At 43.5% G+C, this 72089-nt stretch overlaps 2 protein-coding genes across 2 annotated transcripts; both read left to right on the top strand.

Moving 5' to 3' along the window:
* The first annotated feature begins 919 nt into the window (after positions 1–919).
* Positions 920–12253, top strand: LOC116504252 (zinc finger protein 239-like). Its single transcript, XM_032211169.1, has 3 exons — positions 920–1096; positions 7540–7669; positions 11079–12253. The coding sequence occupies exons 2-3, from the start codon at positions 7627–7629 to the stop codon at positions 12005–12007; spliced, it is 972 nt and encodes a 323-aa protein (XP_032067060.1). The 5' UTR covers positions 920–1096; positions 7540–7626; the 3' UTR covers positions 12008–12253.
* Positions 12254–34577: 22324 nt separating this feature from the next.
* On the top strand, positions 34578–46132 carry LOC116504246 (E3 ubiquitin-protein ligase TRIM7-like). The gene is made up of 7 exons (XM_032211160.1): positions 34578–35154; positions 36467–36568; positions 38761–38988; positions 40726–40748; positions 42678–42787; positions 43103–43135; positions 45451–46132. Exons 1-7 carry the CDS (start codon positions 34675–34677, stop codon positions 45960–45962), a joined length of 1488 nt encoding a protein of 495 aa, XP_032067051.1. The 5' UTR covers positions 34578–34674; the 3' UTR covers positions 45963–46132.
* Positions 46133–72089: the final 25957 nt, after the last annotated feature.

Genomic DNA, 72089 nt, shown 5'->3' with positions numbered 1-72089 from the left:
GTCTGATGCAAAAACAGCACACTTTATTTTCCACATTCCTATTCCTGTGCTACAAAACCTATGCACTGAATGTCTCAATTTCCATCAGTTGCCGCCCATCAGTTACCATCCATCAGTCCTGGCACAGTGGTTAGAATGCAGTACCGCAGGATACTTCTGCTGACTGCCGGCTCAAAGTTGACTCAGCCTTCCATCTTTCCGAGGTGGATAAAATGAGGATCCAGATTGTTTGAGGGGGGGGAATATGCTGACTCTGTAAACAGCTTAGAGAGGGCTGTAAAGCACTGTTGAAGTGGTATATAAGTAAGTCTAAGTGCTATTGCGAATCAGTTACCATCATTGCAAAAGTCCACATTGCTTGCACACTCTACCCTGATATCCTATGTTTTTTGGGGAAAACACGAGATGCATAGGAAAGCCATCACCAGCAGCATAAATAACTGGGAGCAAACAACTGTGCACATAATAATATACACCTGCATAAGATACCGCTGCGTCATAGAAGGTGCAGAGGACATTCCCTAAATTTTAAGGCAAAGATTGGGATGTTGATTCAGCAGCCACAGATTTGCGAGCCCACCCCTCTCTGGTTATCATGCACACTTTCCTAACGATGCTTTAAGAAAGTTTACAATCTCCGTTTCCAAGCCCCTCTCAAGCTTTCCCACTCGCTGGGCTTTCATCCCCCATCCCTGCAAAATCAATCGCTCAGATCATCACGCCTGTCATCGCCCCCCACCCCCAAATCCTGATTTCCCCCGTGGGCGCTCTATCCTCCGCTTCCTCCCCATTCTTGTCTCTCCCCCTGCTGAAATGGTTAAAGCAGCGGATCCACCATTCCTAGAGAGGAGGGAACAGGAAATGCCGGCCAGGGCCCCTTTAGAAGGGGAGGGGGCGCGGACTCTTCCTGTCCCGCCCCCTTTCCATTCTCCCAGCGGACAGCTCAGTCCGCGACTGGCGGCGACTGCAGGTGGACCAACCTTTGTTACTCGTCCGCCCGCCCGCCCGGCGAGGGAAGGTCAGCCCGGGAGAACCGAGAGGAAGACCCACCGGGCGGGCGGACAAGAGATCGAAGCCCGCGGCGGGAGCGGGGAAGGTCAGCGTCTTTGGGCCGGCTTTGCAAAGCGGAGGGAGGCGAGGCAGGGCTCCGGGGGAGAGTGGGGGGGACGACGGACTCCGGGGACGCGCGTCCATATTGTTTTCGGGTTGCCTCTTACCAGTTTTTCTCCCCGGGGAGCTCCAGGTCTTTTTCTGCCTCGGGAGGAAAAAGCGGGGTCCACCCAAAAAGGGGTGCTGCAAGGGAGGCGGGATCGGGCAGGCGAGAGTCAACCCTCCCCTCCGTCCTTTGCCTTCCCGGGGGAGGGGGCTTCAAGGAGTCGTCCTTATTGTTCCCTAAGCGCTGGACAGAGGTTTTCCACGAGCCTGGATTTACTGGTGGTCTCCCATCCAGGCCTGGGCTAATCAAGTTTTGCTTGGCCGATGATCAGCCAGGATTGAGTTGTCTTTCTTGCTCTCTGAGCTTGCTTGTTTTCTTGCAGGCGTTTGGTGACCCAAACTAGGTAACATCATCGGTGCTAGTAAGGAATTGAGTTTGCTGTCAGTTTATATTCTGGTGGGTTGCCATGTCAGTGTTGGTGGGTTTGGTGGTCTTAGAGATTCTTTGGTTGGGTTGTTTGGCATCCTGACAAATCAGTCATCAATAAACAGGTAGAATAGAAATAGAGTTCTTTAGTGGCCAAGTGTGATTGGACACATAAGGAATTTGTCTTTGGTGCATATGCTCTCAGTGTACATAAAAGAAAAGATACATTCGTCAAGAATCATACCGTATAGCACTTAATGATAGTCATAGGGTACAAATAAGCAATCAAATCATACTAGGAAACAATCAATATAAATAGTAAAGATACAAGCAACAAAGTTACAGTCATGAGTGGGAGGAGATGGGTGATAGGAACAATGAGAAGACTAATAGCAATAATAATGCAGCCTTAGTGAATAGTTTGACAGTGTTGAGGGAATTATTTGTTTAGCAGAGTGATGGCGTTCAGGAAAAAACTCTGCAGGGGGATGTGGCACCTCTCCCTGCATGGCCCATTTTTGGTCCAAGGATGCTTGGACAGGCCCAAAACAGGGTGCACATGCTTGGGGGGGGGAGAGTGGGGGGAGCGCATGGACATGCTTAGGGGTGCGGGGTGCATTGCATTATGAGTGGGCATGCGAGCGTGTGGTGTTGCACATTTTGGCACGTGATGACAAAAAAGGTTAGCCATCACTGATCTATATACTATGCAAAAGAGACAAGCAACCAGCCCAAAATAGAACAAAAAAGATCCAAAGACCTCTCCAGCAGCAAGCAGCACCCAGATCAGCATTAGATTAACTCCAAGTTTAACATCAGACCAACAATCAAGTAATCAAGAAGCTGCAAAAGAACCATCAGTAAACGGCCCAACCAAAGAATCTCTAAGGCCACCCTCCCACCAACAGGAAAAGCCACCAGAACTTAAACCGACAGCAAACCGCCCGCCCTACTGATGATGTTACCTAGCTTGGGTTATGAAACGTCTGCAAGAAAACAAGCAAGCTCAGAGAGCAACAAAGATCCTTGAGCTACATATATTCTCCTTGATTGGCAGCCAGGGTTGGCTCAGTGTCACGTCAAGATGCCTGGCTACCTGTTAAAAGGGATTGGAAAGGGGAGGGGGGAGGAATGTCGATCAATAATGACTGCATGTGGGTCATAAATTGAGGACTGTGGCTTATTCAGTCTTTCACGGGAGCGACATTTGCAACCCTGATCCTGGGAAATGATTGCAGGGGGAATGTATCAATCCAGATACTGCATTGTATGCTAGCAGAGGATTTGCTTGGTCTGGGAAATGGGAACTGCTGCTCTGCCATAACACTATCAGGATAATAGAATAACAGTTTGAAGGGTCTCCTTGGAGATCTTCTAGTCTAACCCCCTGCTCAAGCAGGAAATCCTATACCATTTCAGACAAATTGTTGTCCAATCTCTTCTTAAAAACCTCCAGTGTTGGGAGTATTCACAAAGCCGTTCCATTGCTTTGTTTTCATTGTTACAAAATTTTTCCTTAGTTCTAGGTTAGTTCTCTCCTTGATTAGTTTCCATCCATTGTTTCTTGTCCTGTCCTCAGGTGCTTTGGAGAATAACTTGACTCCCTCTTCTTTGTGGCAGCCTCTGAGATATTGCAACGCTGCTATCATGTTGCTCCTAGTCCATCTTTTCATTAAACTAGAGTGTAGGGTAATTTAGACTAGACTTAGTGGCTAGTAACCCTGATATTTGCTACGTTAATTTCTAAAGAAAACAAGAATGAAAATGTTGTTCTGCTTAGCCAATTCCCTTTGAAGTATCTGGTTGGCCAATAGGAATGCTGGTCTGGATTGGCCTTTGATCTGAACTCTTCTTGAACTCCCCCCCACCCCCACCCTGTTCTTCCATACTGTGTTTAGAATAGAATAGAATTCTTTATTGGCCAAGTGTGATTGGACACACAAGGAATTTGTCCCCAGTGCATAAGCTCTGATGTACATACAAGAAACAAGTGATAAGTCATGATTATAATCATCATAAAATGCATTAATCAAAAATCATAATATGCAAAACTGTGATAGTCATAGGATACTAAATAAGCAATCAACATAAAGCATACTAGGAAAATAAATGAAAAAATATAAATTGTAAGATACAAGCAACAAAGCTATAGTCATAAGAGGATAAGGAAATAGGTAATAGGAAAGATGGACAAGTTTAATAGTAATACAGCCCTCCTAGAGGGTTTGACGGTGTTGTAGGAGTTGTTTAGCAGAGTCATGGCATGGGGGAAAACTGTTCTTGTGTCGAGTTGTTTTGGCGTGCAATCCCCTAGAGCATCATCTTGAGGGAAAAAGTTGAAAACAGTTTATGTCCAGGATGTGAGGAGTCTGTAGGTATTTTCACAGATTTAGTCCAAATTCCCAGTCATGTCAAGTTGCTTGTCAATCAATCCTTGCAGTATGTGTAATGTCCAAGAATGCATGTCTGCTTAGAAACAGCTTCTAAATATTGTGTGATTTCTTATTGCATTTTGATTTTTTTATCTGGGAAAATGGAATTGTAATTTCTCTTCCACATGAATTCAAGATATCTTAAGGTCACAGTGACAAGACTTAGTCTAACATAAGAGCGGAATTTCTGAATATAGAAACCACAAACAATATCCCTAAGTTTCTTGGGGATAAAAACTATATAACAGACAGGAAGTAACAGGTGAAGCTAGGCAAAATCACATCAGATACTTGTACAATTAGCACAGGAGCCCCCTAGGGCTGTGTGCTCTCTCTCCACTTCTCTCTCTATACCTATGACTGCATCTCAAACGATCCATCTGTTAAACTACTGAAGTTTGCAGATGGTACTACAGTGATTGGTCTCATTTGAGACAACGATGAAACTGCATACAGACGGGAGGTTGAACAACTAGCCTCGTGGTACGACCGGAACAATCTGCAACTGAACACACTCAAAACCATAGAAATGGTGTTAGACTTTAGGAGAAACCCTCCCATACTACCACCTCTTACAATACTAGACAACACAGTATCAACAGTAGAGATCTTCAAATCTCTAAGTTCTATCATATCAAGACCTAAAATGGACACCTAACATCAAAAACATCATCAAAAAAGCGCAACAAAGAATGTTCTTCCTGTGCCAACTCAGGAAGCTCAAACTGCCCAGGGAGCTGCTGATACAGTTCTACAGAGGAATTACTGAGTCTGCCATCTGCACCTCTATAACTGCCTTGTTTGGTTCTGCATCCCAACAAAACAGACACAGACTTATGAGAATAATTAGAACCGCAGAAAAAACAGTTACTACCTGCACACTGCACAAGTCAAAAAGAGGGCTATGAAAATATTTACACACCCCTCACATCCTGGACATAAATTGTTTCAACTCCTACCTTCAAAACGACACTATAGAGCAACTGCACACCAAGACAGTTAGACACAAGAACAGCCATCACTGTTCTTCACATCCACCAAATGCCATCACTCTGCTAAATAAATAATTCCCTCAACACTGTTACACTATTCACTAAGGCTGCATTACTCTTACTGTTAGTCCTCTCATCGCTCCTATCACCCATCTCCTCCCACTTATGACTGTAGGACTAACTGTTGCTTGTATCCTTATGATTTATATTGATATTGTTTCCTGATTGCTTATTCGTAGCCTATGACTATCATTAAGTGTTGTACCTTATGATTCTTGACAAATGTATCTTTTCTTTTGATGTACACTGAGAGTATCTGCACCAAAGACAAATTCCTTGTGTGTCCAATCACACTTGGCTAATAAATAATTCTATTTTATTCTATCTGCCTGTCTGTATGCATTACTATATAAAGATACTAGCAGCAGACTATTATGAAAATGAATATGTTGCCTTTTATACATTAGAAATATATGGTACTATTTAAATGGAAATAATTGGATAATTATTAAATGGCAATAAATGGATAGCAAAATCCCAATTAATGGATTAATGGGTAACAATTAATGGATAGCAATTAATGGATTAATGGATAGCAATTAATGTAATGATAGTAAATGGTGAACATGTGTCCCCACGGCACTGAAATTAAATAAAGATGCTAACAGCAGCCTATTATGATAATGAATATGTTGTCTTTTCTATATTAAAAATATGCAGTTCTATTTAAATAGAAATAACTGCATTTAATAGATAACAATAAATGGATAGCAAACTCCAATTAATGGATGGCTAAATAGATGTCATTTGATTAATGTCTGATGCTTGGTGACTGACTCATATTGATGACAGTTGCTGTGTCCCGGGGTCACGTGAGCCCCTTTTGCGACCTTCTGACAACCAAAGTCAACGGGGAAGTCAGATTCGCTTAACAACTCCGTTATTAACTTAGCAGCTGCAGGGATTCACTTAACAACGGTGGCAAGAAAGATCGTAAAACCCGGCAAAGTTCACTTAACAAATGTCTCGCTTAGCAGAATAAAATTTGGGCTCAATTGTGGACATAAGCCGAGGACTCCCTGTATAGGAAGGGGAAAGCGCGCATCAAATATGCAAGATAGCGAGCATAGCATCTGAGCCCTGCCCCTTTTTTATTCTGCATCCAATGGCAATGCTCGTCGAAAAGGAGGCAGGGCTTGTGTCTCAATGCTACTCCTGCCATTTTGACCCCCCCCTCCTCTCTCATTGCCACAGCAATAGAGAATTCCTGCAGGGGCCAATTCCTAACTGGGAAATGTAGGAAAAGGCAACACTGTACGGTTGGAAGGGCAGCTCATTAACTTAAGTTAATGTTTACATATAAGGGTTGCCTGTCAGCCAAAGGTCTTCTATGTTGCAATCATGGCAATACTTTAAACCAGTGTTTCTCAACCTTGGTGAGTTTAAGATGTGTGGACTTCAACTCCCAGAATTCCCCCGCCAGGAGTTAAAGTCCACACATCTTAAAAGTCGCCAAGGTTGAGAAACACTGGTTTAAAGTATTGCCATGATTGCAACACATATATTGTTTAAACCCTGGTTTAAACGGGTCAGGTTTTTTGGGGAAAAGGGGGCATGCAGAGGCTTTGGGAAGCTTCTAGAGTGCTCCTGGGGGCTGGGCAAAACTGGCCCGTTCCCCCCTCTTTTTTGCCCCCCCCAGCCCCCAGGAGCACTTTGCAAGCCTCCCAAACCCTCTGCATGTCCATTTTTGCAAAGGGGCAGGGTTTCGGGAGGCCAAAAATGCTGTATTCAGTGTATAAGACGCACCCAGATTTTCACCCTCTTTTTTGAGGGAAAAAGGTGCGTCTTATATTCCGAAAAATACGGTAATAGCACTAGTGCATCTTAGGCATTACTTCTTTCTTAAGGAAGGATTAAATGCCTTCAAATTTGATTTTGGAATGGAAAAGCAGAAGCACTAGAAATACAGCTAGTCCTCAACTTACAGCAGTTCATTTAATGACTGTTCAAAATCACAACAGCACCAAAAATAGTGATTTCTGACCACATTTCACACTTGTGACCCTTGCAACATCCCCAGTGGTCACGTGATTTACATTTGAATGCTTGACAACTGGTTCATATTTATGACGGTTGTAGTGTCCCGGGGTCATGTGGTCGCCTTTTGCGACTTCCTGACAAACAAATTCAATGGGGAAGCCAGATTTCGCTTAACAGCCGTGTTACTAATTTAACAACGGTAGAGATTCATTTCACAAATGTGGCAAGAAAAGTCGCAAAACATGGACAAAACTCAAAACAAATTTCTAACTTAGCAAACTTAAATTCTGGGCTCAGTTGTGGTCGTATGTCGAGGACCACCTGTAAATGTAGAAATTGGGAGGGGGGGGGAATGATCTGAAAAATATTAAGGAGAAAAATTTGCTTCCAGTTCGTGCCATGTGATCATGGTGAGGCTCTTGATTCCTCCTGCCAGGTCTGGGAAGAAATTGATACATGCCTCTTCATGGTATTCTCTTTTTTTCCCCGCTAGGCATCAGGTGTGAGTGGAGAAAGAGAGAGTCGCTTCTGCTAAGACGGACGAAGTTCTCTCTCTGATTCGGTAAAGATCCAACTCCCCATGGAGGCCATCGCGGAAGAGGATGAAAATGCGAGCTTGCTGGGTAAGAGAATTTGGGGGCAGCTGGACCAAGACAATTCGCTCAGTGGTGGGTTCCAGACAGTATGCCCTGGTACGGGCGTACCAGTGGGCACTGTTGCGGAACGCTGTTTTGATGGAACTGCCTGCGTTCCTTACCTGTTTTTAAGCCAATCGGGCCATTTGCACACCCGTGTACAGTGCCTGCATGACCTCTGCTAAGCAGCTGGAGCGTCACAGGGTGGTGGGTGCGCTTGTGTGCGCAGCATACGTGCCCGAGGTGGATGCCCAGCCCTGTCACAGTGTACTGGTTGCGACGGGATCCGGAACCCACCACTCACTTTGCTTCCAGAAACAAATAATAAGAGGGAATTTCTTGCTCTTTCCATGTCCAGGCCACTTCTGGCCTGGGAACTATATCTTACTTCAATATAGCTACTCTTTCACTGACAAAAGTTCATTTAGTGGCCGTCCGAAGTTACAATGGCAGTGAAAAAAGTGACTTACGACCGCGTTTCACAATTACAAACCGTTGCAGCAGCCCCGTGGTCATGTGATCACAATTCAGACACCCGGCAATTGATTCATATTTATGACGGTTGCGGCGTCCTGGGGTCACGTGATACCCTTTTGCGACCTTCTGACAAGCAAAGTCAATGGGGAAGCCTGATTCAATTAACAACTGTGTGACTAACTTAACAACTGCAGTGATGCACTTAACAACTGCAGCAAGAAAAGTCGTAGAATGCGGCAAATCTCACTTAACAAATGTCTCACTGAGGAACAGAAACTTTGGGCTCAATTATGGTCGTAAGTCGAGGACCAACTGTGCTGGTGATGGGAAAGTACCCTGGGCCGCATTCAAGCAAGCAGGCTAATTCAGAGGCCAAGCTGGTTAGCTGATTTTGTCCTTTAGGAGAGCTGTCAGAAAATGTCTGAAGATTCTTTTTCTTCTTCTTCTGCCATGTTCGTCATTGGATGTTGCTGATCATGTTGGTGATCCTATTTTTGTCAACAGCCGCATGAAAAAGTGCTGCTGAGATTTGTCCAAACCAGACCCTTAGATTTTGAAGCCCTGATGTTCTTCTTCTGCCTGGACCTCTTTTGCCTTCAGTCTTTCCCTGGAGGATGAAGTGAAGTATGCCGTATTTTTCTGGGTGTCACATACTGTATTTTTCGGAGTATAAGACGCACCTTTCCCCCCAAAGAGGGTGAAAATCTGGGTGTGTCTTATACACTGAATACAGCATTTTTGGCCTCCCAAAACCCCGGCCCCTTCACAAAAATGGACATGCAGAGGGTTTGGGAGGCCTGCAAAATGCCCCTGGGGGCTGGGGAGGGCAAAAACGAGTGAAAAACGGGTTCATTTTTTGCTCATTTTTGTCCCCCCCTCCAGCCCCCAGGAGCACTCTAGAAGCCGCCTAAAGGCTATGCATGCCCTTTTTTGGCAAAAAAATTGCAAAAAGCGGGCCGTTTTTTGCTTGTTTTTGCACCCTCCCTCCAGGAGCACTTTGCAGGCTTCTCAAACTTTCTGCATGCCCCGTTTTTCACAAAAAAATGAGGTGTGCAGAGAGTTTGGGAGGTCTGCAGAGTGCAGAAACTTTTTAATAAAATATTTACCTCTTCAAAATCTTGGTGCATCTTATACTCTGGTGCGTCTTATACTCTTATAAATACAGTAACATGTCCAAAATATTCTAGCTTTTGCTTTTTTTATGGTTTTGATGATTGGCTTCCTGCCATGGCTGCCTTCCTTTGCCTACTGGCAGGGCCGATCCTGCAATTCAGAGAAAGCCAGTCTTTGCCTTGGTTCCTGGTGTAAGTTCAGAGCAAAGCAAGGCATGAAAAGGAATATTCGCAACAAGATTATTGAGGCTGTGTTTGTGTGCGTGGGTGTATTAAAAAAAGGTTAAAAGTAGTTGTGACTGCGCAACTGAATCCCTGTCCCTTATACACGGGTTTAAAAAAAAGGTAGTCAGGGCTATGACCATGGCAGATTTTAGTATTACTTTTTAACTTCCCTGTGGATGCTTGTGGTGATCAGGAAAATAAGTCCACTGTAGAAAGGATGTACGTTGTGGGAAGCTCCCAGGATGGATTCAAGCAACAAATGTACAGCTATTAGCCTCAATGTATGACCACAATTGAGCCCAAAATTTCCGTTGTTAAATGAGACAGTTTTTAAATGAGTTTCGCCCCATTTTACGACTTTTCTTGCCACAGTAGTTATGTGAATCACTATAGAGTTGTTAAGTGAACCTGACTTCCCATTCCCTTTGCATGTCAGAAGGTCACAAAAGATGATCACATGACCTGGGACACTTCAACCGTCATAAACATGAGCCAGTTGCCAAGCATCCGAATTTTGATGACGTGACCACAGGGAATGCTGCAATGGTCACAAGTGTGAAAATGGTCATAGGTCACTGTTTTCAGTGCCGTAACTTTGAATGCTCCCTAAACGAATGGTTGCAAGTCAAGGACTTACCTGCACCCCAGTGAGTCAAGGGTGTTGGGCTTGCTTGCGGGAGAATTCTGGGAGTTGAAATCCTCCTATCTGAAAGTTGCTAAGATTGAGAATTGCTTATCTAATGCTTGCTGGGTCAGCTGCTTTGCACAACACCCTGGATCCTTCACTGACTTGGTGAAATTTGGGAAATAGCTACTGAGCTGTAGTGGTCCGCCAGTGGCCTGCAGAGCTGGCAGCAGATTCGGACAGTGAGGAGGTTGGGGAGGAACATTGGCCAGTCCTAGAGTCTGGAGAAGACTCTGATGAGGGCTTTGTATTGGAGGCAGAGAGGGGGCCAGGGCCATCTGACAGTTATCAACTGCCTTCAGAGTCAGACATCAGTGAGGCAGATGAACACTGGAGCCTGTTCCCAGCATGTGCATGCACAGAGTTGCCAGATGAAGTGAATAGCTAAGGAACAAGGGTTGACTGGGAAGTAAGGCCACAAGTGGACCAAGAATGGCCTCTCCCAGAGAAAATAAAAGAGGAGTGAAAGGAGAGTGGAGTTTGCACTCTCCGAGACTCCTTGCCAAGTTTTACAGATATCGGCCTTTCAGCTCTCCAAGCCAGATAAGGTCTGCGACAATGGTGGGTTGCCAATTTTTTTTACTACTGGTTCGGGTACGCATGTGCAGAAGCATCCGGGCCATTGGGCGGAGCCTCCTGCTGCCGCTACTACTGGTTCGTCCGATCCGGGCCAAAGCGGGAGCAACCCACCTCTGGTCTGTGACAGTAAATCCTCCCTTGAAAGATTTTGCTGGATGTGATGGAGCAGAATCCACAGTAAATTAATCAAAGGGGTTTTTGTCGGGACAAGGAGTTTGCTTCATGCTCTCGGGAACATGAGCAGACAAACCAACGGCATATGGTACTTTTCATATTCCTGTAATCCATTGGCTGCTTTTTTTTTTTTTAATTCTTACAGGCAACGGGGAAGTGACAGAGCCCAAGGTGGCAACCTGTTGGATGGTGAGACCTGACTATATGGAATTCAACCGGGATTTGCTGGAGGAAAACATGTACGAGTTTCCTGGGATATCTATGGTCGAGGAGGGGAGCCATTCAGAAGCTGCGGTTGAAGCGGCTTCCTTTTGTGCAAAAGGCCCCAGTTGTACCAGCACCCTCCCAGACTCCTTTAACAACCAGAAATCCACGGTTAGAGAGAAACCCTACAAGTGCTCATTCTGCGGGGAAAGTTTCAAGCAGCGTTCCTACCTGGTCAAGCATGAGAGGACGCACACGGGGGAAAAACCCTACAAGTGCTCGGTGTGTGGGAAAAGCTTCAGCCAGAGTTCCCACATCATTACGCACGAGAGGACTCATACCGGAGAGAAACCCTACCAGTGCTCGGACTGCGGGAAGAGCTTCAACCGCAAAGCCAACCTCCTGGCTCACGAGAGGACCCACACGGGGGAGAAACCCTACGCCTGTTCCGATTGCGGCAAGTGCTTCAGTCAGAGTTCGTGGCTGATGGCTCATAAAATCATCCATACCGGGGAGAAGCCGTTCAAGTGTTTGGTCTGCGGGAAGCGCTTCAATAACCGCTCGAGTCTCATTAAACACAAGCGGTCCCACTCGGAAGAGAAACCCTACATTTGCTCGGACTGCGGGAAGTCCTTCAAGGAGAGCTCTAAGCTTATTAAACACCAAAGGATTCACACGGGCGAGAAGCCATACCGGTGCCCGTTGTGCGGCAAAGGTTTCTGCTTCAAGTCCAGCCTGAGCCAACACGAGCGGACGCACACGGGGGAGAAGCCCTACACCTGCTGCGTGTGCGGGAAAACCTTCCGGCAGAAGTCGCATCTCATCAGGCATGAGAAGATGCACATGGGAGACAAGTCCTACTCCTGTTGAGAACTGCCGAAAAACCATCGGCTGGGGCTCCAGATAGCCACAGGATAGACGTTCTCCCTGCAGGGAGAGAAACAGATGAAGTTCAGCCAGCACCTGTGGTCTCAGAAGTAAAAAAGAAAAAAACAAATGAGGAATTGGAAGGACAGTGATCTGGGACTTGAAAAACAAATTCATTTAAGCCTGCTTTGTAAATCTTTTTGCAATTTTCTTTTTTCTAATAAAAGAAAACCAAAGTAGATCTCCCAACTTAGTCTGTCAGTCCTTCTTTCAAGCTTCTCAAACTGAGTTGCACTTTGAGGTAAGATGGGCAGCCTATAAAATTTGCATATAAATAAATTATAGAGTCTACCTCCTTAGAATTTATTCTGCTCTGTTCTATTCTATTCTATTATTCTATTCTATTCTATATTAGAGTAGAAGGTAGTCTAAGGTAAGATGGGCATATATATAAATTTTATATATAAATTTTAGAGTTGATCTCCATAGAATAGAATAGAATATAGAATATAGAATATAGAATATAGAATATAGAATATAGAATATAGAATATAGAATATAGAATATAGAATATAGAATATAGAATATAGAATATAGAATATAGAATGGAATATAGAATATAGAATAGAATAGAATTCTTTATTGGCCAAGTATGATTGGACACACAAAGAATTTGTCTTTGGTGCATATGCTCTCAGTGTACATAAGGAGAAAAAAATACATTCATCAAGAATAAAAAGATACAACAGTGATAGTCAAGATTACTAATAAGCTATCAAATCATACTAGGAAACAATATAAACCATAAGGATACAAGCAACAAAGTTGCAGTCCTGCAGTCATAAGTGGGGGGAGATGGGTGATAGGAACAATGAGAAGACTAATAGTAATAGTAATGCAGACTTAGTGAATAGTTTTACAGTGTTGAGGGAATTATTTGTTTAGCAGAGTGATGGCGTTTGGGGAAAAATCTTTCCTTGTGTCTAGTTGTTCTGGAGTGCAGTGCTCTATGATGTCATTTTGAGGGTAGGAGTTGAAACAATTTATGTCCAGGATGTGAGGGGTCTGTATATATTTTCATGGGCCTCTTTTTGACTCGTGCAGTGTACAGGTCCCCAATGGAAGGCAGGTTGGTAGTAATTGTTTTTTTTCCCTGCAGTTCTGATTCTCCTCTGAAGTCTGTGTCTGTCTTGTTGGGTTGCAGAACCAAACCAGACAGTTATAGAGGTGCAGATAACAGACAGTCCTGATTAGCAGGGGGCTGCTTCCTCCTTCGAAGGAGGGCCTCTTGCAGAAATTGGGGTGGGTGGGTGGGAGAGGCCGACCCAATGAAGAGAAAAGGAAAACAGGTAAAGGGGAACTGGTGTCCTAAATAACCACCACACTGCAGTGTGTTTTGTGACAGTGGGACTGCATTGGAGGCCGTTCTTACATCAACTCTTAACACATTGAAAGTGATTCACATTAGTTCAGGGAATTTATTACTGTAATACAATAGCAGAGTTGGAAGGGACCTTGGAGGTCCACTAGTCCAGCCCCCTGCCTAGGCAGGAAACCCTATACTGTTTCAGACAAACGGCTATCCAACATCTTCTTAAAGACTTCCAGTGTTAGGGCATTCACAATTTCTGGAGGCAAGCTGTTCCACTGATTAATTGTTCTAACTGTCAGGAAATTTCTCCTCAGTTCTAAGTTGCTTCTCTCCTTGATTAGTTTCCACTCATTGCTTCTTGTTCTACCCTCAGGTGCCTTGGAGAATAGTTTGACTCCCTCTTCTTTGTGGCAACCCCTGAGATATTGGAACACTGCTATCACGTCTCCCCTAGCCCTTCTTTCTATTAAACTAGACATACCCAGTTCCAGTTAGTCATTAAAACACGAGTAATTGTACTATAAAGCCCCCTGCTTTAACTCAAGAAAGGCCGCAGAGAGGATCAAAAATATTTTCCAATAGAATCGTATATAATTCTTGTTTTTAAGTTTGAATTTACAGGTAGTCCTCAACTTACAACCACAATTGAGCCCAAAATTTCTTTTTCTAAGTGTGACATTTGTGAAGTGAATTTGCCCCATTTTTAGACCATTCTTGCCACAGTTGTTAACTGAATCACTGCAATTGATAAATTAGTAACATGGTTGTTAAGGGAAACTGGTTTCCCTATTGACTTTGCTTGGCAGAAGGTTGCAAAAGGTCACATGGCCCCTGCATCCTTGAACTGTCATAAATGTGAGTCAATTGCCAAGCACCTGAATTTTGATCACGTGACCATGGGGATGCTGTAACAGTCATAAGTGTGAAAAATGGTCATGTCACATAACACAACTGCCAAGTAACCTTATTCTTCCATCCTCCATTTCAAGAAGCCTGATCATCAGTTCCTCCTTCAGCTTCGCAGGCTTGCAAGATGGGAATGGGAAACTGACTCCAAATACAGGTAGTCCTCGACTTACAACAGTTCATTAAGTGACAGTTCAAAGTTACAACGGCACCGAAAAAAGTGACTTATGATCATTTCCCAAACAACAGTTGGCAGCATCGCTATGGTCACATGATCAAAATTCAGATTGATCATAGCAACTGATTCATATTTAAGACAGTTTCAGTGTTCCAGGATCATGTGATCACCTTGTCAACTTGTAAAGCGTTTCCATGACTACTATCAAGTTGACATAGAAAAAGAAAGGAGAATTCCATGCATACCTTTGGCCAGAGTCAGGTCTCATATTCCTACAGCTGGCGTGTGAAATGCGCATGTTCATAGCCGGCCGCAGCACCTTGTTGGTGGATGTGATTTATGACACAGACAGAAAGGAGGGGATACAGGGGTAAAGTTCTAACGCAATTAAGCGGATATCAGTTTCGGCTCCACAGAAGAACATGCCAAAATGTTGATCCTAATAAATGAATGGATTTCTTTTGAACTTTGTCTCGAGGCTCGTAAATTAACTAGGTCATCTTTTGGAAACTTCATACACCTTTTGTGACCTGACAAGCAAAGTCAATGGGGGAGTAAGATTCATGTACCAACTGGCTTGCTAACTTAACAACTACAGTGATTCACTTAACTGTAGCAAGAAAGTTTTAAAGTGAGGGGGGGGGGGCAATCTAATAAATCAATTTTAATGTTTTAAAGCAGGAGTGTCAAACTCCGGCCCGTGGGGTGCTTAGATCTGGGTCACGGGGCTGCCCTGGAAACAGCGAAGGCCCAGTCTGCAGTGCCTCTGCCAGTGAAAATGAAGTTCTATTTTCATTGGCAGAGGGCTGTAGGATGCTGTCATGGCTGAAAAGAGGGCCCTGGGGGCACGCATGGCCCACTCAAGCTCCGTTTTAGCTGGCAGAGGTCTGCAGGCCCTTACGATTGAAAACAGATCGGGAACCCGTTTTCACTGGCAAAGCTCTGAGGCCACCATAATTGCCCCCAACACGAGTGATGTCAAGCTGACCACGCCCACGCCAGCCCCCCAAGGTTCAAACACAACCCTGATGCAGCCCTCAATGAAATTGAGTTTGACACCCCTGTTTTAAGGGATTCATGAACCAGTCAGTCAAGGGGCAATAGTTTTGAAAAATAAGTTCCAAGCTGGGGGCAGCAACTTTGAAAAGGGGCCTCCATCAAGTGTTAATACCACTTTATAATGCCTTAGTAAGGCCACACTTGGAATACTGCGTTCAGTTTTGGCCGCCATGATGTAGAAAAGATGTGGAGACTCTAGAACAGAGTGCAGAGAAGAGCAACAAAGATGATTAGGGAACTGGAGACTAAAACATATGAAGAACAGTTGCAGGAACGGGGTATGTCTCGTTTAATGAAAAGAAGGACTAGGGGAGACATGATAGCAGTGTTCCAATATCTCAGGGGTTGCCACAAAGAAGAGGGAGTCAAGCTATTCTCCAAAGCACCTGAGGGCAGAACAAGAAGCAATGGGTGGAAACTAATCAAGGAGAGAAGCAACTTAGAACTGAGGAGAAATTTTCTGACAGAACAATTAATCAGTGGAACAGCTTGCCCCCAGAGGTTGACTGTCCCAACACTGGAAGTCTTTAAGAAGATGTTGGATAGCCATTTGTCTGAAATGGTATAGGGTTTCCTGCCTAGGCAGGAGGTTGGACTAGAAGACCTCCAAGATCCTTTCCAACTCTGCTATTGTATTATTGTATTATCTCCATGTGCTTCAGAGCAGCCCAGAGGAATTTGTGAGGGCTGTTTGCATGTTCATTGCTGGACCTTAAAGAAGCAGTCACTGACCTTCAATAAGCTGAGGAAAAATTTCTAGCATATGCTGTGCTTATCAGGGGATAATAAATACATGATTCAACCACATAAGTCTTTATTGTTCAAATAAAGGTAGTCCTCAACTTACAACAGTTCATTTAGTGACCATTCAAAGTTATAATGGCACTGGAAAAAAATGTCTTAATGACCATTTTTCACACTTACGATCGTTGCAGCATCCCCCATGGTCACATGATCAAAATTCAAAGGCTTGGCAATGGACTCATATTTATGACGGTTGCAGTTTCCTGAAGTCATGTGACCACCTTTTGCGACCTTCTGACAAGCAAAGTCAATGGGGAATTAACCATGTTACTAACTTAACTGCAGCAATTTGTTTAACAGATGTGGCAGGAAAGGTTGTAAAATGAGGCAAAACTCACAAGTGTCACACTTAGCAACAGAAATTTTGGACTCCATTGTGGTCGTAAGCCAAGGACTACCTGTACAGTAGCAGTGCCTTTCTCAGACAACGGTTTAGGGTCCAAGTCTGTAAGTAGGAAAGGTGGTCCGGACACTGCTGCAATTTAGTCTTTGCTGCTGAGCTTGGTGAAACCTTCCTGCAGGCCTGCTTCCGTTCAAAACCCAAGAAAGAAAACCCTCAACTCCATTGAGATAGAGAAGAGGTGCTTTTGTCGAGTTTGAAATGAAAGCAGCGAAAGCAAGGCAAGATCTGATTCAAACCGCGAAGAAGTTTCCCAGAGTGTCTCTCTTTGCAGCAACCCCTTCTCCTTTGCTTCTTCTATTCCATTCTGCCCTTCCTTGTTGTCCTTTGCTATTGCTATTCCTCTAGTCAGTTTCACTTGGTCAAAAAAAAAACCCAAAACAAGACAAAGTTCATCTTTTTCCTGTTGCATCAATGAACCTTTAACATCCTTTCGCTGTGAGCTTTTTGCATTGGCAATGCTTAACGCCACATGGAGAGCATGACCTTCTAATCTCTTTCTCCTCTTCTTTCCATCTTGACTTATTGTTCTGGCCTTTGATGTCAGCTTTGAAATTGCCTACTGTGATGTGCTGCTGCTGCTGCTGCTGCTGTGTGTGTGTGTGTGTGTGTGTGTGTTCTCTTTCTAGTTGTTCTGAGCTAGGCTTCCCCAAAAGGCAAGAAGCAATGTCCTGGTCCGGATAAACCCCCTTTTATTAAACGAATGTGAATTCCTCTCATTCACATTCAGCAAGGCCTGGCAAACAGTCTTTCAAAGGAATATTTATGACTACAGACCTTATCTAGCTTGGAAAGCTGCCCATGTAAATATTTTCCAAATGGGGTGCTGTGCAAGGAAAGCCTGGGCACAGAGTCTCTGAGATTCACGGACAGATCTTCACATTCCTGAAATGAACGACCGACTGAATTGTTTCCTGCAAAAGTCCACTCCCCTTTCGCTCTGCTTTTATTTCCTATGGGAGGGGCCAATCACCTTCCACCTGTGACTTTACTCCCAAGTCTATCCTGATTTCTGAGTTGTTCTTTTCTTCTGGCAGCTCTGCACATGCGCACACTGGGAACAGGCTCCAGCTGTTCCTCTGCTTTACTGCTGTCTAGCTCCGTAAGGACCTGATTACTGCCAGACGGCCTCTCCCCCGTCTCTGCCTCCGATGCAGAACCCTCATCCGAGTCTTCCCCAGTCTCCAGGACTGGCCCCTGTTCCTCCCCAACCTCCTCACTGTCTGACTCTGCTGCCAGCTCTGCTGGCAGGCCACAATACTAGTATAGAAAGTTAGCACCCACCTCTCTCCTTGAATGAAATATTCTAGAAAATATTAAAAAGGCAGAATATTATATCTCCCTGGATGAGAAAAGGAGAAACATGCTCTTGGGAAGCACCCCCCCCCAACCTTTGTTAATAGCCCCAGAAAGACTGGCCCATCCTATCTACAAAACAAAACCCCTTCAGGGTTCAGAGCTTCAGGGTATTAGGATTAGCCCTCATTCAAGATCCAAACCAGGACATTAAGCCATAACAGGAATTAGCAATAGCAGTTAGACTTATATACCACTTCATAGGGCTTTCAGCCCTCTCTAAGCGGTTTACAGAGTCAGCTTATTGCCCCCACAGTCTGGGTCCTCATTTCACCCACCTCGGAAGGATGGAAGGCTGAGTCAACCTTGAGCCGGTGAGATTAGAACCGCTGAACTGCAGATAACAGCTGAAGTGGCCTGCAGTACTGCACTCTAACCACTGCGCCACCTCGGCTCTTGCCCAATACCCTTTCAGAACACAAGCCTCTTCATTACATCATCACCCAGTACATCTCAACCAAGCCTGGGACCCAGACAGTCTACGAAACCTCTTCATTATATCATCACCCAGCAAGATTCAACCAAGCCTGGGACAATGACAGTCTACAAAGTTAGCTAAGACCCCTGTATAGCCGCCGTGGGAGTCTGACAGCCATTTCTTGCAAGGTCCAAGAGGGGGGATAAATATATCTCACTCTCCACTCCATGTGTTCAGCTGAACCAGGACCATGTGCTTAATGGTTCTGCTCCATTAAAACCATCCTTCCAAGCAGCCTTCATGTTTCCAGTGTCTTTCTCCCCACTTGGAATGGGACACAGATGGACATTTCTTCCGACACCATAATATTGCTTCAACCTTCCATGCAACACTTTGTGGGATAATTGTCCCTGAGAAGAGGGTGAATCACGGAGAGTTGATAAGCATTACATACAGATGACAGAAATCAAGACCTATCGGATGACTGCTGTGAATACAATAAAAGCGAGACTAAACATGTTGGCAGCTTAAATGATTGCAGATTGAAAGTTTCCCCAAACCCCTTCTCCTCCCCCAGAGTCCAGCCCTGAGGGTTCACTCAACCCCCACTATGATGTTGTGTGAAGCTCATCTTTAGGTATTTTGCCCGCCTGGAGTCCTAGGACAGTTCGCCTTGACAGGATGTAAACAACTTCACTCGGCAGGGCAAGAATTATTGAGAGCAAACCTCCCTTTCGGTTCACGTGGGATTTCACCTCACTAGCTCACTTCCCCAACCCAAATGCCATGCCCCCCCCCCCCACCGCTTACTATGGCAGCTGATAGCAAGCATGTGTCAAAATCGAACCCCATGCTGGAGATTTGGCTGATAGTTTCATTCTACATAACATAGCTATAGTATTATTTTTTTATCTTTTCTACTCCCCCATTACTAATATTATTATGATTATCATTGTTTGGTTGCTTTACATACACTGAGAGCTTCTGCACAAATTCCTCAAGTGTTTAACCACCAAAGTATTCAATTCAATTCTCCAAACCAGGTAACATCTTAGTTATTGCTGCCACCTAGTGACCAAGCGTAGAATTGCAGTGTTCCAATATCTCAGGGGTTGCCACAAAGAAGTAATGGATGGAAACTAGAAAAGAAACTAGAGAATTTTCTTGACAGTGAGAAGAGTTAACCAGTGGAAGGGCTTGCCTCCAGAAGTTGTGGGTGACCCATCACTGGATGTTCTTAAGAGATTGGGTAACCATTTGTCTGGAATGGTATAGGGGCCGTGATGGCAAACCTGTGGCATGAGGAGCCATATTTGATGGCACACCAGCTTTCAGCTCCTGATTTACCACCCTTCTGGAGGAGGCTGTTTTTGCCCTCCCCAGGCACCAGGAAAGCCTCCGGAGGCTGGGGAGGGTGAAAAACGGCCCCAACAGGCCAACCTGAAGTTTGGGAACGAACTTCTGGTGGCCCATTTTTTGACCTCTCCAGCCTCCGGAGACTTTTCTGAAACCTGGGGAGGGTGAAAAACAGCCCCAACAGGCCAACTGAAAGTTTGGAAGCCTCCAGAGCATGGGGAGGGGGTCACACACGCATGTGCAGTTGGGGGGGGGGATTGAGTGGGCATGCATGCGCAATAGCACACAATTTTGGCACGCCACGAGAAAAAGGTTTGCCATCATTGGTATAGGATCTTCCTGCCTGAGCAGAGTTGGACTAGAAGACCCCCACAAGGTACTTACCAATTTTGTTCTTCTGCATTGCCCATTTGGAGAGAAAGTGGAAATTTATCTTGGTATAATTCAAGGGAAAGACGGGGTCAACTGAAATCTTGCCACGCCTAATTTTCTGGGGTGTTGTAGACTGCCAAGCAGGGAGGCAGAAGGGGTTAGGGCTTGTTTTAATGTTTGGCGCTCTTTCTGTTTTCAGTGCATATATAAAGGTCTGTAGTCCAGTTTTTAACTAAGTTTGGTTTCTGATTTTTAGGAAACCATGCCTTCCAAATTCAGTAATTATGGCCAAACTTATAGGAAGACTGCCCTGGAATCCAATTGTTACAGGTAGCCTTCCTCCATGCGTCCCTGAGGGCTTTCTTATATAGTAAAACAGTGAATTAGAAATCTTTTTTTGTTTTCTATCAATGACAGCCGAGCCACTATCTTTCTCCACCACTAATTCTAGAAGCATCTTTTCTTCTTGCTCGTTTCTCAAACTCAGCAACTGCTGAACTTCAACTGCCAAAAACACAGTGGCTGGGGAATTCTGGGAGTTGAAGTCCATACAGCTGAAAGTTGCCAAGTTGAAAAACACTGGCTCTGAATGTTGTGTGAACTAGTGAAGCGTGGCTTCTCAAGTTACGCTGATATACAGGTAGTCCTGAATATACAACAGTTCATTTAGTGATTGTCTGAAGTTACAACAGCACTGAATAATGTGACTTATATCCATTTTTCACACTTATGACTGTTGCAATGTCCTGGGATCATCTTTTGTAACTTCTGAACAAGCAAAGATGATGGGGAAGTCCGATTCACTTAACCATATTACTAACTTAAGTTAAAAATTCACTTAACTGTGGCAGGAAAGGTGGTAAAATGGGGCAAAACTCATTTTAACAATTGTCTTGTTTTAGCAAAAGAAATTTGGGGCTTAAAATCACAATATGTTGAAGAACATAAAAGACTACCTGTACATTAAAAAAACTGCAAAAAATATAGTTACCCCAAAAATAAGACAGGGTCTAATTTTGACCCCCAAAATAAGTGCTTGGCCTTATTTTCAGTGAGGTCTTATTATTTTTCAGCTGTAGGAGGCAGCGAGTGTGGTCACCTCATGGCTGCTGATGTGTTGTGCGATGCTGGGCATGCTGTTCTTTTTGTGGCAGCCATTAGCGTGACAGAAGGGGCACAGCAGCTAGGGTTGCGAGAACAGCTATTAGGTAAGGGCATATGGGGTGCATGAGGCATATCCCACCTCCATATCCAGTCTTGCCTCCTCACCTCCTATTGTTTGTGCGGCAAGCAACCAGAGGAAACGGTGGCAACCGGCTGCGCATGTTTAAATATTTTTTTGGGGGGAGGGCTTATTTTAGCACATGTGCTCAGAAGCCCAATTAGGCTTATTATCCAAGGTGGTCTTATTTTCGGAGAAGTTGGTGACCAGTTTAATTTAAGGGTAGCCTAACTTTGCCCCTTGCGTTAACCCAGTCACCATACTTTGTTAAAGTGACTTTTTAGAAATAGAGGCTAATGGAGAAATCATAATTAAATGGTGGTTTTAGGGTTTTTAAAATATCTGTGTCCAAGCTGCAGTTTCAAAGGGAGGCCATATGGTGCAGTTTGCAGTTTTAAAAAGGTACACATTCCTGAAAACTTCAGGGCTTCAAAAAGTCACCGAAGCTGCAAGAACGGAGTATTTTGACATTTGCACATTGCTTTTCCCAAATCTTTTATAGCAATAGCAGTTAGACTTACATACCGCTTCATAGGGCTTTCAGCCCTCTCTAAGCGGTTTACAGAGTCAGCATATTGCCCCCAACAATCCGGGTCCTCATTTTACCCACCTCGGAAGGATGGAAGGCTGAGTCAACCCTGAGCCGGTGAGATTTGAACAGCCGAACTGCAGTCAGCTGAAGTAACCTGCAGTGCTGCATTTAACCACTGCGCCACACCTTGGTTCTTTTATTTAGAATAGATGACAGGATGACAACTGGTTGGAAATACCATTTATTGTACCATGGGGAAAATATCCATACAAGAGAGACATTCTATACATGCTTAATTTGTGTGTGTGGAAGGAAATCTTTCGAAAATTACATCTCATTAAACATAAAACCCAGCCATACAGGTGACAAACCATATATGTTTTCAACCTGTGAAAAATGTTCCAGTCAAAGATCCCATCTTATTAACCATGAAAGGAGTGGGGGAGAAAATCCATTCCCTTGTTCAGTCTGGGGTAAGAAAACTCAGTCGTAAAACTTTTGCGTTCTGAGGTATATGACTGAGGAGACCGGTTAACAGCAACTAGAACGGTTTATTCGAACAGAACTTAAGACAAGCAACAGGCAACAAAACCCCCGTCTGACAGCTATTTATACAGGGAGCTGTCAGACGGGGAACCAATGGGAGTGCAACTTATACAGGGAGCTGTCAGACGGGGAACCAATGGGAGTGCAGGGTTTCTCCCGCCGAGAGGCAGGCGCGTCCTGACCAATCAGAGGCGACTTGCATAGCTCCGTCTGCTGGCCAGGACACAACACCCCTTTCCCCTGGACTGCGTAAGCATATTCGTGGAAGTAGTCTGGGCGTCTGCGCACGCGCTGAGAGCATCTCAGTAAGGGTGTGGCTGCCGCCACCGGAGGAGTGCGAGTGTCTCTGCTCCGTTGGATTGGCTGCGCAAACAATGCTGGAGGGCCCACCCTGGACATGGCGCTAGTTTGCAAAAAGTGTCCCGGCGAGAACGAGGCGGGCTGTGCGGCGTCGGAGCTAGTTGTGGTTTGTTGGTCGGGCCGGCAGGCGGCGTTGTTAGGGCCGGATGTCTCTGGAACGGCTGGATGGTCCATGGGCCTCTCTGCAACTCGCTGGCAGAGCTCCTTATGGGCCGCAAACTTCGCACTACTTTAGACCGTCTGCACCACCACTACACCCCTTTGGACTGCCCTTCTTTCTGGACACAGCGGTGGAAGAACTGGCGTCACGCATAATGGGAGGGCGTGGGCTCGTAATGGAGCTTAAGCCGAGACAGGAGCAGGTCCCAAGGCACAGAGTAGACCGGGGAGGGTGTGGAGAGAGCTTGAGCTGTAGCGAACATTTCAGCCCCACAATAGTGCAGGAAAATGCTGCGTTTCCTGTCAATTGACAGGTCCGTGAGGTCATGGTCGAGAAGAAAACATTCAAAACGTTCCAGGAACGCACCCCATGCCTCAGACTCTGGCCTGAACGGTGCAAAAACAGTAGCGGCAGCCATGGGAGGCACGCAGTAAGGATCCGGTTCTCCAGTCCTCGTCGCCAGTTTTGCGTTCTGAGGTAAATGACTGAGGAGACCGGTTAACAGCAACTACAACGGTTTATTTGAACAGAACTTAAGACAAGCAACAGGCAACAAAACCCCCGTCTGACAGCTATTTATATAGGAAGCTATCAGATGGGGAACCAATGGGAGTGCAACTTATACAGGGAGCTGTCAGATGGGGAACCAATGGGAGTGCAGGGTTTCTCCCGCCGAGAGGCAGGCGCGTCCTGGCCAATCAGAGGCGCCTTGCACAGTGCCATCTGCTAGCTAGGACACAACAAAAACACCCCTCATCAGACACGAAATAATGCATACAGGAGGAAAACCATATCAATGCTCCGTTTGCTTTTCTCGGAGGGCTGTCCTTTATTTCACAGGAAGATCCCTCACAGATGACTAAAACCATATTTGTGGTCCATGTGCACAAAATGCGTCACTAACCAAGCATGCATGCTTAGACACGAGCAAATTCACCTGGGAAAGGTACCTTTGTCCCACCTGTGGCAAGAAGTTTACCTGGTCCTCCGGTCTAGCACAGAAGAATTGATACCACGGAAACGCCCTATTTACAGAAAAGACTTCCGTCATAAAAACTTCTGAGGCATAAGGGAAACCATACAGGAGAAAAACCATATGCGTGCTCGGTCTGTGGGAAGGGATTTAGCTGGAAAAGTCATCTGGCTGTCCACAGGAGAGGCCACAAGGGAGAAAAATTACACACATGCTCAGTGTGGGGGAAATGCTTGAACCAAAGATGCAATCTTCTTAGTCACAAAACATCTCGCATCCAAGAAGAAACCTACAGGAGAGACACCCTATATATGCTCAGTGTGTGTGGAAAAGGGAGGAGTGAGAGAACTAACTTGATTTCACAGGAAAGCATATCCACACACAAGAAAAATGTATTAACCATGCATGTTCTGTGGGAAAACTTCAAGCAAAGGTTCAACCTCACTAACCATGAATGAGACCAGGCTGGAAAAACTCCGCATATATGCTCAGTCTGTGGGAGAAGCTGCAGCGATAAAGCCAACCTTCTCTGATATATGAGAAACCCACATGGGGACGATGCCATATTTGGGCTCTGTCTGCAGGAAAATGTTTGCCAATGAATCCCCCCATGAAAGAATTCATGCTGGAGAAAAACACTGCGCCTGTTCAGTCTGTGGAAGAACTTCAAGCACAGAACAAGTTACACCGAAAAATCCACACCCAGGAAAAGCTGTACATGTGATCTGTCTGCGTAGGAAGTTCAGCCTTAAAAAACTTTTGGAAGAATCCACTTAGGAAGAGAAACCTATTCATACAGGGATTGCGGGAAAAGGTTCAAGCCAAAATCGAGCTTTATATCCCGCGAAAGAAGCCGCGTGGGAGAGAAATCACACATGCTCCCTCTGGGAGAAACGTTTTGGGCAAAGATAAAACCTCATGAATCACGAGTGAATCCACATGGAAGAAAACCCACAGAGGGGTCCGGTTTGTGGAAAAAGTTTCTGGACCAAAGCATACCTGAGGAGACATGAAAAAAAAAATCCATGTGAGATGAAAGGATCTCTCTGTGTGTATGTGTATATATATGTGTGTGTGTGTATATATATGTATATGTATGTATGTATATATATATGTGTGTGTGTGTGTGTGTGTGTGTGTGTGTATGTATGTATGTATGTATGTATGTATGTGTGTATATATATATATATATATATATATATATATATATATATATATATATGTCTAACCCTCCACGAAAAACTGAAAGGGATGACACAAGGAGGCAAATGTCAAAAGCACAATCAGGTTGCAAACTGCACACTATTCCAATGTGCATTGTGACTTTGTATGCCTTACAACAGTGTTTTTCAATCATGACTGCTTTAAGAGAGGGATCTTGGAGTCCTAGTGGACAACCATTTAAATATGAGCCAGCAGTGTGCAGCAGCTGCCCAAAAAGGCAACACAGTTCTAGGCTGCATAAACAGAGGGATAGAATCAAGATCACGTGAAGCGTTAATGCCACTTTATAATGCCTTGGTAAGGCCACACTTGGAATACTGCATTCAGTTCTGGTCGCCACGATGTAGAAAAGATGCGGAGACTCTAGATAGAAAGAGTGCAGAGAAGAGCAACCAAGATGATTAGGGGACTGGAGGCTAAAACATATGAAGAACGGTTGCAGGAACTGGGTATGTCTAGTTTAATGAAAAGAAGGACTAGGGGAGACATGATAGCAGTCTTCCAGTATCTCAGGGGTTGCCACAAAGAAGAGGGAGTCAAACTATTCTCCAAAGGTAGAACAAGAAGCAATGGGTGGAAACTAATCAAGGAGAGAAGCAACTTAGAACTGAGGAGAAATTTCCTGACAGTTAGAACAATTAATCAGTGGAACAGCTTGCCTCCAGAAGTTGTGAATGCCCCAACATTGGAAGTCTTTAAGAAGATGTTGGATAGCCGTTTGTCTGAAATGGTATAGGGTTTCCTGCCTAGGCAGGGGCTGGACTAGTAGACCTCCAAGGTCCCTTCCAATTCTGCTATTGTATTGTATTGTATTGTATAAAATGTGCAGACTTCAATTGCCAGAATTCCCTAGCTAGCATGGGGAAAATATTTTTATTTTTCATCTTATCTTAAGCCTATGGAGATTCTCAGTCATCCAGGTTATGGTTGTGTGTTGTCCCCCCCCCCCCCCGCGGCAATTGGACTTTCACTGTTTAACTGTTCTAAATGTTAGGAAATTTCTCTTCAGTTCCAAGTTGCTTCTCTCCTTGATTAGTTTCCACCCATTGCTTCTTGTTCTACCCTTAGGTGCCTTGGAGAGTAGTTTGACTCCCTCTTCTTTGTGGCAGCTCCTGAGATATTGGAAGACTGCTATCATGTCTCCCCTAGTCCTTCTTTTCATTAAACTAGATATACCCAGTTCCTGCGACCGTTCTTCATATGATTTAGTCTCCAATCCCCTAATTTGGGATGGTTGAGAACTGACTCACATTTGTGACGGTTGCAGTGTCCTGTAGTCATGTGAACTACTTTTGCGACCTTCGGGCAAGTAAAGTCAGTGGGGAAACCAGCTCCGCTTAACAACCGTGTTACTAATTTAAGAACTGCAGTGGTTCACTTAAGAAAGGTGGTGAGAAAAGTTGTAAGATGGGGTAAAACATACTTAACAAATTTCTCACTTGACAATAAACACCTTGGGCTCAATTGTGGTCATAAGTTGAGGACTACCTGTATTAGGCGAAGAAGCGCTTCCTTTTCTCTTGCAATGTTCAAGTCTTGCAATCACCTTCCCTGGGGTTTCAGTCACGTTCAGCTCTCACTCGCCTTCTTTCCGAACTTTTTACAGAGTCTCAAGTCTTCTCACTTCTCTATTCCTACACCCTTAAAGACAAAACAAGAATGAAAAAAACACAATTTGGCTTTCAAAGTTATTTAGATCCAGAGTACATACCACAAAGCAGGGCAAGGTAAGTATAGGTAGTCCTCAACTTACAAGAGTTCATTTAGTAATCATTCAGAGTTACAATGGCACTGAAAAAAACTTACTTATGACTGTTTTTTCACACTTATGACCACCGAAACATCCCCATCCCTCATCAAAATTGAGGTGCTTGACAAACTGACTCATATTTATGACGGTGTCCCAAGATCGTGCAATCCACCTTTTGTGATCTGACTGACAATGGGGAATCCATGTTACTAACTTAACTACCTGTTGTCATAAAATGAGGCAAACTCAGTTAACCAATGTCTCACTTAGCAATAGAAAGTTTGGGCTCAACTGTGGTCGTAAGTCAAGGACTACCTGCTATGGAAACTAGTTTTCTTCTGAACCATTTTCCACTTTAAATTATAGTTCAGGGTCCCCAACCTGTGGACTACTACCAGGCCATGGCCTATTTGCAACTGGGCCGTGTGAGAGCTGGGGCAGTGCGTAAGCCGCTAGACTCAAGGAAGCACTGGGTGCCAGTGCTCGCAGCCCTATTCACACGAGCAGTGGGCACTCGCAGCCCCACTTGTGCAAATAGTGGGTGCACCGGTTGCTCACACAAATAAATCTGGATGGGTGCGCACCAGAGGTGGTATTCAGCTGGTTCAGACCGGTTCTAGTGTACCGGTAGTGGAAATTTTGAGTGGTTCAGAGAACCAGCAAATACCATCTCTGGCTAGCCCTGCCCCTGCCCGCCCTGTCACTTCTCACACTGTGTGGCTCCTTGCTTGTGTTGACCAGTCATTGTGGCTTGGTTGCCTTTCTATGCGGTGCCTGCAGACCAACTGAGAAGCCCTGATCTGCCTGCCTGGGTAAGTAAGCCTGCGAGTCGCGGACTAGCTAGCTTTCCCCGTCCCCATCTTCCTTCCGTACCCCTTTCCACACAGCCCCCGCCATGCTTGATTGCCTTCTTTGCGGGGAAGGGAAGCAACTGAGCTGCCGCTGCCTTTCATTGGAGTGCGTGGAGCGAGACAGAGCTCCTCCAGCCCTCTCTTCTTCTCTTTGTGGGCAGAAGAGTTTTCCCCACCCACCACTGCCCAGAGATTCCCTCGCTTTCCCCAAATTCCCCAAGCATTTCTTTGCCTACCCGATGTGCAGCTCCATCGTGTTTCTCGCAATCGTGTGCAGGGAAACCAAAGTTTGTGTGGGGTTAAAAAAAAAGTTCAATCAAACAATTCCAACTTCTCGTAAAAGAAAAAGATCTTGTGAAGTTGGAATTGATTTGAATTTTTTTTTAAGCCCCACACAAACTTTAGTTTCACTGCACATGATGGCGAGAAACACGACAGAGCTGGACATCAGGTAGGCAAAGAAATGCTTGGGAGAAGTGAGGGTATCTGGATGGTGGTGGGTGGGTAAAGCTCCATGGCGCGGTTCTGCAGTGATGAAACGGAGCGGAATGGCCGTCGCGAGATAAAGAGGAACAAAACAACCCCATCACGGGCCATGCCCCCTCCTGCCGCCAAGCCGTGAATGGACTTCCCTTCGCCTGCACTGTTTCCCGTGTTGTCTGGGAGGCAGGCCGCTCGTTCGTGCCACTTAACCCTAACCCAAGCAACACAACATGTAGATATTGAATTTTTTATTCTAAATTTTTTTAAAAAAGAGCAACTTACCCAAAATTAGGTGAAGGCAGGCAGGCCATGTGGGAGGTAGACAGATTCAGGAGTTGCTCGCACGTTGATCCAGTGAACAGCATTGGGCCGTGAAGCAAGGCAGGAGAGCTGGAGGCACTCGGGAGTCGCTCACAGGAAGGTAAGCTGAAGGAAATTTGTAAATTGTATTGATTTCCCTTCCATAGGAATCACCGGGAAGACTGCATGGAAGACAGGGAAGCATGGTGGGCCTGAGTGGAAGGGAGTAGGGAAGGCAGGCGGGGATGGTGGTGGTGGTGGAAAGCTAGCTAGGCTGTGAGTGCTGCCTGGGATGGAGCTGCGGTGCCGAAATAAGCCAGGCAAGCCCAGGGACAGTGGGGGTGGGGGAGAAGCTAGCTAGGCCACGAGCCATCGTGTGGGATGGAGCCGAGGTGCCAGCGCCAAAGCAATCCCGGGGACGGTGTGAAGCTAGGTAGGCCGCAAGCGCCGCATGGAATGGAGCCACAGCACCCACAGCAAAGCAAGATAGGCAAGCCCGGGGACAGTGGGGGAAGGACCTAGCTAGGCGGAGAACGCTGTGTGGGATGGAGCTGTGGCACTGACGGCAAAGCAAGCCATGCAAGCCCAGGGACCGGGGGGGGGGGGGGAGGGAGCACAGTGGCGGCAGCAGGTAGGCCAGCCTGGGAGTTAGGGCTTGATCGGGCCTTGTGGCGGCAGCAGCTAGGCTGGGAGTCAGGACTCGATCAGGGCTTGCTTACAGGCTCACTCACCCAGGGAGATCAGGGCCGCGGTGGAAGGCAGGCAGGCAAGAATGGTGGACGCAGGCAGGCAGAAATGGTGGGTGAACAGGCGAGATGAGGTGACTGGGTGGAGCCAGCTGTGGCATGATTCGCTGGTTCTCCGAACTCCACAAAATCTTAACCGGTTCGCCAGAACTGGTGCGAACTAGCTGAATCCCACCTGTCATTAGGGCAAAGAAGTGATGTCAACTTGGACACACCCATCCAGTCACGCCTACAGAACCGGTAGCAAAATCACTACTGCGCTTATTCCTCACACAAACCCATCGTCTCACACATCCCGCACCGGCAATCTGGAAAGGTTGGTGTAAGTTGTTATAGTTGATGAATGTTTCAAATTAGTATTTTCTCCTTTCTAAAATTGCTTCTGGTGAAAAATATGGTGCAATTGCTTCAACTCGATTGGTACTAAATTACATTTCTAGGGACAGCAACATCTACTTCTCCCTCTATCTACCTACCTACTGTATTTCTCTCTATCCCTCTACCTACCTATCTACGTATTCTCTATCTCCCTACCTACTGTATTTCTCTCTCTCCCCCTACCTACCTACTGTATTTCTCTCTCCCTCTACCTATCTACTCTCTCTCTATCCCTACCTACTGTATTTCTTTCTCTATCCCCCTACCTACCTACCCACCCTCTCTCTCTCCCTAGCTACCTACTGTATTTCTCTCTCTCCCCCTCTATCTACCTACCTACTCTAAAAAACCCTGCCTCTTCAATACCTTGGTGCGTCTTATACTCTGAAAAATACGGTATGTCATACCTGGATTACAATTCTGGTTGAATTCACTCATGGTGAAGTACAATAGATGAATTATATGATATGTGACTTGTGTGAACTATGCCCATCTGATTAGATAGGCATAGTTAGATTTTAATCAAGGCATCCCATGAATGTAAGAGGAGTGAATTTAATAAACCACAACTCAATCAATCTTGCATAAACAAGAACCCAGCCCACAGTAGAACTACACTACTGCGTTTTTCCCTAGTAAGCTTGGCTTAATACAATCTTTAAAATATGTATGTATCTTCCATCAGAAAGTGGGCTGACTATAAACCAACTGCAAAATGCTGGAAATATATTTAAGGGTGCTGCAGTTCTGTTTGGTTTTTACCATCAGGCCCAATTCCATCATCCCCTCCTTCTCTTTTCATGATTTTTCATCATTTTCCACTGAGAAAACTTTGAAGCAACTACAAAGTTTGTTATTACTACAAAATGTTGGTTCTTTTAATAAAGCAGAAGTTTTTCTTTAAAATATTTGTCAGAGTTACTGTGGTGGGTATTACCTTACGTGCCTTGAATTCTTAGCCAGAAATCTTTTATTTCAGAAGTGAATTTGATAAGGCTGTGTACTCTCTCCACGTCTCTTCTTTCTATACACCAATGACTGCATCTCAAAAGATACAAGAATTCTATTCTATTCGTCCTTAAAGTCTCCTATCCCAACCAAATACTTTTCAGAAAAGCTATGAATAAGATATAGAATAGAATTCTTTTTTATTGGCCAAGTGTGATTGGATACACAAGGAATTTGTCTTTGGTGCATATGCTCTCAGTGTACATAAAGAAAAATAAAATAGAATACATTTATAAAGAATCATAAGATACAGCACTTAGTGATAGTCCTAGGTTACTAATTAGCAATCAAATTATATTAGGAAACAAATAAAATGATAGAGATTGTAAAGATGCAACCAACATGGTTATAGTCATAAGTGGGAAGAGATAAGTACTAGGAAGGAAGAGAATAGTAATACAGTAGGTAATATTACAGTGTTGTGGGAATTATTTTAGCAGAGTGATGGCATTCAGGAAAAAAATATAGGTACAGGTAGTCCTTGACTTATGTACCTCCACAACTGAACCCAAAATTTCTGTTGCTAAACAAGACAAATTGTTAAGTGAGTCTTGCCCCACTTAAGAGCCAAGGTGGCGCAGTGGTTAAATGCAGCACTGCAGGCTACTGCTAGATCAGCAGGTCAGCGGTTCAAATCTCACCGGCTCAGGGTTGACTCAGCCTTCCATCCTTCCGAGGTGGGTAAAATGAGGACCCAGATTGTTGGGGGCAATATGCTGACTCTCTGTAAACCGCTTAGAGAGGCCTGAAAGGCCTATGAAGCGGTATATAAGTCTACTGCTATTGCTATTACTTTACAATCTTGCTTCACATAGTTAAGTGAATCACTGCAGTTGTCAAGTTAGCTTCCTTATTGACTTTGCTTGTCAGAAGGTCACAAAAGGTGATCGCATTACCCCACGATAATGCAATTGTCATAAATGGGGAGCCAGTTGCCAAGCATACAAATGTTGCTCAGTTGACCACAGGGATACTGCAATGGTGTCACTGTTTTCAGTGCCATTATAGCTGAACGTCACTAAACAAATTGTTCTAAATCAAGGACTACCTGAATTCCTGAAGGCACAGTTAGTATTGGGAAATGCAATTAACTGCAGTCCTGGTAGATCAGAAAAATGTCAGATTGAAGTCAGCTACCTTATTTATCTGTATGGTCACATGATCACAATTCAGACGCTTGGCAACTGACTCATATTTATGACCTTGGAGGCGTCATGTGATCTTCTTTTGCGATTTTCTGACAAGCAAAGTCAATGGGGAAGCCAGATTCACTTAACAACTGCGTTACTATCTTAACAACAGCAGTGATTCACTTAACAAATGTGGCTCGTAAAATGGGGCAAAATTCACCTAACGTCACACTTAGCAACATAAATACTGGGCTCAACTGTGGTCACAAGTCAGGGCTACCTGTAGTAGGAACTTGAGGAGACCCTAACGAACCAATCTATAGCTAAATCAGAGGAGTAATTTCAGCATTCTTTTCAAGTACAAAGTAGGGTTCAACACATGGGACTAGTTTATTTCCCCAGCCATCATTCTAGAACCTGGACTTCTGGGAGTTGAAGTCCACACACTAGATGGTTTTTTTTTTTTTTTGCAATAATGAGTTACATGCCATAAAGTCATTTTAGACTCCTAGCTATACCCCGTAAGATGCATTTTCTCCAGAATGATTAAATGCACTCAGCGGCTCTGCCACAGAATCTATTACCCTTGCTGCTGCTTCCCTCTTTTTAACAGAATCTAACAGAATAATAACAAGAGTGGGAAGGGACCTTAGAGGTCTTCTAGTCCAATCCCCTGCTCAAGCAGGAGACCCTATACCAGTGATGGCTAACATTTTTTTCCTCGGGTGCCGAAAGTGCGTGTGCGACACCTGTGTGCCTACACCCATAATGCAATGCCCCTCTCTCGCATGTGCACGAGGCCCCCTCATGCCTATTTTGGGCCTAGTGGGACTCCCTGAAACCAAAAATGGGGTCTTGCCCCCCCATGGGTGTGCATCTCCCACATGGGTGATAGAGACCCAAAACTCAACTGCCTGGAGGGAGGTGCACACACATGTGCTGGGTGACGGCTTATGTGCCCACAGAGGGCTCTGTATGCCACCTGTGGCATGCATGCCATATGTTTGCCATCATGGCTCTATACCATTCCAGATAAGTGGCAGTCCAAGTCTCTTCTTAAAAGCCCCCAGTGAGGGCGCCCCCTCAACCTCTGAAGGCAAACGGTTCACATTTCCCAGATCAGAGCCAAAGTAGGACAAGGAAGAAAATATTTGAACCCCCTCTCCCAACTAACCAGCTTCCAACAACATCCAAAAAGCCTTAAGGGTAGCTGGAGAAGGGGATTGTAAAAGTTTCTTCCAGCCTCTTGCAAATTGAGATAGGGGAGGGGTTGAGAATTGCGCTTTAAAATCCATCTCAATCCCAATGTGGAGGTGCAACTCAGCTGGAATTTTCTCTATTGTTTGTAATGTTGCATTTTACATTCAACCCCTCCCGTATCTCAGTTTGCAAGAGGCTGGAAGGAACTTTTACAATCCCCTTTTCCTATTTTATTGCAATGTAAGCCACCTAGCATCGCTTTCGATGGCGCAGGAATTTAATGACTAAAAATAAAAATAAATTGCCTATACTGAGTAAACAGGGAGTGGATATGACCGCTCAAACTTGCTCCCCCCCCCCCCCCCGCATTTCCTCCAGAATGATTTAATGTGCTCATTGGTACTCCCAGTTCCCATTCTGCTGGTTCTTTCCTCATTCCTTCCACCTTTCCCAAATCAGAGCTCAAAGTAAGACAACGAGGGACTTTTAAAGAAAATATTTGAAACCTTCCCCCACCCCCAGCACTATTAACCAGGCTTCCAACAACGCCCAAAAAGCCTTTTAAAGATAAACTCGGCGTTTGTAAAAGTTCCTTACAGTATTTGTAAAATGGAGACGACGGGGTTTGGAATCGCGCCTTAAAACTCACTGCAACGAATTAACCCCAATGCGGCAGTTGCACCTCAGCTGGAGTTTTCGCTACTGTTTGCAATTCCGGCTCCCTGTATATTTGCATTTTACAATCCCTAGTTTATTGCATCGAAAGCCGCCCCGAGCCGCTTTCGACGGCGAGATGGGTGGCGTACTAAGGAATGCAATAAAAAAAAAAACTAAAAATAAATCCATTTCGTATACTGAATAAACAGGGAGTTGGGAGGATCTGTAACCTTGCTTTTCTTTTCTGGCATTTTCTCCAGAATGATGCACGTTTAATATTTATAACGTTAGGTCTCTCTCTATATTTGTATTTCATATTGATAAAGAGAGAATATTTGTGGCTCAGGGTTGATGCGGAGTTTGCTTTAGGTTAACATCACCAATGCTAGTAGTCCTACTATTAGGACTACTATCACGATTACCAGCACTGATATTACCCAGTTTGGGTCGTGAAATGTCTGCAACAAAACAAGCGCAGAGAGGAGAGCACCAAGGACTTTCATATTTCATATCCCCTTTTATTGCCCCGTAAGCCGCCCAGAGTCGCTTTCCGATGGAGAGATGGGTGGCGTGGAAATTTAAGGAGTAAAATAACACTACCAACAGCACTTAAATGCCATTTTACAGCCCTCTCTAAGCAGTTTTTACAGAGTCACCATACTGTATCGCTCCCAACAATCTGGGTCCTCATTTTACCGACCTTGGAAAAGGTGGCAGGCTGAGTCAACCTTGAGTTGGTGAGAACTCGCAAAACAAATACATTTCCTACCCTGAGTAAGCAGGGAGTGGCGATGACCTCGAAGCTTGATTTTCTTTTTATTTGCCCCGTTTATGTGGTTTTGCAAGCGGACTTTCCCGTAACAGCCGAAATCGAAAAGGAAAGGAGCGGTAGGAAAGTTTCAAAACTTTTCAAGCCGGGGAAGACGGCCATGGCTGCTGCGGCCAGGAGTCCCCTCCGGGACCTCTACGAAGAAGTCACTTGTCCCATCTGCCTGGAGTGTTTCAAGGAACCGGTGACCATAACCATCTGCGGGCACAATTTCTGCCGCGCCTGCTTGAGCTGCTACGGTCAAGGACCCGAGAAAAGCGGCACCTCCTGCCCCCACTGCAGAAAAACCTTCGACCATGGGCAAAACATCATCCCCAACCGGCTGCTGGCCAACGTGGTGGAGATCGCGGAGAAGTTCCGACGGGCGGAAGAAAGCCCGGCCGAAGCCAACTTGTGTGAAAAGTTCCAACGGGCGGAAAAAAAACCTGGCAAAGCCAACTTGTGTGAAAAGTACCACCAACGCGTGAAAGTTACCTGTGGGCAACAAACCGTCTTCCACTGTGCCATCTGCGGCCCCACCAAGCCGACCAAGAGTAACCATGGGAGCCCAACCATGCAAAAGGCCAACGATACAACTACGGTAAGGAATAAAAATCCTTACTTGTTTGGACCCGGGTTGCTTTTCCCTCCTTTTCAAAACCCTCTGGGAAGGATGGGAGGAAAGAATTGGGGGAAGGTCGTCAATGCGCATGCTCAGTAACAATGTTGAGCAGTCAATCCTAATTAAATGATCCGAAGCCGACTGGCTGCAGCTGTTGGCTGGCGAGCCGTTTAAAACGCGATTTAACGGTCATTTATTTTTGCAGCTGTTTGCTTTTTTTTTTGTTTAAATCGTAATTAGAAGGTGGTTAGAGGATGCCTTAGGGCTGCGGGACAGAATTGCATTACCTAAAAAAAAAGTTGCAAATTGCAATCAATGGCATCTCCTTCCCGGCATCAACTGACATTGTTGAGCTAAAAGACTCGTGTGGTTGTCACTATTCGGATTATTTTCCCAGTAATAATCCCGTTGTGCGTGCAAGTGAATTTTCTTGGAGAAAATACTCCGCGTTGGTGCTTTCCAAAGAAGGAAAGGCACTGCTGGGAAATAGATAAGAAACGACCAAGTATTAAAAGCACCATCCCCGCCCTCCCCCCCCCCATCGTGGAGAGAGGAGTCTTTTTAAATGGGCATCACAGCACAAAGATCAATGAAGCAGATTGAAGAAGCAAAAGGAAGTTTTTCCTTCTCTGCCGATTTAAAGCGGGGCAGGGTTGATCACGGAGTACTCACTTTACGGTTAAAAAAGACAAGATTGGCAGCGCCAATGCAAAAGATTTGCATTGCAGTTCTGCCTTTATATCACTTGTGATGCTGGTTATTTTCCTGCAAGCCTGATCTAAGAAATCTTGCCATCCATCTTACAAGCGATATTTGGATTTCGAATCTGCCGAATGGAGAATGAAATGAAATGGATCTGATCTACCAAGATAGTTGGTAGTTAAAAAGAGGATTTAGTGGTTGGAATTCTTAAAATACAATGTGTGCTGCTAACTCGACTGAGCCCAAAAGATGGAAGCTGGGCCAATAAGCTAGCTTCTTTTTAAAATATAATTTTGATCATCTGGTAGAAAGGTTTTTAAAAAACAAAAATACTGGTAATCTGAATATTGAAAAAAAAGTAAAGAAAAGTAACAAGCAAGTGTATAAAGAAATGGCTTCTGGTCTTTACCACAGTTTTGACTTTTGTGTCCTGCACTGTACAATTTATATTTTACCTCCTATTTCTCAAGTTACCATGTGATTTCCTCCTTTCCATAGTGTACCTTTTCCTAATAACCAAACCAATAAATCACACCAATAAGATGACTTCCAAAGATAAATTAAATCTTGGTTGTCATTTTCTCCCTAGGAACACACTGACAGGAATACATTGGTGGAGATGCTTAAGGAAGGAAAACAAAATGTGTTGGCACAACAGTCAGACAAAAAGAAGAAAAGCAAGGATTTGCTGGTAAGTGTTCCAATATCTCAGGGGTTGCCACAAAAAAGAGGGAGTCAAAGTATTCTCCAAAACACCTGAAGGCAGGACAAGGAGCAATGGGTGGAAACTAATCAAGGAGAGAAGCAACTTAGAACTAAGGAAAAATTTCCTGACAGTTAGAACAATTAATCAGTGGAACAGTTTGCCTCCAAAAGTTGTGAATGCTCCAACACTGGAAGTTTTTAAGATGTTGGATAACCATTTGTCTGAAGTGGTATAAGGTTTCCTGCCTGAGCAGGGGTTGGACTAGAAGACCTCCAAGGTCCCTTCCAACTCTGTTATTCTATTCTATTCTATTTTATTCTGTTGTCATCCTTTCTAAGTGAAGGGAAAAATAGAGTTAAAGCCACACTGTGATTAGAAATAGCGACTGGTAAATATGCATTATTATTATTATTGTTATTGTTATTGTTATTAGGTTGGTGTCAGCCAGCCTGTTGCCTGCTGCCATAGAATAGGTGGGAGGGAACAATGGGGAAGTTTACATTGCAGCTATGCAAGTGCGGTTATCTCCAAGGACATGTTTCTTAGCTCTGGTATGCTGTGGCCTCTGATTGCCTAGTTACAAGAGGGGTATACTTTGTTTGAAGATGCTGTGTTCCAACGTTTTGCCTCAGAGCTTGCTTGAAACAGTCTGCTTTCTGTTTGTGCCCAGTGAAAGGATTAGAGCACACAGAGTGTAACCTAACTCAGCTTTTGATATTCCTGCTGAGCTAAACTTCATTGTAATCTAATGCATAGATAAAGCTTCCAGGCTAATTGCCAAGCTTAGCCAAAGTATAAGTATAATCTTTATTGTCATTGTACTTAAATACAACGAAATTGGTTTTAACCTCACTGGTGCAAAATTATAACAGAAACGAAAAAAGAAAGAAAAAGGGGAAAAAAACTAGCATGTGCATGGAGTGATTGTGGTTGTATTTAAAAGTCTCGCAGCCCAAGGATAGAAACTATCTTTAAACCTGTTTGTTCGGTTGGCTATACTGTGATGCTTTCAGCCTGATGGTAGAAGTGCAAAGAGACACTGACCAGGGTGTGAATCATCTCTGAGTATCTTCCTTACTCTGGTAAAGCAGCGACATCTAGCGATGTCCTCCAGTGGTGTCAGAGGGCAACCAACGGTTTCTTGTGCCGAATTGCTCACTCTCTGTAGTGCCTTCCTGTCCGCAGCTGTTAAACCATACTGTAATACAATATGTGAGGACATTTTCTATCTGTTGTAGCAACATAATGTGAGATAGCACCCCCTAACAAACTCTGGGCTACCATATTTTTTGGAGTATAAGACACACCTTTTTCCCTAAAAAAAAAAAGCCTGAAAATCTGGGTGTGTCTTATACACTGAATGCAGCATTTTTTGCCTCCCGAAACCCCACCCCCTTCACCAAAATGGCCATGCAGAGCCTGTAAAAATGATTGAAAAACGTGCCATTTTTTGCTCAATTTTGCCACACACACCCAGTTCCCAGGAGCATTCTATAAGCCGCCAATGGGCTATGCATGCTTTTTTTTTTTTTAACAAAAAACAGGCCTGTTTCCACAAAAAATGGGCCGTTTTTTGCTTATTTTTGCTCCCCCGCGGAGCACTCTGCAAGCCCCCTAAAGGCTATTCATGTCTTTTTTTAAAAAAACAAAACAACGGGCCTGTTTTTGGGAGGTCTTCTTTTAATTCACCTCTTCAAAACCTTGGTGCGTCTTATAGTCCGGTGTGTCTTATACTCCGAAAAATATGGTATATGCCAGAAAATGTATTCATTTTACCACTGGTGGGATTCAAATTTTTTTACTACTAGTTGTGTGGATGTGGTTTGGTGGGTGTGATGTGGCTTGATGGGCGTTGCTTGGGTGTGGCAGGGGAAGGATACTGCAAAATCTCAATTTCCTCCCCATCAGCTGGGACTTGGGAGGCAGAGAATAGATGGGGGCGGAGCCAATCGGAGGTGGTATTTACTGATTCTCCAAACTGGATTTCAGCGGTTGTTGTTGTTGTTGTTGTTATTATTATTATTATTATTTCATAATGGAAAGGGAGAAGAGTTAAAATCAGGACAATTGATTTATTGCTTTTGCTATCTCTGAATCCCCAATTTTAGCTCTACCCGCTCCATACTTGCAGCCCTTTTTTGACGATTTATCTATTATTTGTTTATCTATTTCTTCAGAGACAAATAAAAGCAGAGCGAGCAGAGGCGACATCTCTGTTCAAAGATCTCCACCACTTCCTGGAAGAGCAAGAAAAACAATTCCTGGCCCAGATGGTAGAAGTAGAGGAGGAGATTACCAGAAAAAGAGATTCCTTCATGTCTTTCTTTTCCCAGGAACTTTCACTCTATGAAACGATCATCCAGAAGATACAAACTTCTCAGCAGCCCAACAACGATCTCTTTAAGGTAGAGTTCTTTGGTGCCTTTCCTTGTTGCCATTTCAAGGAAAGGTTAAGGTTGCTTTCATTCTACATTGCTGTGCAGGTAGGCCCTGATATACAGCCATAACGGAGCAGTGGCGGGTTCTGGATCCCGTTGCAACTGGTACACTGCAACAGGGCCGGGAGTCTGCCATGTGCATGCGCGCAGCACACGCACAGTGTGCACATGTGTACTTACAGCCCACGACGCTCCAACTGCTTGGCGGAGTGTCACGCAGGTGCTGTATGCACCATGTGCGTGCGCGAAAGCAGCTCGAATACAGGTAAGGAGGGCGGGTGGGTGGGCAGGTGGGCCCTCCGGAGCACTGTACCGGAACGGTACCTGGTGCTCCCAGCAGGCACTGGTACATCTGTAACGGGGTGTACTGGTCATATCCCACCACTGTAACGGAGCCTGCACATTACGTTCATAAGTCATAATTGCTGTAAAATAAACTCAAATCTAAGTTTATGACCTTTTTTCTGGCGGTTGTTTAGCAAATCACTATGGTTGTTAAGTGAATCCACATCATGAGTTGAATCAATGGTTTGCTATGGTCTTGGTTGTGCCAAAATCTGGAAGTTAAATATCGGTTTCGGCAAAACTGTAGCACAGGTAGCCCTCGGCTTAACGATCACAGTTACGGCCAAAATTGATGTTGCTAAGTGAGACATTTGTTAAGTGAGCTTTGCCCCATTTTACGGCCTTTCTGGCCACAGTTGTTAAGTGAATCACTGCAGTTGTTAAATTAGTAACACAGTTGTTAACTGAATCTCATTTCCCTATTGACTTTGCTTGTTAGAAGGTCATAAAAGGCGATCACAAGACCTTGGGACACAGGTTATCTGAGGGAGCGTCTCTTGCTGGTCACATCTACCCCGACCCCTCAGAGTGGGGAGGCAAGGAATATTCAGGGTTCCATCCCCGAGGGAGATATACCTGGTGGGACTCAGAAGAAGGGCCATCTCTGTGGTGGCTCCCTCTCTCTGGAACATCATTGCCCCAAAGATTAGAATCACCCCCACTCTAGCACTCTTCTGGAAGGCGCTGAAGACCTGGTTCTGCCAGAGGGCCTAGGGAACCCAGAGCGATATGGAGCTCATTAATTGGTTCATGTGAGGTGCTGTTGCTGGGGCAGGGGAGGGGTGAGACGTGGGGGTGTTTTTTGTTATATTGTACTATATTAATTTATTTTTGTTAGTTTTTTATTGTTTTAAATGTGGTTTTATATTCTGTAAGCCACCTTGAGTTGCCATGGACGAATAGGCTGCAAAATAAATCCAATAAATAAATAAAATAAATCCTAAGTATGAACCAGTTGCCGAACATATGAATTTTGATCGCATGATGATGGGGATGCTGCAAAGTCCGTAAGTGTGAAAAATGGTCATAAGTAGCATTTTTTTTCTCCAGTGACATTGTAACTTCGAACGGTGACTAAATGAAGTGTTGTAAGTCGAGATTCTATCTGGGGCCTCCAGTTTGTCATTTCTTTTTTTTTCTTTCTTCAAAGTGATTTTGCTGAATGCATTATATCCTTGTTTACTGCCCAGAGTTCTTTTGGTAGTTAGCTGGCCCTTTAAATTTCATGAATGAATGAATAAGCGAATGAACAAATGAAGAGTTTACTTGCCATAAAATTCAGTACCAGCAAAAGCTATGACAGAATTCTTTCAATTCCTACTCATGGCATTACTTATTTTCTTTCTCTTCTCCCTCCAGGAAATCTTAAAAAGCTTCCAGAGGTATGTAGATCCCATCTTTCCATTCCCCATTTATTATTATTTATTTTATTTTATTTATTATTATTTATTTTATTTTATTTATTATTATTTATTTTATTTTATTTATTATTATTTATTTTATTTTATTTATTATTATTTATTTTATTTTATTTATCATTATTTATTTTATTTTATTTATTATTATTTATTTTATTTTATTTATTATTATTTATTTTATTTTATTTATTATTATTTATTTTATTTTATTTATTATTATTTATTTTATTTATTTATTATTATTATTTATAATTTATTTTTATTATTTACTATTTATTTTATTTATTATTTATTATTTCAGATAGTCCTCGACATACGACCTCCATTGGGCCCAAAATTTCTTTTTTTAAGTGAAACATTTGTTAAGTGAATTTTGCCCCATTTTACGACCTTTCTTGCCACAGCTTTAAAGTGAATCTCTGCAGTTGTTAAGTTAGTCACACGGCTGTTAAGTGAATCTGTTTTTCCCCGTTGACTTTGCTCATCAGAAGGTTGCAAAATGTGATCACCTGACACTGACACACCTTGCAACCGTCATAAATATGAGTCAGTTGCCAAGCATTCAAATTTTGATCCTGTGATTAAGGGGGATTCTGCAACAGTCGTAAGTGTGAAAAACAGCCATAAATCACTTTTTTCAATGCTGTTGTATTGTTGAACGGTCACTAAATGAAGTGTTGTAAGTTGAGGACTACCTGTAGTGAAAGGGATATCACTGCACCTGCCGTTGGTCATCCACATTCATTCTAAGCAAGGAGACCCTTAGTGGCATATTTTGCGCAGCATTGAACTCCGGTTTCATTGCAACAACGGAGCAGAGCAAAACCAGAAGTGTCTATTCATGATGATGGGCATATGTGGCCGCTAAAAACCTTGGATGTTGCTAAAGGTCTGTAGAGATTCTCAGTCATCCAGGTCATGGTTGTCCCAAAGGTGCTTTTTCAGGAGGCAACTGGACTTCCTTGTTTTTCCTTCTGAAGACATTTCGCTTCTCATGTCTGACTCTGACAACTGGATGAGAAGCGAAACGTCTTCAAAAGGAAAAACACGAAAGCAATTAAATCAACATTCATTTTTGTCCTGGCTTCATGGTTACAGTTGTCCTACTCAAAAACTGAATACGGCCCTTGGCTTGGGAAAAGCCAGACACCACAAATGGAGGCAAATATAGGTGTCTCAGGATAATGTTGCAGGATCCAATCTGGGTGTAGGTCATTGGGGCCAAAGGTTTAGTCTTTTGAGCTTTTGGACGCATGCTGAAGCCCATCCTCAGGGAACGTCTCTCTCATCAGAATGTATACCTGTGTAGAGAGACATTCCCTGAGGATGGGCTCCAGCACAAGTTCCAAAACTTGGAAGACTAAACCTTTGGCCCCTGCAACTGATCCAGATTGAATCCTGCAAAGTTGCACACTCTTCATTTGGGAAAAAATAGTGGGTGAGATGATGTTATTGTACCACAAGTTGCAATAGATAACCATTACTAGGGCAACATTGGCAAGAATAGTAATAGCACTTAGACTTATATACCGCTTCATAGTGCTTTTACAGCCCTCTCTAAGCGGTTTACAGAGTCAGCATATTGCCCCCAACAATCTGGGTCCTCATTTTACCCACCTGGGAAGGATGGAAGGCTGAGTCAACCTTGAAGAAGCTCTGTTGATGACAGTCATTATTTAAAATGTCTTCTGCATTTAAGAAAAGAGGAAGAAACTGGAATTTGTTTACTTCCGGAAAATGTTGTGCTACTCAGAAATCTTCTCCCCAAAACATCGTCTGCTCTTCGTCTTTTGCTATACTGCTGGTGCCTTAAGATTCTGTTGTTTCTTTCCAACCTATGCAAGGGAATTTTTGATGGGGCAGACCGAAAGTTTCATTGTTTCATTTCTCTAGTGAAGAAAAGATTACAGACCGTCCATCTTTCCAACCTGCCCTGAAATGGAGAATTTGGGACTTCTGTGATATCAATCACACCTTGAAAGAAATAACGAAACGCTTTAAAGGTAATACATGAAGATTTTATGCCAACTTCCCCAATCTCCCAGTTGATGAATTGCAAGATTTTTGTTGAGGGCAGCAGTGAATTTGCTAAGACATTCCGAGAGTTCACACAGATTTAAAAATTTGCTCTGCTTATATGTGGCTGAACCTCACCAAGACTCCATGGAAAACTGATTTCAGCATTAAAAAAACCCAATTGAGTGATAAGAGGCACACAAATAAATATCTGTAAAATTAACTGAGTGGTATGCTTCATGTTATTGTCATAATATCAATGTTGTACATGATAGAGCAATGCTTTCCTGTTGTCTTTTCAGATACTTGGTTATCTGGCCTTCAGCTGCAGAAAGGTAAACCTGGGGTAGGGGAATTGATGAAAAAGATGTAACTAATACTGAATTATAATAACCAACAACATTGGGGGAATAACAGAGTTGGAAGGCACCTTGAAGAGAAGGCTCATCTCTGGCATCCTACATGATTGCATCCTCCTTGCTTTTGTTAAGGTCTTCAGAGGAACAGTAGTATTAAAGGAAAGCTCATCCTTCAGAATAACTCTTTGAAGATTACCTTTCCCAGCTCATCTGCCCTTTCCATATGCTCCAATGTGAAGGGGAGATCCCCGATCCCCTCACTGAAACCAGGCCAAATACCATGTTTCCCTGAAAACGAAACACAACTGGAAAATAAGCCCTTGTGTGATTTTTCAGGATGCTTGTAATATTTTGGTGCCACAATTGTTAAGTGAATCACTGCAGTTATTAAGTTAGTAATTGGTTGTTAAGTGAATCCAGTTTCTCCCTTTGTTCGTCAGAAGGTCACAAAAGTGGATCACATGAAGGCATTTCAAGGGTCTAACCCAGTGGTGGGATTCAATTTTTTTTACTACCAGTCCTGTGAGCTGGAGGATGTGGCTTGGTGGCATGTCATGGGAAGGATACTGTAAAAGCCCCGCTTGCTCCCGATCATCTGGGACTCGGGAGGCAGAGAATAGATGGGGGAGGAGCCAGTCAGAGGTGGTATTTACCGGTTCTCCGAACTACTCAAGATTTCCACTACCAGTTCTTCAGAATTGGTTACACATAGAGAGACAGAAGAGTTTTAGAAGGGTAGAGATCAAAATGGCAGACTAAATGAACAATATGTCTCAAGTCAGGCCTATCATCTTTAGCATCAATTTGCTTTCTGGTTCAAAACAATCTATAAAAATAAAAAAGACTAATTAAAAAAAACCAATCTGAAGTGTCTTCTTAAAGGCCTCTATGTTAGCCACACCCTCCATCTGAGGCAAAATATGTTCAGAACAGTGGTGGAAATTCAAAAAAATTTACTACCAGTTCTGTGTGTGTGTCTTGGTGGGCATGGCTTGGCTTAGTGGGCGTGGCAGGGAAACCATACTGTAAAATCCCTATTTCCTTCCCACTCCAGGGGAAGGATACTGTAAAATACCCATTTACTCCCAATCAGCTGGGACTTTGGAGGCAGAGAATAGATGAGGGCAGGGCCAGTCAGAGGTGGTATTTACCGGATCGCCGATCTACTGAAAAGTTCCACTAGTGGTTCTCCAGAACTGGTCAGAACCTGCTGAATACCACCTCTGGCCTAACCTGAAATGGGGGCTCATTTCACCTCCAGGGGGAGAATACAGGTCGTTCTCGACTTACAACAATTCGCTTAGTGACTGTTCGTAGTTACAACGGTGCTGAAAAAAAAGGGACATTACATTTTTTTGTACTTGTGACCGTTGCGGGGTCCCCAGAGTCAAGTGATTTACGTTCAGAGGCTTGGCAACTGATTTGTATTTATGATGATTGCAGTGTTTCAGAGTCATGTGATCCTCTTCTGACAATGGGGAAATCAGATTTACTAAGTTAAATTTAACAATTGCAGTGATTTACTTAATACATATGGCAAGAAAAATGGGATAAAACTGATTTAACAAATTTCTCAGCAACATCAATTTTGGGTTCAATTGTGGTCGCAGGTTGAGGACTATCTGTATTCTCTTCCTGGACCTCGCTAGTTGGCATTCTTTTAGCTGATGGGGTTCAAAACAACCTTTGCTTGACCAGGTGAGACAGGTTGACATAATGGGATGATGTTACTTCTGGTCTCAGCTTTATGGTTGAGCTAGTTTTGAATGCTGTCTGTTGTTTTCTTTGTGATTTTGTATTTCATGCCAATGAATTGTATACTGTTAGTCCTTGTCTTACTACCATTCATTTAACAATATTCTGAAGTTACAATGGTCTTAGAAAGAGTGCTTTATGGATTGTAAAGCACTTCCAACTATTGCAAATGTTGCAAAATGTTACCCCCCCCCCCTACAAACACACCGCCCCTGATGTTACAGGATCAGTATATGTGCAGGGCAACAGAAGAAGACACAGCCGATCAACTGCGACTCCGATCAGCTGGAACTTGGGAGGCAGAGAATAGATGGGGGAAGGGCCAGCCAGAGGTGGTATTTGCCGGTTCGCCGAACTACTCAAAATTTCCGCTATCAGTTCGCCAGAACTGATCAGAACTGGCTGAATACCACCTCTGCTTTTAACTGAGGGAGTATTTGATTCATGTGATTTTGTTTTTAGAGTTGGGTATTTCTATTCCAGATTAAAGCTACTTTGCTTCACTTTCTTGATCTTCTTCCTCTCTCCATGAACAGCAAACATAACCCTGGATCCAGACACAGCTCATCCTCAACTCACCCTGTTCCTGGATGGCAAAACAGTGGAACTAGGCGAACGTTGTCAAGAATTGCCCAACAACCCTGCAAGATTTGACTTTCTGTCTGTGGTGTTGGGACGTGAAGAATTCAAGGGGGGGCGGCATTTCTGGGAAGTCAACGTAGAGAGTCAGAAAGAATGGGCAGTGGGGATTTCTCTGAAGAGTGTGAAAAGGAAGGATTCGTTCTCCTTGAATACAGCAGAAGGGATCAGTATGTTGGGAAGATGGCGTGGTGATTACAGGTTCTCCCTCCCACCTAATCCTCTTCCTCACATCCCGGACAAGAAATTTAAAAAAATCCGGGTGTGTCTAAACTGTGCTGTGGGGAAGATTTCATTTTTTGATGCCGAGACTGGAACTCTGCTCTATTCAACAACCTCCTTTCCAGGAGAGGTCGTCCTTCCCTTCTTTTGGCTGGGGTCATACGCCCAGCTCAGCCTCTGCCAATGAGCCCTTCCAGTGGGGCCCCTGTAAGAATTCCAGATGTTGGCACCAACCCTTGTTTCCTTTTTTGGCAGTTGGGTTTCCTCGATGTTCAGGAAGAATGCATCACACACGCACACACACAATAAAGCAATACAGAGCAGAGCTGAGGTGGTGCAGTGGTTAGAGTTAGCGGTGGGATTCAATTTTTTTTACTACCGGTTCTGTGGGTGTGGCTTGGTGGCAGAGGTGGGTTCCTAACAGTTCGCACCAGTTCGGTAGAACCGGTTTGTCAAATCTACCAAACTGGTTAGAAGAGGTTCCACCAGAAAACAGGCCACACCTACAGAAGAGGTTCCAAATTTTTTTGAAACCCACCATTGACACACAAACACACACACACACACACACTCACAAACAGAGAGAAAGAGAAAGAAAGAAAGAAAAAAAAAGAAAGAAAAAGTGAGAGAGAGATGAAAGAAAAAAAGGAAAAAGGGACAGAGACAAAAGGAAGGGGAGAGAGAGAGAGAGAGAGAGGAGGGAGAGAGAACACATGGCTGGCAAGCTACTCCCAACAGGTCACATGGCTGGCAAGCCACTCCCACAAAGGAGGCCACACCCACAGAGTAGGTTCGAAATTTTTTTGAAACCCACCACTGCTTGGTGGGCATAGCAGGAGAAGGACACTGTAAAATCCCCATTCCCTCACAATCAGCTGGGACTCGGGAGGCAGAGAATAGATGGGGGCGGGGCCAGTCAGAGGTGGTATTTACAGGTTCTTCGAACTACTCAAAATGTCCGCTACTGGTTCTCCAGAACTGGTCAGAACCTGCTGAATACCACCTCTGGTTAGTGTGCGTACTGCAGGCTACTTCTGCTGACTGTTGACTGCCTGCAATTTGGCAGTTCCAATGTCACCCGGCTCAAGGTTGACTCAGCCTTCCATCCTTCCGATGTGGTTAAAATGAGGACCCAGATTGTTGGGGGGCGGGGGGCGAACATGCTGGCGTTGTAAAATGCTTAGAGAGGGCTGTAAAGCACTGTGAAGCAGTATAGAAGTCTAAGTGTTATTGGTATTACTGGTAGTCCTCGACATACGACCATCGGTTTAACAACAAATTAAAATTATGCTGAAGAAAGTGATTTAGAACCTGTCCTCAGAGTTATCCCCATTGCACTACCCCCTGTAGTCATGTGATTGTGATTTGGGCACTTGGTAACTGGCTTGCATTTACTGTATAATCATTGCCGCATTTGGTAGTCAAGGGACCCCAATTTCCAATATTCCTAGCTGACTTTTGACAAGGAAAGTCAATAGGGGAAATCGGGATCGGCTTAACATGATTTGGTGAATGACCCTGGCAAAAACAGGTTTTAAAATTAGATGTGGTCACATGATGTCTTGTTTATGGCCATGTCACTTAATGATGAATTTTCTGGCCAATTGTCATAAGCTGAGAACCATGTGTAATATAATTTATTTGTTTTAAGCATATTGTGTTACCGGTAGCCTACTGCCCAGTACTAATAACTGGACAGATTCCCTGTTAACAAATCCAAATCACTTCTATACCTATACATTTTTTTTGAGCATTCTTTAAGGCATCTCCCCTAACTCCATACAGTGCATCATTATTTGATTAAAGATAGCAAATGCCATTCCTGGATAGCAAACCCAATCAAGATTGTAATTTTTTTAAAAAAAAAATGCTATTAACGATAAAACCAGAATATCTTTATATTCCAGTGATGGATTAAAAAAAAAACCCTATATAGTTGTGTAATAGAATTTGTAGCAGTCAAACATGCATACATAATATAAAGGATTAAATTATGGCAAAACAAAAGGAAAAATGGATTAGTGAAATGCAATTGGTAGAGGGCAGAAAGGTGAAATACTTAAGACCAATCACTACGTTATTCGAGTGTTTTGCAAATGCGCAAAAAACAACAACAACCCCATACAAAGTAGAAGAATAAACTTTTGAAGACCGAATTGCCAAATTACATCTATTGTTTTTTTTTTACTCAGGTTAATTAATAATTCCATGGCCCAAAAATGAAGGCAGAAAGAAAGCCTATACTGTATAAACTTCAATATAGTAATAATGATCCGACATCCATTAAATGTCCTCTCTCATATTGACTCAGGTTTTAGAAGCTCTATTCCCATTAATAAACATCCCCTCGCCATCTGCTCAATTCCTAACTTAATTCTCATACATGTACTAAATATTTAGAAGTTCTGAAAAGGAAAGTATTCTGGGCAGGTTCCCTGGGCTTTGCAACCTCCATTCATTAGCACCCTCTGCTGGCTACCTGAAATTGTCATGGTCCTAATCAGCTTCACCGGTAAAGCAGGAATGTCCAACCACTTGACTTGCCAGAAGAGGAATTGTCTTCAGACACCTGTGAAATGTGTAATATAGTTAATGTATATTAATTCATGGGACGCGGTGGCTCAGTGGCTAAGACTCGGAAAGGTTGGCAGTTCGAAACCCTAGTGCCGCGTAACGGAGTGAGCTCCTGTTACTTGTCCCAGCTTCTGCCAACCTAGCAGTTCCAAAGCACGTAAAAAATGCAAGTAGAAAAATAGGGACCACCTTTGGTGGGAAGGTAACAGCATTCTGTGCGCCTTTGGCGTTTAGTCATGCCGGCCACATGGCCACGGAGACGTCTTCAGACAGTGCTGGCTCTTCGGCTTTGAAACTGAGATGAGCACTGCCCCATAGAGTCAGGAACGGCTAGCACATATGTGCAAGGGGAACCTTTACCTTTATATTAGTTCATAATGTTAAATGTTTATGATATTGTGGGATGTCATTAATAGATGTCCAAGGTGGCATGAGGTTCATGGACCATGGTTTGGACGCACCTCCCCTAAAGACTTCCTTTAGCTTCCTAAGTGCCTGGGAGCAAGCAAGTACAGGCATTCCTTGACTTACAACAGTTCATTTAGTGACCGTTTGAAGTTACAACAGCACTGAAAAAAGTGTCTTATAACTGTTTTTCACACTTATGACCATTGCAACATCCCCACGGTCACGTGATTTGCAATCGGATGCTTGACAAATGGTTCATATTTATGACATGTTCTGTGATCACACAATCCCCTTTTGCAACAAGCAAAGTCAGTGGGGGAAGCCAGGTTTACTTAACCACCATATTACTAATTTGACCACTGCAGCAATTCACTTAACAAATGTGGCAAGAAAAGTCGTAAGATGGGGGGGGGGGGAACTCATTCAATGCATTTCTTACTTAGCAACATAAATTCTGGGCTAAATTGTCATGTCAAGGACTACCTGTAGACAATTCTAAGACATTCCTTTTAATGTGAATTGTTCATTGTGTGCTTGCTTTTACTCTTGTAATTTCTTCCTTTCCTGTGAGTGTAAATATACAGTATTTCTTGGACTATAAGACACATCTTTATGTTGGTGCATCTTATATACCTCATACAGCAATTTTTGGCCTCCTGAAGCCCCACCCCTGCATCCCATTTTTGCAAAAAATGGGCCATTTTTCACAAAAAATTGAGGCTTTTTTGCCTTCCCTCAGCTCCCAGCAGCCTTCTGCAGGCTTCAGCTGGGCTGGGGCAAGGAAAAAATGCCCCCTTTTGCAAAAAAGGGGTGCTTTTCACAAAAATGGAGGCTTTTTTGGCTTCCCTCAGCCCCCAGCAGCACTTTGCAGGCTTCAGCAGGGCTGGGGGGCACTTTTGCCTTGCCCCAGCCCTGCTGAAGCCTGCAGAGTGCTGCTGGGGGCTGAGGGAAGGCAAAACCTTTTTTTTTTACTCACCTCTTCAAAATCTTGGTGTGTCTTATACACCAGTGCGTCTTATAGTCTGAAAAATACGGTAATATTTCCTTTTGCTACAGTAATTCAGAATTGAGATGGGATGCTGTAGGATGGCAGAATAGGAAAAAGGGCTATGAAATTTATTCCTCTTTCCCAACTTCCTTTGTAAACCAAGTTTCAGAACGTGAACCTTTCTCATCCTAAGGGCTCATCTGGCTCTTTGCGGTTTTATATTTCTGATCCTCTAAGTATGCTCAGGGTTGATTTCGTAATAAACCTTTTTCAAGATTTATTACCATCCTGCGTCCGCCTTCGTGTTCTTTGTACTTTGATGTCTGTCCTGCAAATGCCCTTGGACCTTGGGGGTCAAATGGGTTTGTTGCTAATGTACCTACCTCCCAACAGCGTTGCAACAGCCCTGCCTGTGCTCCTCGAGTCAGTAGCCGAGCTGGCGGTTGAGTTCCCCAGGCTTGTAGTGCTGGGGGATTTCAACCTGCTGTCGCTCGGTGAACGCTCTGATGGAGGGCAGGAGTTCATGGCTTCCATGACAGCCATGGACTTGACCCAGGTAATTCAGGGTCCGACTCATTCAGCGGGGCACACGCTCGACCTCGTATTTCTCTCGGAGCAGTGGAGACGTGATCTAGATTTGAAGGGCATTAAGATCTTGACCTTGTCATGGTCAGATCACTTCCTACTAAGGCTCAACTTTCGGAAACCAATCCCCCACTGTAGGGAGGGGGAACCGATTAGATGGTTCCGCCCCAGGTCCCTGATGGACCCTATGGGATTTCAGATGGCACTTGGTGAGATACCTGACTCTCTTGCCCACAGTCCGGCGGAGTCCTTGGTCGCTGCTTGGAATATAGCGGCGGCAGAGGCTCTAAACCGGGTTGCGCCTTTATGGCCTCTTTGCGGCAGTGGATCCAGGAGGGCTCCTTGGTTCACCGAGGAACTCCAGGAGATGAAGTGCCAAAAGAGACGCCTAGAGCGACGCTGGAGGGCTAGTAACTCCGAATCCGACCAAACACAATTAAGAGCCTTTATTAGGAGTTATCTAGTGGCGATACGGGCGGCAAAATGTGCGCATTTTTCCGCTCATATTGCATCTGCAGAATCTCGCCCAGCCGCCCTGTTTAGGATAGCCCACTCCCTCTTGAAAGGGAGGGATGCAGACGAACCCTTACAGGGTAGAGCTGAGGAATTTGTTTCTGTCAGATAAAATATCTCGGATCGGGACGGACCTGGACTCCACTTGGACGGTACCAGCCGAGGCGCTGGGGGAAGGTCCTGATCAGATTTTATGGAGCGAGTTTCAACTTGTCGCTCCTGAGGAAGTGGACAAGGCCATGGGAGCGGTGAGTCCTCCACCTGTTTACTGGACCCGTGTCCCTCCTGTCTGGTCTCAACCAGCAGGGAGGTGACACGTGGCTGGCTCCAGAGGATTGTTAACACCTCTCTTCTGGGGGGATCCTTCCTTAAGAAACCTTCCCTGGACCCAGCCATTTTGAACAACTATCGCCCAGTCTCCAACCTCCCCTTCATGGGGAAGGTTGTCAAGAAGGTGATGGCCTTTCAACTCCGACGGACCTTGGATGAAACATTATCTGGATCCCTTTCAGTCGGGTTTCAGGCCTGGTTACGGCACCGAAACTGCTTTGGTCGCGCTGATCGATGATCTCTGGCGGGCTTCTTGACCTCTCAGCGGCCTTCGATACCATCGACCATGGTATCCTTCTGCGACGGTTACGCAAGGTGGGAGTGGGAGGCACCGTCTTAAAGTGATTCTCCTCCTACCTCTTGGACAGGTCGCAGTCGGTGTTGGTTGGGGGACAGAGATCGACCCCTAGGCCCCTCAAATATGGGGTGCTGCAGGGCTCGGTCCTGTCCTCCCTCCTATTTAACATCTACATGAAGCCGCTGGGTGAGATCATATGCCGGCACGGGATTAAATATCATCAATATGCGGACGATACTCAATTGTATCTGTCCGCCCCATGCCAACTCAGCAAAGCAGTTGAAGTGATGTGCCAATGCCTGGAGGCTGTCAGGGTCTGGATGGGAGCGAACAAGCTTGCACTCAATCCAGACAAGACCAAGTGGCTATTGATGTTGCCTCCCAAAGATGGTCCCGACATTCCACCTCTTAGCCTGGGGGGTGAAGTTATACATCCCTCGGAGAGGGCCCGCAATTTGGGTGTCCTCCTGGATCCACAGCTGATGTTAGAACACCATTTGTCGGCTGTGACCAGTGGGAGCTTTGCCCAGGTTTGCCTGGTGCACCAGTTGCGGCCCTATCTGGACCGGGAGGCACTTTGAATAGTCACTCACGCCCTCGTCACCTCAAGACTGGATTACTGTAACGCACTCTACATGGGGCTGCCCCTGAAGTGTGTTCAAAGACTGCAGTTGGTCCAGAATGCAGCCGCGTGAGCGATAATGGATGTACCTAGATATACCGTATTTTCACCCATATAACCCGCGGGTTATATGCGGTTTTTACATGCACAGCGCCCCCCTGCGGGTTATATGCGTGGGCGGGGTATACGGAAGATATTTTACACGATCGGAGGCTTGCACAGGCTTGTTTCTCCGTTTCTTCCCCCACCCCGATCTCAGCTGTTTCCTTCTCCTCCGTTCCTTTCCTCTTCCCCAGCTTGCGCAGGCTTGTTTCTCCGTTTCTTCCCCCACCCCGATCTCAGCTGTTTCCTTCTCCTCCGTTCCTTTCCTCTTCCCCAGCTTGCGCAGGCTTGTTTCTCCGTTTCTTCCCCCCCCCATCTCAGCTGTTTCCCTTCTCTCTTACTCGTCGCGGGTTATATGCGTGGGGCGGGTTATATGCGTGGGCGGGGTATACGGAAGATATTTTACACGATCCGGAAAACCCGCGGGTTATATGCGTGGGCGGGTTATTTGCGTGGGCGGGTTATATGGGTGAAAATACGGTACCCATGTTACACCTATCCTCTGTGAGCTGCACTGGCTCCCCATTGGTCTCCGGACCCGCTTCAAGGTGCTAGTTGTTACTTTTAAAGCCCTACATGGTATTGGACCTGGCTACCTGAGAGACCGCCTCCTGCCATTCACCTCCCAACGACCAATAAGATCGCACAGGTTGGGCCTCCTCCAGGTGCCGTCGACCAGACAATGCTGGCTGGCAGCTCCCCGAGGGAGGGCCTTCTCTGTAGCTGTGCCGGCCTTATGGAACGAGCTACCTGCTGAGATCCAGACCCTTACCACTCTCCCGGCCTTCCGTAAAGTGACCAAGACCTGTCTGTTCCGGCAGGCCGGGGGCTGTTGATTAAAATCCAGCCCCACTTGATTGAATGGATGATATCTTATTTTTAATAATTGTATTTTTAATATTTTATGTTTTTACTTTTGTTGTGAGCTGCCCAGAGTCCCTAGGGAGTGGGTGGCATACAAATCTTATTAGTTGCAAATCTTATTAAATTCTAAATTAAGCCTTGATGCCCAGATTGTCTGCATATATATCTTGTATAATGGAGTGAGAAATGCTCAACAGGCCCTCTCTGGATGCTAGATGGGGTGGATGGATTCAATTTTCCTGATGGGAAGTGTTAATACCACTTTATAATGCTTTGGTAAAACCACACTTGGAATACTGCATCCAGTTTTGGTTGCCCTAATGTAAAAAAGGTGTTGAGACTCCAGAACAGGGGTGTCAAACTCGTGTTGTCATAGCGTCACATAGTATCGCGACTTTTTTCCTGTTCGCTAAATCAGGCGTGGTGGGTGTGACGCATCTGGCCCGCAGGCTGTGAGTTTGACAGCCCTACTCTAAAAAGAGTGCAAAGAAGACCAACAAAGATGATTAGGAGACTTTCCTAAAACATATAAAGAACTGTTGCTGGATTTGGGTATGTCTAGTTTAATGAAAAGAAGGACTAGGGGAGACTTGATAGTAGTGTTCCAATATCTCAGGGGCTGCCACAAAGAAAAGGAAGACAAGCTATTCTTCAAAGCACCTGAGAGTGGGATAAGAAGCAACGGGTGGAAACTAATCAAGGAGAGAAGCAACTTAGAACTAAGGAGAAACTTCCTGACAGAACAATTAATCAGTGGAACAACTTGCCTCCAGAAATTGTGAATGCTCCAACACTGGAAGTCTTTAAGAAGATGTTGGAGAACCATTTGTCTGAAGCGTATTCTATTCTATTCTATTCTATTCTATTCTATTCTATTCTATTCTATTCTATTCTATCCCATCCCATCCCATCCCATCCCATCTCCACCCCCATTCCCATTCCATTCTTTCCTTCTCCTTTTCCTATTCCTATTATGATGTGATGCCTGAAACACAATATATTTTGGGTTCAGCAATTTTCAGCTGGCTGTGGAATTCTGGGAGTTGAAATCCACACATATGAAAGTTGCCAAGCTTGAGGAACACTGATCTACCTACTAGCGAGTAGACACTTAATGTCCTGTGAGAATTGAAAGTGGAGCAAAGATGGTGAAGGCACTTCTGTGTTTGCACAGGGCAGCCAAAGAGTAGGAGCAACAGAAATAACTTCAATTACATCACTGGATAAAAAGCAATGAGGACATTTTAAATCTCTGCTTATATCACTAGTGGTGCCATCTGAGCTGCACTTTGAGACGGTACTCAGCCCTATCCAAGTATAGTGAATGAGGAGCCTCTAAATAAAGGGCTGATTTAGTGCATTTTGAAGTAAAGTAGGCATGGGTTTAACATGATCAAACTTTAACGTAGTACTTAAAACTTAAGCCGAAGTCTCAACAAGTCAGGAGTTAATTATGTTTGCTGTCTCTTCCAGCCCAGTGAGGGAAATTAACCTCATGTCACCCCCCCCCCCCGTGTCCGCTGTCTATGCTGTTCTCTCAATGATCTTTGGGAAAATCCCTGAGGATTTGGCAAGTGAAGAGATGAAGTGTTCTCCATGATTTTCATAATTGCAGATGAGAAACATGGGGTGGACTGCAGCTGTGGCAAGATGGGCCATCAGGATTAAAAGTTCAAGCAAAATTTAGTGAAGCGACTGGAGAGTTCAGTCACCTGGAAATAGTCAATGAGGGAGAAATTTGGCGGGATAATGGTAAAATACCAGAAAGATAGTGAATTAAACCCCAGAAGGCATAATGGGTAAACATCAAGCTGCGTTAGTTAGTGATGCCTGCATATTGTACAGATCTGCATATTCTCAGCGGAATCAGCCTAATGCAAGACAAGCCATGCAGACAATGTCAGCCTAAAGTCCTAAATCATCCCCCTTTCCCTAAGTCTTTTTTGAATTCCATGGACACACTTGAAATCCCAAGAGTGTTACATGCACCAACCCTAAAATATCCTCAAATTCTCTAACAGCACAAAGCAAAATATCAGATATATTTACTGTATTTTTTGGAGTATAAGACACACCTTTTTCCCCTCAAAAAAGAGGGTGAAAATCTGGCTGTGTCTTGTACATTGAATACAGCGTTTTTGGCCTTCTGAAACCCCGCCCCCTTTGCAAAAATGGCCATGCATAGCCTTTAAGAGGCTTCCAGAGTGCTCCTGGGGGCTGGGGAGGGCAAAAATGAGTGAAAGGCAGGCAGCTTTTTGCCCCCACCCCAGCCTTCAGGAGCACTCCTAAAGGCTATGCATGCCTTTTTTTTGACAAAATGGGAAGAATGCAGATTACAAAAATTATTTTTTTAAAATTTGCCTCTTCAAAATCTTGGTGAGTCTTATACTCCAGTGCGTCTTATACTCTGAGAAATATGGTAATAAAAAAAGTTTGTTCTAAATCAACAAACTATGACCCCTTCCTTAAGTTTCAGATTTATCATTGATTCTCAAACATTTGTTGTATGAGAATAATTTAATAAATACTATCTTAATAGTACTATGAATAATAATAATAATAATAATAATAGTGCTATGAATAAAAATAATGATAAAACCAACTTGAATGTAGCATGAATTTGATTACAAGGAGGCATTTGAAACCCTGCCACATGATAGGAGGGGATCAAGTGCCTAGAAATAACAGGAGTCATTAGAAACATCAGAGGTTTTGTGCAAAGATTGATGGCACAAGGGAAGACATGCTAGTCAATGCTGATTGGGAGAGATTGTTATCAAGAGAGGAATCTTCCAAGGAGATTCAATTTTGCCACTACTGTTTCTCATTGCACTGAATTCTTTTGTCAATGATACTAAATAACTCAGGCCATTGCTATCAAAAATAATAATAAAAAAATCTGCCAGACTAGCTCACTTCCTTTATATGGATGATCTAAAGCACGGATGCTCAAACTACATCGCCCTCCTCCAGCAGTCTGCCTTATCTTCCAGCCCACGGGGCTTGCAAAGCTCTGTTCATTGTGGGTGCCTATGAAGATAAGGCTGACACAGGAGGTGGGACACATGATCCAGGCCCACTGTGCTCGGCTGAAGGCCAGCAGGTGGATGGGGGAGGGCCGACTGGCAGAGGGGTGATGCGGGTAATGCAGCCTCGGCCATGGGTGCCCTCCCGCCTTCTGGCAGTCACAGCAGGTGAGGCCCAGCAGCTGTGGAGAGTCCAGGGGGGGGGGGAAATGCCAGCGCCTGCCACTCCCTTTGGATGCAAAAGGAGTGGCATCCACCAAGGCAGCTGGAGCAGTGGGTGAGAAGATGCATGGATGCCGCCAGGAACAAGGATGCTCAGGCTTACGTCTGTCCAGGTGAGCTTATCAGCCCCGGATCCATCATTGGACAGATTTCACAGGGCTGCCGCAATGGGGGATGGGCGCACTCTGGGAATGGGAGAATAGAAAAGGGAATATAGTCACAATAACATTCTTTCACATGAGCTCAAGGTCGAGTTGCTGGCACCTGGAGGAGAGTGATTGTAGTTTGGCGGGAGAGAGGAAATTGCAAGTGGGGCATGTGATGTGAATGTTGTTATTGGGGCAGAGTGTGAGTTTTAGTGTGGCAGGAGGAAAGTTTCAGATTTGGGTTTCTCCCAGATGTGCCAACATGACTTCTCTAATAAATTCTTACTTTAATGGACTTTGTCTTCGAGTTCTGAATTGTATTGAGGGTTTAATTAGAACGTTGGCAGCTTGACAATGTGATTCCACCAGGAAAGAGACAGAGGGGAGAGGGCAGGCATTTGTGGGTCAGAGGGCAGGCACTTGTGGGTCCTGCTGCTGCTGCATACAAAGAGAGATTCAGCAGTGCCATGATGCCTTTGCCTAGAACAAAGGGGGAAGGAACCATGTAGGCCCATAGAGAGGAGAAGGGAGAGGAGGGGCATTCCAGCTGTTTGCATCGAGGCTCGTTTGCAGAGCATTCTAAGCTTTGTCTCTTGGATTCTCAGGCCCCAGTGCTGCAGCGGAAATCAGGCAGGAGGGCAGGAATCCTTTGCCCATTCATTCATGCAGACAGAGGGTGTGTTGTGTTCCTCAATGGATTAAACTAGGGTAGAATAAACAGCCATCAAGGGAGGCAGAGTGAGAGTGAGAGTGGGAGAGATAGAGATAGATAGATAGATAGACACAGAGAGAGAGACAGAGACAGACAGACAGACAGACAGACAGACAGAGACAGAGACAGAGACAGAGAGACAGAGACAGACAAACAGACACACACACACACAAACACACAGAGACAAGGACAGAGATAGAGAGAGACAGAGACACACACAGAGAAACACACAGAGACACACACACACACACAGATGGACAGAGAGAGAGAAAGACACACAGCGAGAGACAGAGATAGATAGATAGATAGATAGAAACAGAGATAGACAGACAGAGAGAGAGAGAGAGAGAGAAAAGAGAGAGACAGGGACAGAGAAATAGAGTCAGAGCCAGAGCGAGCAAGCAAGAGACACACAGAGAGAAATTATATTATTATTTCATGGTTTTTTTGCACTACAAATAAGATATGTGCAGTGTGCATAGGAATTTGTTCAAGTTTTTTTCCCAAACTATAGTCCAGCTCCCCAATAGTTTGAGGGATTGTGAACTGCCCCCCTGTTTAAAATGTTAGAGGATTCATGATATAGACGGTGAACAGAGATCTACTCTAATAATCAAAGGCAATAGTTTTCTGAAGGGGCCCTTGAGAATCATTCTAGAATGTATCTCAGACCACCTTCTCAATTGTCCTACTTTCTGAAGAGAAGATGTTGGTCAGTGAATAATCTGTTAAAAATCTTGAGTCCATTGCTAATCCTGCCCATAGGCAGAGATAACATTGACCTGTTAAAGAAAACCTTTGTAAAATATATCGACAGCGAGCCAAATAAAAAAGCAAAAATTGTAAAGATACCTGCTGAGAAAGAAAGAAATAACTGTGGAGGGCACAGACCTCAAGCACAAAGAAGGCAGAGATGTGATAAGTGCAGTTATTACTTAGAGACCAATCAGATTACTCTGCAGACTTCTATCTATCATCCATCTCTATCTCTCCCCTTCCCCCTTTTCTATTTATGTCACCCATCTCTGCAGTAAAGCAACTGTCTTACAGATCATACATGCCAAATGGCTGCCATTTAGAAGAGTCTGAATGCCAGAAGCAAAACTTCTTCAAGGAAAAACAAAGCCCAGTTGCCTTTTGAAAAAGTACTTTTGGGACAACCATAAACTGGATGACTGAGAAACTCCATAGATGTGAAGAAGAGATGCTAGCTAGGAGTCAATCTGAGAACAGAGAGGGGAACCCCCAATGGCTTAACAAACAGAGAATCTATTTTACGAAAGGCTCACTTAATGAATGAAGAATTAAAAATGGCAGCAGGAAGATTGTAGTTTCAGAGTTGCAAGATTCTGTTAACATACCCTTACATAAAGTAGAATTAGCTCATCTAGTCCTGTATCCTGTATCCTGCATCCTGTATCCTGTAGCGAAGCACCTCTCCTCCATTTTCTGACTTGGATATGCATCCCCAGGCTGGAGAGATTGTCTTGCAGTGCAACGAAGGCTCAGTTTCCATGTTTTACGTTGTTCTCTGATATATGGGTTTCCTGGCAGCTGTTTGCTTAGTGGTGGCATTCCTGACCCAGAGGTTGCCTGGGGCCTTCAATGAAGCCAAGCTGATCACCTTCAGCATGCTGGTCTTCTGTAGCGTTTGGATCTCCTTTGCGCCCACCTACCTCAGCACCAAGGGTAAGTACCTGGTAGCCGTGCAGGTCTTCTCCATCTTGGCCTCCAGTCCTGGGCTGCATCTTTTCCCCCAAATGATACATTATTCTTTTTCGACCTGATTTGAATAGAAAGGAGCAACTAATTCTCAAAAGCTTAACAGAAATGTGATTTTAAGTGTGTACAAATTAGAAGCACCAGTGCTTATTTCAGTTCCCCCAACCATTTGTAGACCGAATATGATAATTTTTTAGGGAAGCTCATTATATCTGTTTTACACTTCGATTCTAAAGATTATCCAATTTCTTTTTAAAAAATCTTTCTTTTAAAGTTATTGTAGAATCAGAACTTTACATTTTTCCAAAAACAAAAAGAAATAACAATAAAGACCACTGTAGAAACCAGACCCTAATTTTTTTTTGTAAGAAATTGGCTGTTGTTATCTGATTGTGTGTAGATCTTTGAGATATCTTTTTATGCTGTCACATCAAATCTTTTGGGTTCATTTTGCACATCATGATATCTTGAGCAGTCCCTCTCTTACCCTTAGGGAGAAGGCGGCAGTGGCAAACCAGTTCTGAGAAATCTTGCTAAGAAAATGGCACAAACTTGCTCAGTCAGTCTGAAACGGAGAGCCTCTCCCTCAACAATTATTCATGGTACATGGCAGGCTTGAATTCTAAATCCAAACTCTCCTTTTCCATGAATTATGTTGCTGAATTTGATGTTTTCTTCCTTCAAGAAACCTGGCTAAATACCTGCTTGTTTATAAGTGGGTATAATTATTTCTCTCAAGAAAAAAAAAGTCTGCTAAATTTGGCTTAAATCTTAATGCTAACTTATTCCCCAATTGGGCTCAAGTCTCAAGTACTGAAATAAATAAGTTTATAACCTTAAAGAGAATCTACAAAATGATGTATAAAGGGATCTAAAATATGTAAGAGATGTAAAAAATCAAAAGGAACATTTTATTATCTTTGATGGGCTTGATAGACAGGGATACATATATTAATTTAAAAAATTGAGACTACTGTGTACAATTTAAATCAATTTAAAATGCATGGTGTATGTTATTTTTAAACATGATAACAGCCAGCAAGTCTGCTATTTGTTCAATGTTGTAAAGACAATGTTGGAAAGACAATTCCTAGTATGAAAGTTTCAGTTTCAGTTTCAGTTTTGGTTTATTTGTATGCCGCCCTTCTCCAGGAGGGACTCAGGGCGGCGAACAACTCAAAGGGGAAAGAGAACACAAACAACAGTACACATAATTAAAATACACGAAAATCACACAGCCATACCAGTCGAGAGGGGATGGGAACTCATCAACCCCAGGCCTGCTGGCACAGCCAGGTTTTGACGGCTTTCCGGAAGGCCTGGAGAGAGGTGAGGGTCCGGATCTCCGCGGGGAGTTCATTCCAAAGGGCTGGAGCTGCTACAGAGAAGGCCCTCCCCCGGGTAGTAGCCAGATGGCATTGGCTGGTGGATGGAACCTGGAGGAGGCCGACCCTGTGTGATCTGACGGGTCTTTGGGAGGTAATTGGCAGCAGGCGGTCTCTCAAGTACCCAGGTCCAATACCATGAAGGGCTTTATAAGTTACGACTAGCACTTTGAAGCGTATCCGGAGACCGATCGGTAGCCAGTGCAGCTCGCGGAGGATAGGTGTAACGTGGGTGTACCGAGGTGCACCCACAATTGCTCGCACGGCTGCATTCTGGACGAGTTGAAGTCTCTGAATACTCTTCAAAGGCTGCCCCATGTAGAGCGCATTGCAGTAGTCCAGTCTTGAGGTCATGAGGGCGTGAGTGATTGTTGCGAGTGCCTCCCGGTTCAGGTAGGGGCGCAACTGGTGCACCAGGCGAACCTGGGCAAATGTCCCCCTGGTCACAGCCGACAGGTGATGTTCTAAAGTCAGCTGTGGATCCAGGAGGACTCCCAAGTTGTGCGCCCTGTCTGAGGAGTGTAAATTTTCACCCCCCAGCCTGAGTGATGGAATAATAGCCAAATTCTTGGGAGGAAAACAGCACAGCCACTCGGTCTTGTCTGGATTGAGTACAAGCTTGTTAACCCCCATCCAGACCCTGACAGCCTCCAGCCTCCAGAATGGTTAGTATAACAGGTAACAAATTGAGTTGGAAGGGACCTTATAGGGCATCTAGTCCAACACCCCCCCCCATGCCGCTCAAGCAGGAGACCCTACACCATTTATTACAAATGGCAGTCCAGTCCTTTCTTGAAAGTCTCAAGTGATGAAGCTCCCACAACTTCCGAAGGAAAAGCTGTTCCATTGGTTAATTGTTCTCACTATCAGAAAGTTCATCCTTGTTTCTAGGTTGAATCTTGCCTAGTAAAAGTGATGGAACTTGCAGGGATGGCAAACTGATGGCTCTCATTAGAAAAAAGACACTCGCAAAATGTAATATTATTCAAAAAGTTTTTGTGGAGTTTTTGAACAAAACAGAGGGAGGGAAATCAAAATATAACACATGGATTTTATGATAAGTAGAGTTTATTGATAGGTGCTGATGGAAGCTCAAGTGTAATATTAAAGTAAGGGGTGAATTAAAGTGTTAACTATGTCTTATATAGAAGAAGAAGAAGTTGGGAGTCACTTTTTTCTATATTTGTATATATTTTACTATTTTTGCACTTCTATCACCTATAGTTGTGGTGGTGAATCTATGGCACACGTGCCACAGGTGGCATAGAGAGTCCTCTCTGCGAGCATGCAAGCTGTTGCCCCAGATCAGCTCTGCATGCTTGTGTGCCTCCCATCAGCCAGCTGATTTTTGAGTCTCTGCTGTGCATGCACGAGGGGGGGTTTGCATGGGGGGCAAGGGGAGCATGGGGAGGAGGTGAAGCGCCCCCTCCCATGGCCTGTTTTTGGTCCCAGGAGGCTGCAGGGAGGCCTACTAGGCCCAAAATGTGGGGCAGGGGAAGTGGGGAGATCGTCCACACAAGCGCAGGGTATCAGGGCATGTGGAGTGGTGGTGTCACGCATGCAGGGACATGCAGTCAGGGGAGGCGGGGCCTCACCAGTCTCATGAGGAAAAGAAAAGAATTTTTAAAATAATTAAAAAGGCTAAGGTAGTTGCTGCCAGACTTCAAGTCACAGTGACTCTGAGTTTGCTTAGTGCTAACTGTAGGGGGAGGTGAGAGAACTATGGGCCTCCTTTGCATAACAAATTTTTCACGTTTTAACTGTTGCTCAGAGTTAACCGAGGGTTAAAAGGCGAAAAATTCCTTATGCAAAGGAGGCACGTGATTCTCTCACCTCCTCCTGCAGAGGGCACTTTGTTTAGAGGCTTTTTTAAAACAGTTAAGCAGAGTCATTCACATGGTGACTCTAGCAGCAACTATCCTAGCTTGCCTGGCCCTGGCCTGGCTAGACCAAATCTTGCATTTTTGACGCAGCTGGAAGATATGTGGGTCAGAGGGTAGGGGCAGGGAGGAGGAATTCAAAATTATTTGTAATGTAAGTAATTGTAATTTGTTTTTAGTGTGTGTGTGTGTGTGTGTGTGTGTGTGTTTTACCTGCCTCTGCTGGCCCGCGGGCTGGAACATTTATTTTTATTTTTTATTTTTTAAGCCATGCAGCCTCGGCCCACCATAGAGCAAAACATGTCCTGGTTTGTGGCCGGGAGGCATACTGGCACTTTGTGCCAGCGTGCCTCCCGGCCACAAACCAGGACATGTTTCGCTCTATGGCGGACTGAGGCAGCATGCACTTTAAAGTGCTGGCATGCCTTCTGGGCTGGCCATTCAGCGGGACATGCTTCATGTGCTCCATCCTGGCGGGCGGAGAGGGCGAGGGAGGACTGGAGGTGACGGGCGGGTGGGCGGGTGGGCTCAGCAGTGCCGCTGCACTGGCAGAGCCAGCCTGAGGGACAAGGGGTGGCCGAGCCTCAGCTGCCCGAGCAGCCTTGCTTCGCTGCCTGCCCGTCTGTCGTCTCCAGTCCTCCCTCGCTCTCTCCGTCCACCGGGATAGAGCTGGAAGCCTCGCTGGAGCAGTCGGTGCCCAGGGGCATGGCTTTAAAGTGGCTGCAGGGCCCTGGCGGCAGGACTTTAAAGTCCCGGCACCGTCCGCCATAGAGCGGGTCCTGGTCCCGTTCTATGACGGACGTGGCGCCGGGGCTTCAGCGGGGCTTTCGTGCTTGTCTCACCGGCCATGAAGCTCACCACACGTCACTGCATGCATGCATTGCATTATGGGTATGGACATGCATACATGTGCTGTCATGTGCGCAGTTTCGGCACACAACAACAAAAAGGTTAGCCATCACTGACCTATAGCTTCCCACCCCTCTTTTTAAGTATTTTTCTGATTGATGGTAATGGAGAGGAGCTTTCAAATAATATTTTCAGTAACTAGGAATGTGTTTTATTTTTTTTTATTTTTTTAAATTTTTGTTACATAGACAACACATACCCACAACAATAAAAAACAAAAAAACAAAAAACAAAACAAAACAAAACACACACACACACACACAAAACCCATCATCACATACAGCATGTTGTTTGGTTACAAGTGTTTTAACATTTATCATTCTTATACATTTATTATTTCATTTAATAGGTTATAATATACAGTTTGGGTTGCTTTGTTTACCATCCCTTCCTCCTGTTATAACACCACCTTATTTTCCCTTTCTTTTCTCCCTCCCTCCCTTCTCTTTTCTTCCTTCCTCTTCTCCTTTCCCTTCCTTCTTCCTATACCTTTCTCCTGCTCCTGCTCTTCCTCTTCCCCTTCCTACCCTCTCTCCTCCTCTTTCTCTCCTTTCCATCCTCCTCTCCTTACCTCCTTCTTTTCACCGTCTCTCCCTTCTCTACTTTCTTCCTTCCTCCTCTCCTTCCCCTTCCTTCTTCCCTTACCTCTCCTTTGCTCCTACTCTTCCTCTTTCCCTTCCTACCCTCTCTCCTTCCTTTTCTCTCCCTTCCATCTTCCTTTCCTTCCCCTTTCCTCCCTCCCTCCCTTCTCTACTTTCCTCCTTCCCCCTCTCCTTCCCCTTCCTTCTTCCCATACTTTCTCCTACTCCTGCTCTTCCTCTTCCCCTTTCTACCCTCTCTCCTCCTCTTTCTCTCCTTTCCATCCTCCTCTCCTTACCTCTTTCTTCTTTCCCCCATCTTCCTTTCATTCTCTCCTCCTCTCTCCCTTTCTTTTTCTATTATTGTTGGTGTGTCTATTTTAAATCTCAGTTTATGTTTCCTTGGGATGGTACTTCCGCCAATCCAGATATAATTTAGTATCATTTCTTATTCCCTTACCTTTGCTAATCTATCCTAACTATATTTCCCCCCACAGACACACTTTGTATCTTTCTATTGTATTTATACTTATATATTTGATACACACAACAATAAAAAAACCACAAAAAACCCACAACACACATATGTTATAAAAAAGTATATCAGCTGGTTACAAAAAGCTTTTGTGCATCTCTTCCATTAATTCATATTAATTTGAATGTGTTAACTCAAATATTTACTATATTAACATCATCATACCTCCACTTTTAGTTGACTACAGTTATTTAAACATCCTTCATCCTTAAATATACCAAAGTTCAATCCATAACCACATGCTGGCATTTCATTTGCTAAAACAGGATTTAGCCATTAGCTAAAACAGGATATGAGGACTTAATGTTAATGGAGGATTTTATAAATATTATCACATTAACATATCCTGTTTTAGCTAAACCTCCATAATATTTAATACCAAAGATTTCTAATCCTCCATGTATATAATTTATTATCATTCTCCTTTATTTAATTATATCCTATATCATAGCATTTTCCCCCTATTAGTAAAGATTTAACTGCATATAGTTTTATTTTATTTTTTTATAATAATTATTGTTAATAATCTTTATATATAATCTAAAGATATTTCTAACCTTCCCTTCTCATATCCAATTATTACTTATCATATCAACTCAACATTGTATACATTATTATCATTATCAATTTTTATTTAACTATACCTATTACAAATGGATTTAACTAAGTTTAGCTAATTTTGAATTATACTCTTCCATCTATCAACCTGTATCTCTCCAATAACAGAACAATCTTATATCTGCTGCCATTTGTGGATCCAATTCTCCAAACATCTTTATAAACAAGTCCATACGTTTGTCTATACTGTATCATAATAATTTCTTTTTCAGCATTTTCAACTTTTTGTTGCACCACCTCTGTTTTCGATGTCAAGTTGGTATTAGCCTCATTAAGATCCTCTAGACTATCTTCAATTCCGGAAACATGTTCTGTCAATACAGTTACAAGTCCCAGCATTTCATCTTTAATTTTAACAACCCTGGCATCAATTTTATCATACAACTCCTGTTTAAGTTCTTTTATTTCCCCTTTTATTTCTTTTATTTCTTCTTTTCCCTCCTGTTTTATCTCCTGTTTTATCTCCTCTTTAAGATCTCTAAGTTTATCTTCCATTTTAATTGTCTGAGCGTTGAGAGCCACACTTAATTCATTCAAGAAGAATTCTTTCGTTAACAAGTCTCCAGGAGGGGGTGTAGGGAGCGGAGGCTGCGACCTTGTGCCAGGCACTGGGGATGTGCCCCTGGGAATAGAGAGTGATGGTTTCAAATTAGGATTTGGTTTTGAGGCCATTCCAAATTTTATCTTCAAGCAGTTAATAAAACTCTACTGGCCGACTGTGCAGCTATAGGAAGAGATGCTGAATTTCTCCCTTTGTTTTGAAATTTGAGGCTTGGCAAGGCTTTACCAAGAATTTCAGAAAATAAGCATTGTAACAAGACAGTTCAGCAGATTCATCACCATTTAAATTCCAGATAAGCAAAATTAATGAGAGAAAGGAAGTCTTGTAAAAATGAAACTAATTAAAAAGTTTCTGCTGGCCGATTGTGAGGCAGGGTGATAAATCACTCCTGTCTCCTTTGAAGTTTTAAAGTTCTGTAGCGTTTAATAAGGAGATTAAGAAAATAATCATTGTTACAGGAGAATCCAGCCGGCTCGGCGCCGTTTTAAAAGCCTCTAAGTAAATAGATTTTCAGAAGAAGATCTTGTAAAAAAAAAAGAAGCTAGGATCTTGGTAAACAATTAATGTCCTCGTAATCTGATTCAGCTCGCATTAAAATCAAATAAATCAAAACTGTGAACTGAGTGGGAGAGATCTTACTTTGCACTGCGCAAGGCAGTTTGAAGTTCCCAGCACGGACGCCGTTCTGCCTTGGGCTGGCCCCCCTCTCTCTGCAGACACAAAAGCTGCAAAAATCGAAGGGCATTTGCCAGCAAAACTATATCTTCTTCCCTTCTTGCCTGAAGGATAAGAAACCTGTTAGACGTCAGGTAGATGATCATCTAAACAGATACGTGACCAGGAATTCGGGGGCAGCTATTTTAAGCTGCCACCATCAGTAAGCTCCACCCAGGAAGTCGATGGTTAATGGTTTAGATATAGACAAATATTTAGATAAAGAGAAAATGCCCTCAGTTAGAGAAGAGCACAGGCAAAAATTGAATCAACCAATAACCTCAGGGGAAATTTTGCAGGTAATTAAGCAATTAAAGTTAGGGAAAGCACCAGGTACAGATGGTTTGACAGCGGTTTACTATAAAAATTTACAGTTAGAAATGGTAGAACCTCTTAGAGAATTATTTAATAAGATTCAAACGGAAGGTAAAGTGCCTCCATCTTGGAAGACAGCGTTTATATCTTTGATATCCAAAGAAGATCAAGATACTACCCAACCAAAAAATTATAGACCTATCTCATTACTTAATGTAGATTATAAAATTTTTACTAAAATACTAGCAAATAGGTTAATGCTGGTTATTCAACAATTGATACACACCGACCAAACAGGTTTTATACAGGGGAGACAGATGAAAAGGAATGTCAGATTAATTATTAATGCATTAGAATATTTGGGAAAGAACAACCAAATCCCTGCTGCGTTTATATTTTTGGATGCTGAGAAGGCCTTTGATCGAGTTAACTGGCAATTTCTGTTGAAGATATTGCAAAAAATGCAGATAGGAGATAATTTTTTACAGTCAATTAAAGCAATATACCAACAGCAAACAGCACAAATTATAGTCAATGGAAGTTTAACAGACTCTTTTCAAATTGGAAAAGGTACAAGACAGGGCTGTCCTTTGTCCCCATTATTGTTTATTATAACTTTGGAAGTATTGTTGAATAAAATACGGGGCTTGGATGGTCTAAAAGGGATCAAGATTAGGCAGCAAGAATACAGAGTGCGCGCTTTTGCGGATGATTTGGTCATAATATTGGAACAACCGCAGGAATCCAGTATGGTTTTAATGAATACGATTAATCAATATGGTCAAGTGTCTGGTTTTAAAATAAATTTAGGAAAAACAAAAATATTAGCTATAAATATGAATACTAAACAAAAGGAAGAACTAGGAGTGATGCTAGGATGTGAGGTAGTTAAAAAAGTCAAATATAGCAATATAGCAATAGCAGTAGACTTATATACCGCTTCATAGGCCTTTCAGGTCTCTCTAAGCGGTTTACAGAGAGTCAGCATATTGCCCCCAACAATCTGGGTCCTCATTTTACCCACCTCGGAAGGATGGAAGGCTGAGTCAACCCTGAGCCGGTGAGATTTGAACCGCTGACCTGCTGATCTAGCAGTAGCCTGCAGTGCTGCATTTAACCACTGCGCCACCTTGGCTCTTGGAGTTAACATCTTGGAGTTAACATCTTAACTTCAAATGGGAAACTATATAAGCATAATTATGAACCACTTTGGCATAGTATACAGACAGAGATGAAAAAATGGGAGAAATTGCACTTTGTTGGGTAGGATAGCGGCAGTGAAAATGAACATCTTACCAAAATTTTTATTTCTCTTCCAAATGTTACCTATACTTAAAAAAGATGCAAATCTTTTAGAATGGCAGAAGGATATCAACAAATTTGTATGGGCAGGAAAGAAGCCGAGGGTAAAGATGAAAATAATGCAAGATGTACGCGAGAGAGGAGGCTTGAAACTACCTAACTTAAAACTATATTATGATGCAGGGGCACTATCTGTAATTAGTGATTGGACTCATTTAACTAATGATAGAATATTGAATATTGAGGGACACGATCTGGTATATGGTTGGCATGCTTACCTGTTATTCAACAAAAAATTGGACAAGAATTTTAAAAGTCATATTTTAAGAAATGCTTTACTGCGGGTCTGGAAAAAATACCAATATAAATTAAATGACAAGATACCCATGTGGGCAATTCCTAGACACGCAATTGAAAATATGAATATAGCACAAAAACAGGATAGAATTACCTACAGACAGCTTCTTATCTTGGAAAGGGGGTTACTACAATTAAAATCCTTAGAGGTATTAAAAGAGGAGAAGGTAGTTCAAATATGGTTCCAGTATGGGCAATTACAGGCTAGGTGGAAAATAGATCAAAAAATTGGTTTTATTCAAGTTGAGGATAATCTGTTTAAACAAATAAGAGATCAAAGCTTAATGCATATAAAGAGGATATATAATGTATTAATACAGATGGATTCGGAAACAGAATTAGTTAAAGATTGTATGATAAAGTGGGCTCAAAACATTGAAGAACCAATAATGCTGGATACATGGGAAAGAATCTGGGTAAGAAATGTGAAATTTACACAAGCTCAAAACCTGAGAGAAAATTTTTATAAGATGTTCTATAGATGGCATTTAGATCCTAAAAAGCTGGCTTCTATGTATCCGAATTTACAGCCTAAATGTTGGAGATGTGGCTCTCTCGATGCTACATATTTTCATATATGGTGGACCTGCCAAAAGGTTAAGGCATTTTGGATAAAAATATGGTGGATTATGCAAAATACCTTTAAAAGAAGGATAAAGTTTACTCCTTAGTTATTTTTACTAGGTATAAGTATTGACTTTACAGTGGTAGAGACTAACTTGATTCTGCACCTAATAACGGCAGCAAGACTGTTGGTGGTGCAATACTGGAAGAAGGAAGACTTGCCTACAATTCAAGAATGGACATTGAGGAAGAAGGCGGGGCTTAGCAGTGAGAAGACGGAGTTTCAGGCTATTCCTGAAATTCCTCTATTCCGAAGGAAATTGGACGGTCTGTTTTGGACCCAAGCTGTCCCGGAGAGACAGTGAAAGGTTGGAGGAGATCCAGCGACCCCAGAGACGTTTGCAAAGTCTCTGGGGGCTTGGAATTTAACCTCCTTTGCCAGTTCCTCTTGGATTAGCTGTAAGCTAACTGAAACTGCAGGTTGCCCCTAAGAATGGTGGAAGTGGCTTCAACTGGTAAGCTGATTTCATTACTCAAAGAGATATGGTCCGCATTAAAATTTAAGCTAATTGAAACCAAAGAACAGAAGAATATAGCGGCAAATTGGTTTTTTTAATTATGGGTTTATAGCCGGTGGTTACCTTATTTCTTAAATGTTTTAAATGCTACTTACATGGATAAAGGAAAGGATTACTTCAACATCTCCTCTGACTCTCTTTAAGTGGGCTGTAAACCAATTTACTATAATTTGGCTCCTTACAATTTGACACTTTTATTGCTTAGCTGTGTTGGTCTAAGATCAGATAAGATTGCACAGCTCCCAGCTTGTTTTTACTTGCAAATACCTTAAAGCCTCTAAAGGGAGAAATTTTAGCTGCGTCATAAACATGGCGTCTATGCAAGCTTCAAATGATTCATTTCAAATGATTTTCTCCGCGTTTCAAAAGTTGCTGACACATATGATAGATTTGAAAAAAAGCTGGACTATTTGTTGTTTTTAACATCAAAATATGAAGAAAAAAGTGAGAATGTTGAATGTTTGAATGTTCCTGAAATACAAATGAAGAATGTCAGAAATGAAGTTTCTCAACTTGCTGACACGCCGGGCATCTGGTTTACTTCGGAGGGAGAAAGAGATGCAACGTTTGAAAGGGGGGCAGCCATACAGAAGATTTATTTCAAAAGACAGAGCGCAGGAGGAATGAGGAGCATTAAAGAATTTATACTTTATGAAACATCATTTGCAGAATTTCCGATACCACCACTGAGAATTAAAGACAAGCTGAAAAGTGCAACAAGCGTAGGACAACGATATTATATCAGAGGCATCTTAAGCAAAAAGGTGCGAAGATATCCCTGTTTGGACTTGCTTATAAAGACGTTTGGTGAACTTGTTCCACGAATGGCAATAGGATTAAGGAGGTTTTGTTATTGGAGAGACACAGGCTGGTAGATGGAAGAATACAATTCAAAATTAGCTAAACCTAATTACTCTTATTTGTAATAGACATAGCTGAATAATAATTGATATTGATAGTAATGTATATAATGTGGAGTTGATATGATAAATAATAATTGGATATGAGAAGGGAAGGTTGGAAATATTTTTGGACCATATACAAAGGTTATTAATCACAATAATTATCACTATTAAAAAATAAAATAAAACTATATACAGTTAAATGTTAACTAATATGGGGAAAATGTTACGATATACGATATAATTACATAAAGAAGGGAGAATGATAATAAACTATATGCATGGAAGATGGAATTTTTGGTATTAAATATTATGGATGTTCAGCTAAAACAGGATATGAGGATTTGATGTTAATAGAGGATTTTACAAACAAGTAAATGAAATGCCAGCATGTGGTTATGGATTAAATCTTTGGCATAGTTAAGGATGAAGGATGTTTAAATAACTGTAGTCAACTAAAAGTGGAGGTATAATGATGTCAATATGGTAAACATTTGAGTTAAGATATTTGAATCAATATGAATTAATGGAAGAGATGCACCAAAACATGTTGTAACCAGCTGATATACTTTTTTATAATATATACCTGTGTGGTTTTTGTGTGTGTTTTTTCCCCTCTTTTTTCTTCTTTTGTTTTTCCTTTTTTTTCCCTGCCTTGTTTTTTGTTGTTTTTGTCTTCTCTGTGTTTTGATTTTTTCTTTTCCCACTGGTGTGGGCATGTGTTGTTTAAGTCAGTGGTCTCCAACCTTGGCCACTTTAAGACCTGTGGACTTCAACTCCCAGAGTTCCTCAGCCAGCAAAGCTGGCTGAGGAACTCTGGGAGTTGAAGTCCACAAGTCTTAAAGTGGCCAAGGTTGGAGACCACTGGTTTAAGTAACAAAATAAAATAAAAAAATTTTTTTTAATTAAAAAAAAGATTTATAGAACGGAGATTAGAATTATGCATGAAACTGTAACAGTGAAAATGTCTATACGATTAAAAACAAAGCAATATGGATGGAAATAGGATATTTTTATGTTTGCAAATACTGAATAGAACAAATGTAAGTAAATGTGATGGTCATAATGTATAACTTTATATCTTAGTATAGATATTGTATAGTATAGATATATCTTAGTAAGACATTGTCAGGATGGTTACGCTGTGCCCAATGTTTTAATTTGTGTTCAATAAAAAAACTTTATAACAACAACAAAAAAAGAATGGACATTGAAAGTTACAAACTTAGCCGAGATGGCTAAAATATCGGCATATCTTAAAGATCACTCAAATGAGAGATATAAATGAGACTGGAAAAAATGGATTGACTATATACAAAATAAATACGGGACCAAGAAATTCCAGTTAGCGCATGCTTAAGATCAGAAATGATTTAAATTGTTTAAAGTTAGCTCAGCAAGAAGAAGCTAAGATCAATGTAGAGATGTCATTAATTTCTTAATTTCTTTTTTCTCAATAGATTTTAGACTGTGTTTGTTAAAAATCCATACCGTGTACGGGTTCTGGGAAGTTGGGGGGGGGAAGGAGGAGGAGGGTTGGGGTGGAGGGTGGAGGGAGGGGGTTGGGGTGGAGGGTGGAGGGAGGGGGTTGGGGTGGAGGGTGGAGGGAGGGAGGGGTATACATTAGGCTAGACAAGAATTTGGTGGTAAACTAGAACTATTTTGACACACAAAAAAATTGTACTCCGATGTCTCACTGATTGAGGAATGATGAAATGTTTGTTTTAAAAGAAAATAAAACTTTTGAAACACTATAAACAAGTCCATATAAAGAAATCTTTGCACCTTCTTTGTCTGTAGTGCCTCTCATATGATGTTGATGCCCTCTTTTTGTTTCCTTTATCAGCTTGTCTTTAATTCTCAGCAGTGATATCAAATGTTTTGCAAATAGTATTTCATAAACTATAAATTCTTTGATGTTTTCTTCTTCTCCTGTGTCTTGTCTTTTGAAGTAAATTTTCTCTCCATTTAACTCCTCTTCAAACATTCCATTCTTTCCTCCC

The sequence above is a fragment of the Thamnophis elegans genome, chromosome 2 (genome assembly GCF_009769535.1).
Source record: "Thamnophis elegans isolate rThaEle1 chromosome 2, rThaEle1.pri, whole genome shotgun sequence".
NCBI lineage: Eukaryota > Metazoa > Chordata > Lepidosauria > Squamata > Colubridae > Thamnophis > Thamnophis elegans.
The sequence above is the reverse complement of the archived record's forward strand: the minus strand, read 5'-3'. Positions and strand labels throughout refer to the sequence as shown.

Bases quoted from the DNA above. Each gene is read 5' to 3' on its own strand.
- LOC116504246 (XM_032211160.1), top strand. From the start codon at position 34,675: ATGGCTGCTGCGGCCAGGAGTCCCCTCCGGGACCTCTACGAAGAAGTC. The intron at 40,749-42,677 runs GTATGTAGATCC...TCATTTCTCTAG, and splicing joins ATCTTAAAAAGCTTCCAGAG to TGAAGAAAAGATTACAGACC. The intron at 43,136-45,450 runs GTAAACCTGGGG...CTCCATGAACAG, and splicing joins TGGCCTTCAGCTGCAGAAAG to CAAACATAACCCTGGATCCA.
- LOC116504252 (XM_032211169.1), top strand. From the start codon at position 7,627: ATGGAGGCCATCGCGGAAGAGGATGAAAATGCGAGCTTGCTGG. The intron at 7,670-11,078 runs GTAAGAGAATTT...TAATTCTTACAG, and splicing joins TGAAAATGCGAGCTTGCTGG to GCAACGGGGAAGTGACAGAG.